This window comes from Oreochromis aureus, linkage group 17 (assembly GCF_013358895.1).
Source record: "Oreochromis aureus strain Israel breed Guangdong linkage group 17, ZZ_aureus, whole genome shotgun sequence".
Taxonomy (NCBI): domain Eukaryota; kingdom Metazoa; phylum Chordata; class Actinopteri; order Cichliformes; family Cichlidae; genus Oreochromis; species Oreochromis aureus.
The window spans coordinates 8,836,330-8,895,923 of NC_052958.1; the positions used below are offsets into that span (position 1 = coordinate 8,836,330).

At 40.0% G+C, this 59,594-nt stretch overlaps 2 protein-coding genes across 2 annotated transcripts; one reads left to right on the plus strand and one right to left on the minus strand.

Moving 5' to 3' along the window:
- The first annotated feature begins 4,251 nt into the window (after positions 1-4,251).
- On the plus strand, positions 4,252-58,357 carry ccdc146 (coiled-coil domain containing 146). Its single transcript, XM_039600898.1, has 23 exons — positions 4,252-4,515; positions 5,515-5,708; positions 22,936-23,018; positions 24,761-24,976; positions 27,617-27,674; positions 28,852-28,934; positions 29,084-29,177; positions 29,277-29,350; positions 30,198-30,425; positions 30,693-30,782; positions 32,046-32,142; positions 33,200-33,292; positions 33,971-34,138; positions 34,741-34,829; positions 36,152-36,316; positions 36,494-36,569; positions 38,496-38,644; positions 38,741-38,969; positions 50,214-50,324; positions 50,416-50,553; positions 52,131-52,256; positions 54,617-54,739; positions 57,683-58,357. Coding segments are annotated over exons 1-23 (2,883 nt in total). The 5' UTR covers positions 4,252-4,514; the 3' UTR covers positions 57,881-58,357.
- fgl2a (fibrinogen-like 2a) lies at positions 6,041-17,397 on the minus strand. Its single transcript, XM_031726566.2, has 5 exons — positions 16,578-17,397; positions 15,710-15,914; positions 10,895-11,114; positions 8,129-8,299; positions 6,041-8,025 (listed from the first exon to the last, which is right to left on the minus strand). The coding sequence occupies exons 1-5, from the start codon at positions 17,151-17,153 to the stop codon at positions 7,710-7,712; spliced, it is 1,488 nt and encodes a 495-aa protein (XP_031582426.1). The 5' UTR covers positions 17,154-17,397; the 3' UTR covers positions 6,041-7,709.
- Positions 58,358-59,594: the final 1,237 nt, after the last annotated feature.

The following is a 59,594-nucleotide window of genomic DNA, read 5'->3' on the forward strand; positions in this document are numbered from 1 at the left end:
CCACAGAGATCCCACCGAGACTCTGAATAATGACATCAGCCTCACCATGTGCCAACAGCAGTTCTGAGTTCCTCAGTGATTTATGTTTTAAGTAGTCTGCTCAACCGAGATTTGATGCTGCAAAAATATTTACACTGAATGCCAGCTCAGCAGTATGAAGATCCAACATTAAAGACAAAAGGAAGCTGGATGAAGTTTAGATCCCGGGAGTGAAGCAAATTACAGTAATCACAACACCTCTATCATCTTGTGCAATATTGTTGCATCTTATTCTATCATTAACATTCAGGTAAAGATCTCTCATGGAAACAAACTTTATTTTAAAAATGACTGTGCACAAAAGCTGGTTTCACCGTCTGTTCAAAACTTGTCTCCAGTCGTTGTCTACAAGGCTATTGGACAAGAAAAAGCTAACAGCACACTAAATGTACAGACAACACACATTGAGTGTGTGTGTCTGTGTTAATTAAGTTATTTAGAAACAGTTTTCCAACAAGGAAAGCGAGGGTCGTGGTGGTGAAGGGTTTTGTAAGATTACACCAAATCCCCAAGTTGCATTTGTTGTGACTACAGTACTGCAATAAAACAGAGGTCTGGAGTCTGCATGTTGCATAAAAGTCACTTTTTCCTATGGCCTGATTTGTACGTGGGCTCTGGAGAAAACAAACACAGATGGGACATGCATGCACACTGCGCGACACCCACGGTAACATTGGTTTTTCACCTGTTTTACAAAACCGCAAGAGAGGAGAAGCAAATACCCCTGGTACCCCGACTGTGCTCGGATTTGCTGTCAGCATAGATTTTGTTTGAGTATTTCACATCTTATTCAGGTGGATGTTTATTTTCCTTCACACAAGACTAGCATCGATATCCATAATCCGATCTTGATCACTTGCACATAGTGTGTAATCCTTGTTTCTGCCTTGTTAAGTCCCCCATGTTGCCTGACACAACATGCATCATCAACATCTGTTGTAGATTGTCGAACTTTACAGGAGTTACTTTGAACTGTGGTGAAAAAAAAATCTAACTCATAAATCCCCAGCCAGCAATTATGGTTAGGTTGATGAGAAGACATGGTGGAACAGACTTTTATAACATGTGTAGTCAGCATATTTTGACACTTGAAAAGTTAGTTACATCAGCAAAATATGAACAAAGTCAAAGGAGCCCCCCCACCCCTAATGTAAAGTACTGACTAGCTCAACAGCTAAAGAAATGTCAGCTTTATGCACAAATATCCATCATTCCCACAATACACGGCAATCCTGATTTATTCACCCCAGAACAGATTATTTTTGGGTCATGTTTTATTTACCCAAATATGGTGTACTTAGGGACATATTTTTTTTTAGATACCAAAATAAACTAAACCCTTCCAGGACTGGAGAGATAACATATCCAGACTGTTGGAGGCTTTTCAAGGTTAATTTGGAAATGTGACTGTGTCAAACACGAGGGGGTGGTTATTAAGTTATTGACATGTTTGCTTAGCAAGTAAGCTAAAAAGAGAATTTTGTTCTTTAAGGGGCTGCAGGTGGTATTATCCTTCATCTCTCCAGCTTTTCACTTATATGGGCTATGCTGTTGTCACTGATCCTTTCCCCTGTTTTGTTACATCTGTAGCAGAAAAAAATGTCACAAATTGGAAAGATCTCATTTTAGCTGATGACTCTGAAGACAAAAAAACCCCTTGAATAACCAACTTTCTATCAGTTGATGGGACATGATGTTGAAATGAGTAACAGGCAAATTTGCTCCTGTATTGATGGCAGTGAAAAGTCTAGTACATATCTGAATGTAAGTATTACTGCACAATTGAAGGGGCAGCTTCTGTTTGTGTGCATTCACTAACTAACACTTACAGGCTGCTTCATGAGTTATGCCTGTTCAACTGCGTCTTATATCTAATCAGCTCTGTCACATGGCAGCAACTCAGTGTGTTTCAATATGCTCAAGACGACCTGCTGAATTTCAAACCGAGCATCAGAATTGGGAAGAAAGCTGATTTAACTGACTTTAAATGTGGAATGGCTGTCGGTGCCAGATGCTGGTTTGAGAATTTCAAAAACTGCTTATCTACTGTCAATTGCTTGCACAGTCACCTCTAGGGTTTGCAGAGACTCGTCTAGAAAAAAGGAAATATCCAGTGAGCAGCAGTTCTCTGGCTGAAAATGCCATTTGACTGCCAGAGATCAGGGGAGCTTGCCCAGACTACTTTGAGCTTGATAGGATGGCAACAGATAAGTACTCATTATAACTAAGGCATGCAGAAGAGCTTCTTTGAACACACTGCAACAGAAGACCACACTGCGTGGCATTCCTGTTAGCTAAGGACACGAAACTGAGGCTGCAATTCACACAGCATCGTCTATTGTTGCTGACCATTTCCATCACTTTATGATACACTGTACTCACCTTCTGATGGCTGCTTCCAGCAGGATAACACACCATGTCACAAAGCTCAGTGTTGTGTATCAGTTTTATGGTGTATTTTTTCCACTCTGGCTCCTGAAGCTGTCTTCCTCTTCTTACCTGCAGTCCATTGGCAGCAATCAGCCAGGCTGTACTTTGGGACCAGCTCAGTCCTCAACATTCTGGCAGATTGTTAGCTGATGGTGTCATCTTTGGCCTTGGATCAGCAGTCACACTCTTCAATCATTCTCCTGGTTTTCTCTGACACTGGTCTTCCTTGCCTACTGGCTACCTGTCAAGCACTCACCTGCTGGCTTTTGCTGCTCACTCCTCCTCGGCTGTCGAGAGCAAAAAGAAAAGGTAAGATACCTCACCTGCCTGCCCTTCTGCTCACTGCTACGCCCCATCACTCTGAGAAAGAAAAGGAAAGGTCAGACATCTTGTTTCACTCATTCAGTCACACTCTCTGACACTCACCTGGAAAACCACATCACCGTCAGGAAACTTGGCTCTCTGCGACCCCAAGTAAACAACCATTCATCGCTCATCTTTGTAAATATTCTCAGCTCAATCCTGTGTGCAGAAATGATTCATCACTGCCTCTGTAATAGTGGATCGCGCTCCTGTGAAGCCTCTCACTGCCCTGTTTTAACTCCAATGATCCCTGTGTTCAATAAAGTGTTGTGAATAAGAAAGAAACAGTCTACTGAATCTGCGTTTGGGTTCTCTTTTGTATTGCTGCTGTCTGTCTGACACTCAGATCATTTTTAAACTGGGGCCTTGAACATGACAATAAGTTCGCTGTACTCAAATGGTCTCCACAGTCACCAGACCTCAATCGAATAGAGCACCTTTGAGATTTGAGATAAGCATTATGAATGTACAGCCCACAAATCTACAGCATGTACATAATGCTATCATGTGAATATGGACCAAAATCTCTAAAGGAATGTTTCCTGCATTGAATCTGAAAGCAAAATGATGTCCAACCCTACTAGCAACATTTACCTAATAAGGTATATATGTGCGTTGTCAGGGCTTTGATGTATGAATCTGCATCTCCACTGGGTGTACACATGGCATTGTGAATGCACATGACTGCATTACTATTCCAAATTTATGACTTTTCTAGACAAAAAAAGAACTCACACTTAGAAGATGAATTGGTTTTTGTTTGTTTGTGGTGTGTGTGTGTAGCCAATGGACATGTTGGACATGCCAAGTAAGTGTAAAATAAAATTCAACAAATAACAAATGTTTGAGGATTGCCAAGCCCCTAAAGAAATGAAGTCCAAGAAGGTTTCTCTTTCCTGGTGCCAGTAAACTCACAACTTTTGTAGTAATATCACATCCTTTCCTAATGGAACATCTTGAACGGATCACATACCAGCATGCGCACGCACATACATATACTGCTGAGACAACACATCTCAGCAGCTGTTGCCGGGAATAAGTTATGGGTCATGCCACCTCCCACAGTACAATGTGGGGAAAAAATTTTCAACACCACAGGAGAGCAATGGCTTTGAATCACTGCCATCTTTCACCCTGGATATCATTTTAAGGTTTTCAACACTCACCAGTTCAGGGTGTTCAGCCAGCTGGCCACTGATGTTGTTCCATGGAACACACATGGCGATTACGCGCTAGAGATAAAAAGGCTTAATTAACCTGTAATTTAACGCCATCTGCTGGACATGCGCTGCAAGTGTAAAATGAGTTGTTGTTGTTTTAAATTCTCGGATTGAATGAGGTCCGTTGGGATTTTTGTGTATTAATAAAACAGGAGAAAACGGTAGATAAGTAGAAAAAATAACCATAGCTTGCGCATTACTTTTCAGTAGAGGTGAAATAATTCGAGGCTTTCTCCTTATATTAAAGTGGACGTATAGCGTCGTTGTTATGGTAACCACAACACACCACGAAAGTGAAAAGTCGGTGATTGGGTTTTGCTGAGATTGGCTGTGAAATTATTTAAATATATATATTTTAAAAAGGCCTGTGAAGACTCCAGAGATATAAGAGTAAGGAATGTGTTAACCTTGTTTATCTAACAAACACCAAAAAACCGGACACAGCAAGTAAACTGGCTAATAAGTAAGTTTCTGCATGCTTTAATTGAACAACACACTCGTTGCTGTATTGTTATGTCGTATACACCTTTTTGTATCACATTAGCCCATTTTTTCTATTTTTATGGCCTTCTCGTGTGCCTTAACAGAATTTAGAAGCAGAAACTAAGCTGGAGTCGCTTAGCACCAGTTATAGCCGATAAGCTGTCATAATTTGGTCTTTTTGCGTTTTTCGAGAAAGTACGCTTTCTGTGTGACGTTTAGAGGTCAAATAATATACATCATCTTAAATTTTTTTGATTATGTTTAAGGACAGTGCTCACAAATTACTTTGTGGGATCTACGTTTAAAAAAAATATTTATTGATTTTGATTTCCGGCGGAAGCGTAATCCTTCAGAATAAAAGCAGGCTTTTGCATGGCTAATTCGGTGTATTCCGCACATACAATACTTCTATTCATCCCTCCATCCTCTTCCGCTGATCCTTCTGGGCGTCCCGGTGGGGCTGGAGCCAATGCCAGCTATCATAGGGCAAGAGGCGGGGTACACCCTGGACAGGCCGCCAGTGTGTCGCAGGACTAACACACAGATATAGACAACCATTCACACCTATGGGCAATTTAGAATTACCAATTAACCTAACCCCATTAATTGCATGTGTTTGAACTGTGGAAGGAAGTCAGAGTACCCGGAGAGAACTCAAGCAAACACGGGGTGAAAACATATAAAAACCACACAGAAAGGCCCCAGCCAGATAGTGGAGTCAAACTCAGGACCTGTTTGCTGTGAGACAACAGTGCTAGCCACTGCACTGCTATGCTGCCCACCTTTAGTCATATTATGTTTTATTTATTGGTAAGCAAGCATAGGGAAGGGCATTAAATGTTGAAACTGTGTGCCAGGACTTTGGTGTAACAAACATTTAGATATTTTCGGATTCCTGTCCCACGCAGCTTGTGGGATACTAATGTTTGTTTAGTGTGTTTCTGTCCTAAATATTATTATGTTTTGATCCAATCATTAGTGAATCCATCCGAGGAGGAGACAGAATGCAGGCCTCAGAGTGCAGAAGTTGAAGTGGAAGAGCAAGATGAGGATAAGGGAATGGAGGAGGACGCCCCTCTAGTGGCCGTTGCACCCGATGCGTCACTCCCAGAAAAGCAGCCCTCAACCTCCAGTGAAGTCTCTGCTAGTCCTGCCTCCCAGTGTTTAGATGAGGTAACAGTCATGTGCATTGTTGTGTTGTTATTATTTTGTGAATGGCATTTTTAAATTGTTTTCAGAAAGATAAACATCCCTATTTGATAGTTATAGTGAGAGATTTAACTCCCATAACTCAGAAGAAAAGAAAATAGTATCAGATATGATATAGATGCATGTATTTGCACAAGGCTAATGTTCAGGACTATTATTTCCTCCATTCTTTTGCAGTTTAATTGCTGATATCAAAGTATTGCACATACATAATGTGCAATAAAGTGTTTGTCATAAACATTAAGTGTAAAAAAAAAAAAAAAAAAAGTGAATATTTAGGACTTGAAGTCATCCTGTGAATGAGCACAACACTTTTATTAACTTTATCATCACAGACAGTAAACAGACAGTAAAGTCACAGTCCCACAGTTTTATCATCTTCTGTGAAGCCGATATGAAATCTGCCTTTTATTTAGTGGCTTTATTGGTTCAACACCTCGTAAACCCATTTGTTATGGGCATGCAGCACCTCATCCTGCATTTTGACAAGCCTCATTCAGCCTCGGACACTAGACGGCAGACACTTTCAAAGACACTCATGCGAAACTTGTATACATTTTTTGTATACATTCATTTGAAAGGCGATTCCAGTACACAAGTGGAGCAGGCATGAAAAGGATTTTAAACCGATGGAACATTGAAATCTGCAACACAGCCATGGAATATTAATTTTATTTTTTTCCCCAATATAAAAATTGCATATCTTTTGGCACAAGAGCTGAATATGAATGATAGAAAAGATCAATCTGATACACACAAAGAATTTCAATTTTACGCAGATATTTACTATGAATGATCACAATTATGCCCAGTCCATCTCATTACTCAAATGTCATCAATCATTAAACTCTGTACTGCATGACCATTGTATCATATAAAAGCTATCATACCTCTCAAAGTAAAATAAATACTGTACACATCCTCATAATGAAGCATTTCTTTCCCCAATCCTTCCCATTTACAGTGTGTATAAAATGAAATAAATGGTGCTATACAGTTTCCTAACATTAGACAGCAGTATTGTACAAGAGGAGGATTTTACAGGTTATGGCAAAGAGAAGTGTGCAGTAATTCGGTGCATCCAAAGGTTGGAAACACATTTTTTTTCCTCACTGCAATGTCCTGCTTCGTGGCTGCTCTCAAGAAGAATCTAGTAAAACATCAATAATGCAGAATGCACACACATACATGACTAGAAATTTATTGGATGCTGCGTATTTATACTGGGATGTCTTCTGTGGTATGGGATAATGATAAATCAGCAAGCTGACCCAGAGCAGTGAGATAAATGCCAGAGAAGGGCCAAGTAAAGCTATACATTTATTACTGGCTGTAATTTTTCTAACAGTTTGACTCTCCAGCTTGAGGTCTTTCGTAATGATTATCGGACCCACTCAAAACTGTATCATCAGCTCTCGTATACCTCACTTGGGTGGCTGCTGTTAATTACAAAATCATTTACAGCAGAGAAAGTGATAGCTCATTAGTTTTTACTACTAGTATGTGCTGCGCTGTGTTTCTACGCTGGGTTTATGGCAGGAGGCAGCAGGACAGAAAGAGAAAAAAAAATGTCTAAGACCAGTGAAAAAATCTCTTCTGGTAACCCTCAGTTTAATGTTATGGCCCACGTAGGAGGCTGGCCTACACTGCATGGGAGTTTTTTTAATTTTTTTTATTAGTCCATCATTGTTCATAGTCCATTGTCCTTTATTATCATCATTTTAATCCAACATTTTGAAGGCCACACTCACTAGAGTGGAAAAGTAATAGCACACTTAAATTTTTCACAATTATTGTTATCATTAATGCATCCAAACTACTTATAGTCCTATCGGTGCACACGTACGCATGTGTAAATGTGTAAATGCATGACTACTCGTGAGTGTATGAGTCCTTATGTACTTGCTCTTCCATTTTCTTTGTCTTTGCCTGCATGACTGCACTCACAAATATTTACCTGTCCTCTTAAGGAGCATAGTTCTTGGGCCGTATCATCATTTTGACAGTTTTAAAGGCCTGCCTGTAGTTGGTGGGGTAGTACTCGGTCGACATGTTGTGCCACGTTCCCCAGAAGATCCCATTCCTGACTCCCTTGTACCTCTTGTGATAGTACTTCCCGTTGAGGTTGGCTGACATGCAGGCGTCAAACCACCAGCCGGAGCTGTAGTAGCCACCGCAGTTCCCAGAGGGGTACATGTCGTTGTCGCGGTCGGGTGTGGAGAAGAACTTCTGGTCGTGGTTGAAGTGCTTGTTGAAACTGAGGGCATTCCCAGCCGTCCCACTGTAATGAGACATTGATATATAAGGTGTGCTGTTCCAGTTTAAGGTGTTTTAGCAGCAACTGAGAGTGAGAAATATTGCATGTACAGAAGTGAACCCTGTACCTGTATCCACTGACAGACAGACGGTAGCGTAGGTACTCATTGGCCACATAGAACTGATCATACTTTGCATACTCCCGGACACCCTCAAAGTCCTCTAGCTCGATACGCAGAATCATATCTTTTGCTTTTGTCAGCAAATGGATATGGTCATTGCCCAGCCAGAACTCACCTCTGCAGGATAGAAAGGAACAAAATGAGGCATGCTGATATATATATAAAGCTCACATACTGTGTTAGAATTTCAATATGGGGTTTTTTTTTAGCAAAATGCATGTGTACTCCAATAGAGGAAAATAGGAAAGGAGGAGAGGAGACATTCTTTTAGTGGGAGTTTAAGCCTGGATATTAAGACATGCTTAGAAGGTTGTTTTGAATAATTTGTTTAAATCTGCAACTTTATGATCAGTTGAAAGGGGATCAGATCATCTACTGTGGTCATCATTTCCCTAAGGCCTAGTCCACATGTAACTTGAGTCTTCTTTTGAAAATGGTGCCTTTTCTTCTTCCTTTCTAAGTAAATAAGTCTGCACAAAGAGATAAAAATGAAATGAATGGGGTTTAAGAGCATGCCAAACCAACAGGCAGTATTACCCTGACCTCAAAGCCATAAACCCTTGTTGGCTTTATGGCATGAGCCAAAAATGTTGTTTTTGTACTCGTGATCATTCACTACTCTCTACTCCCTGTATAAGGAGTTTTATGTAGAGAGCTAAATAGCGAGCCCATTAACAAAATGAAAAATGCCTTCTGATAATATTTGCCTCATTTTCTCTGTCTTGTTACATCAACGCTGTCACACAATTAGAGCTGAATAGATCAACATCGGTTAGATAAGTGACTAATGACATGCATATTTCTGATAAGTGCATTGAACAGAGTGTAATTCCTCAAGTTGATGAATCTAAATACTTTGTGGCAGTTTATTTAGTGTTCTGCTTTCTTTTGTTTCATTACTGTCTTTTTTTACTTCAACACAATGCATGATGGAATGCAGCACTTGGGTTTTCCACTTTGAATACTTTGAATGCACTAAATAGGGTATAACAGTCCTTCTGTACATACAACAGCACTACAAATATGGCAGACTCAGTGTTTTCATGTGGACCAAAGACCAAAACACACAGAAAAAGTTATGATTTTTTTTTAAAATATCTCTATCCTTGCCCTTAGTTTTATTCATGACAATCAATCACTGATAATGAAAACAGGTGTTGAACAAACAGTGATATAGAGAACAGGTGTGCATCATTAGCTCCTAAGTACTGAGGGATTAGACTCTCTCAAGTTTTGGTAAAAGTATTCTGTAGCACATGACATTAAATGAGCTCTGATTCACTGGTAAAAGAACAGTATAGATGAACAATTTCCTACTAGCAAGACAAAAAATAAATATATTGAACAAACTGCTTGTTTTTGTGTATTCTTTAAAACTGTATAGCTTGCAGCTAGTTAGATGAGCAGGTGGTAGGCTCTAGTGTAATGAGGGTCCAGAAAATAGTTGAGTTTGACTCAATGCAGCGGTGTGTAGTGCTGACTTAAAATGATACAGGCTTGACTTAAAACGATGCATGCTGATTAAAAAAGTTGTCCAACCTTTGCTGGCACTGCTTAATGTCACTATGTCACATGACATTAAAAACTCGCAGGAGTTTTCAGTGTCAGTCGTTGCATTTGCAACCAGATACATTATGTAAGGAGTTTGGTTGCAAGCCGGCAGCGTAAACTTTGAAGCTTCTCTGTGAACAAAGAACCTTGCTCTCACTGGCTTAAGGCTTCAGTGATACACATGATGCGTGGCACATTTTGTTATTCTAAGAATGTCTTTCAAAAGGGGATGCTTTTGTTTCTTTTATCTGTTGCTTCTGACAGCTAATGCTATTTCTACATATGGGAAAAGTATATAGATTAAGCCTTTTATTGGCTTTTTGAAAAGGTTTATATACATTCAGATTCAGACTGTAAACAATAACTGGACAGATTGCTGTACTAAAAAGCAGTTTTTGGGCTTAGCATCTGGTAACTTCTGGTTTTCTGGCAGTTTGCTTCTTACCATTGTCATGGTAACTTGTGCTGCAGACCTAACCTGCTCCGCAACAGGTTATGGTCGAGATAAGAGGTCCGTGTGTATGAACTCACCATCTACTGACCAATCAATTCCCTGGAAAATAGGATCACCATTCCTGGAGGATCGCTTAGACCTAGGTGATCAGATAGTAAGAGGGCCTAAAGGTTTTATGATCTAGGCATTTAGGATCTTTTTCTTTACTCGATGAGCCTCAGTAATAAATCTAGATTCATAGAAGCAACATTGTTCCTTCATTTTCTTTTTCCTTTGCTGCAGGCCATTTTGAAACCATTTTATTGTTCTATAACCCTTAATATATGGTTGGGGAACATGGCTCTCAGACTGCTAGGCCTCCAGGTGAAAGAATGAGGCAACCACTGTAGTATATACACATCTAAACACTAATTTGAGTGAATGTGTTCATATATTGGAAAGCTCTGGGTTTACTTATCCAGTTCATAACCACCGTTGCGTGACTGCTTAGGCTGATTGCTGATGTTTGAATAAGTGAAGCCAGATAAGGAAACGATATCATGGGTATGCTGAGTATGCTTTGTAGTACAGACCCCAGGAGTGCTTTGCCTGCCTATACGTTATCCTGATATCCGGTACAGCAGAAGCCATTGGCTGTTTCCTCTAGGAGCTAAATTATCAGAGGAATGCCCAATTGTGGGGGAGGAGGGGTAAAGAAAATAACTAACCTGAGGTTCCCAAAGCCTTTCTTATACTCAGCCCAGGTGCGGTTGAAGCTGACGGACCCATTGAGGCGTTGCTGTATCACAGTCCAGCCACCTCCGAAGGACTCCATGTCACAGAATACCTCAAACGTCCCATTGCGGGCGTCAGGTGTCACGCGATATATACCGTTCTTCCTCACTTCCAACACATTGTAGTCTGAACAGTCCCGAGGGGCTAAGATGACTGCATGGGTGGCAGTGAGAAAGAGAGAAGGTAGTTATAAGCAGATGTTACTGGATGATATTCAGTAATATTTTCACTCTGGTCTGGCATTGTTCCCTGAGACAGTAATAGAAACAGGCCCTGAGGCTGAGGAAGGCTGGAGAAAAGAAAATGAGATAGGTTAGTAGGAAATCCAGTGTGGAAGTTCTCATCCCTGCCTTCATTTAAGAGGAATGCATTCAAACACAAAAACACCACTTCACCACATTCTTTTTGCCTGTCAGACATCTTCCCGTAACCATTTCTTATGTATAAAACGACATTAAAAACAAGCTGATTGTGAAATATGTATTTCACAATATATCCATGCTTATCTGAAATATAGTATTTAGAACCATTGAAGAAACAGCCTCTGCCAGGGGATAAATTCCTCTAATCTTCCCACGTGCTATAGCACAGGTCCATTTTGTATACCTTCAATGCATTCTGAGCAATTTTTTTTTTAACCTGGCCACTTATTCGTCTACCTCTTCCTCCTGTCCCTGTGTCGCACTGCAGGCTACCGAATCAATCCAAAACCAAGGTCCAAAGACTCCTGTCAGTTAGGATTTTGGAAGTGAATGGAACAGTCTTGTCAAAACGTTGGAAAGTGTAAAACTGGATTAGTGAGCCATACCCCCTCCATGCACACTGGCACCTTGGGTCTAAATTGTCCTGACACTGGGCAGGCAGCATGTTGGACCCCTTTTGAGTGTTAGATGCGCTCCATTGATGATACAATGTTCTCATAGTCCTTAATCTCTCTAGAGGTGCAGTAGATTATAATAGTGTTGGGGTAGGCGGTGCTCATACCCCAGCAGTAGTACTGGTATAGGAAGGAAAACAGGTGTAGGGAGTGAATAGTGTTTGTAGAGTGAAAAATACATGTTCCTGTGGATAGTTGTATTTCTATTTTAAAAGGAACTGAACTAGCAGATGGAGCGCAAACATTTATTTTGCTCACTAAATAAGCAACTTCGTTTTCTGACAACATTACACTTGAATGCTTCAAGTGGAAAATAGCTGCAGATGGTAAATCACTCCATATGGGAGTTGATCGCAAGGTTGAAATGTATCCTTGTCACCTTAACAGCTCGGTCGGCATTTGGCAACAAAAGAATTGACCCGTAAATTCTTTCAGTGTCACACTCACTTTCAGCGTCTGACTGCAGTGTCGCCACTTCACATCTTCTTTTCTATTTGTCCCCATCTATCTGACTGGGCAGTCAGTGTCCCGAGACAGACAAGAGCGATCTCCATCTCAGTACCTCTGGCAATGTGCCTGACCTAAATAACTCTAATATCAGCCACTTACTCGTTCCTGAAAAACTCTTGGCTGATGGGCTGTCTATGTGACTGTTGAGGCAAATTAATAGCTAATTGGTCTGGGACAAGGAAAGTGATATCTGTCATTTCTGAAAATGATCCCAAAACAGTGTATGTTTACAGTAAAAGGGCAAAGCCCACTAGGGGATGTACTCATTTCTGAGTTGTTGTTTGTGGACAGCAGAGAAACAGCGTGAGGTAAAAGCCTGACTAGTACCCACATTACTATTCTAACCTTGACAACGAAGGCCCTGTAAACTCATCAAAGCAGTAATTTTAGCCTACATCATGATTTTTCCCCCAAATCCCACAGCAGTGAGAAGTCAGAAGTCAAACAAAGCACTGGAACATGACTCATATGTTGTTTTGCTCTGAGGGGAAAGTTCAAACAACTTTACCAGAGCAAAGTTTCCCCCCTTCTTCTTCTTTCTTACTCACTTGTTTGACTGGCAAGTCGACTGACATAGGCTGATGAGTCCCACGACATATTGACTGACATGCTTTTTATAGATGACATTTTGACAGACTGATTTGACTCTTGGCGCTTTGCCTGTTTGACTTCAGACCACACAAGTGATTCTCATAAAAGGAAGACAATTATTATCAAGAAGTACACCTCATGTCAACTGAGGAAATGTGTATCGAAAGTGATAGCATACTACTGCTTATACTACTTCAGTTTTGATGGAAAGAAACTCAAAAAAAAAATGCGCTTCCCTTATGAAGTTGCCCGACACCAAATTTCCAAACGAGCAGTTCTTGATGGAGGACTGAACATCCATTCTCATTTTGTATGATTGAGTTAATGTAGCTGAACAGGGACATGAATTTCTATGCTTCCTGCAGGAGTGAAAGTGAAGATCAGTGCTCGCTGCAAAAATGGAAATTGGCAAAATGAGCGAAAATGAACGCTTAGAGCACTTTGAGTGATAACAGCATCTTGACAAATGTAGTTTTACTCCCTATTAATGGTGAAATTGCAATTCTACATTGGGTTAAATGATGGTTACGGTCCTCACAAAGTTGGCATTTTTTTAATTTGCTGTGTAGTTTGTGTAAAAGGCCTACAGCAATTTTTTAACCTGCCAGAAATGCCTTATATAGCTTTAGTTCGAATGCTAGATAGTTTATTATTTGCTTCACTAAACACTTTTGACATTGTGGTAAATAACCAGCAAACTCTTATCAGTGAAAGTCTATTTTGCTCTGCCCGTTAGGAGCTCGCAGAGGAACATGATCAGCATCTGGTTCTAACATGACCTATTAAAGTTTTCAGACAAGAAAAATTCTAAAAGATGTTCATTTAGCAACTTTTGGAGAAACTTTTCATCACAATTTCTAGTTTGAGTGATCTTGTGAAACACCCTAAAACAACATATTGTTCGCTGTCCTAAGTAACAGCAGCTGTTTCTTTTCTGCTACATTTGGATGGAATTCAGACACCATTAGGCACAGTTTCCTGAGCTGAAGTCGGATACTTATCCAGTTCTTGACCTGAACAAAGCAGATAGATGTACAAAGACAAGTGCTACTGACCCTGGGTGCCATCCGTGACTACTGTAGTGTCAGGAAAACCGCCTTCATTATTACTTGTGGTATTGGCAAGAGATAATGAGAGCTTGTCTTTTTATGCAGTAATGAGCATCCAAGAGCATGACCTCCAGAAGGAGGCAGGGAGGGAAGCAGAGAGAAGGGACTAGGAAAGCGAATTAAAGTGGGTGAGACAGTAAGAGGTAGGGCAATAGAAAAGAAATATGAAATAGAGGAAAAATGAGTTGACGGTATAGATGCTTTGAGGATAAATGCATAAGGGAGGAAAAAAAACGATCGGGTTTGAAGGAAAAAGAAGCAAGTTGGAGAAGCAAACAGAAGAGAAAGGGATGGGATTCCCTTCACACCACTGTTCCAGCTAATCTGCTTAGAAATAAGCTCACATCTGTTTTCCACAGAAAAGCCCCAATATAGTGTAACATTCATACTGAAGTACTGGATAGTATTTGCTTTCTGAAAGTGCCCTGCATTTCTACTGTGCTCTCATCCAAAAGAGCTTTTACATCAATGTAAAGTGGGGTATTTGTTTTGCTTAGCTTGTATGCAACCCCCACTGTTTCTAGATACAATATCACAGGCTTGTTTAAACGGTCATAAAACTTCCAAGCAGGGAAGCACTGATTAATCTGCAAAATATCGATATCAGCTAGTGTTGGTTTGTTGGCTGATATCTCAAGCACAACAGCATATACTAGTGTCAGTGATATTCATCTATTTTGCTCGAATCAATTTCATGCCGGCTAATTGTTCAGAGATAGCGTGATGCTGTTACACTTTAAAGCATTTTACTGTCGATCTGTATCGGCCCAGAATTTCACAATATTTGCATTCCTACTTTCAAGTGTGGGTCTTTTTCTGCCTTCCCTTTTTGAGTTTGTGCACATGGAGAGTAGTGAGGGGTCACTTCGGTTAGTTATGTAAGAGTCAAAGTGAATTCTCACTTTGAACCAAGTTCTATTGCTTCACTCCAGTACAGTATGTGCTCAACTTAAAGCTATTTCATTCTGTCCATTTGTGCACCGGCTACTCTGAACCAGCCACTCCACTCCAGTAATGTAATGAATACAGTAACCTTTTGGTACGCATTAAGATGATGGAAAATTCCATTTCTCAAATCTAGACTACACCTAAATATATAATATTCTTCATATCAGTAATGGAGAAGACATGTTGCAACAGACCAGTGAGTGTGGTTGACAAGGACACTGGCAACATAGAAGATTTCACTTTTCATTTCCCAGGAAGAAAGGTCTTGCTGGGTGAAAGTAAACACCCTGACTCTGATTATTTTTGAAGTTGATTATAATGTCCACTCAGGAATGATTGGATGCAGCCTATGCCAGAAAATATATCCCCCTGCAACCCTGCTGCTAAACTTATTTAACCAACAGAGTTTTATTACAATAATAACATTTTTTGGTGATTTTTTTAGGAAATGAAAAATGTAAAAGTGCACGCTTGATCATGCTCAGAAGGATTACAAAAATGTATGAGAAGAACAGAAGAGAAAAGGGGGGACATGAAATGGCAAAGATATAACAGAATAAAACATAACAGAAAAACACATTCTCTTTTAACTGAAAGATGGAGAGGGCAGATCAGAAGATCAGAGGAAAAATAACAGGACTAAAGGAATGGAGGGTTAAGTGTAACAATGTAGAGAATATTATTATTAATTATCTTAATAAAAGCAAGCTTACACTGAGGGCCAGTCTGGGCTGGACATTCAGTGGTACAGCTGGAGCTGAGCTTGTTGACCGCTCCGGTGATGTTCTCCACTCGCCTGTCCACCATAGCCTGCACATTCTCCATGTTAAGGAGGTTGATTCCCTCCAGTCGACCCTGCAGAGCTGAGATTTGGTTCCTGGCATTGCGCAGGCTGGCTGACATCCTATTCAGCTTCACCTGAGAAAGGCCAGAGCAAGCGTGAAGGAAATTATTTTTGGCATGCACTACAAAGCAGGCAGATTACCGAAGTCACCAGCCCCCTTCATTGTTTCACCAGCCAATTTGAATTTTAGAATGGAAACAAAGTCTGCGTTACGATTGGCTGTCTGCCAAAGTGGCTGTGAGAGTCCATAAGCTTACCAGACGGCAGAAATTTACTGTCACTGGGCTGGTGTCTAACTCTGATTTTCCCACCCTGCTTATTGTACCAGAAATTTTCCCTGGCGGAGTGGCGCCAGGTAGGACTTTGCGTGTCTTTTAACATCTGGTCGGTTTGCATTCCAGCTGGGCGCATCTGACTGGAAGCATGAAGCACGCTTCATATCAGTGTCCCCTAACACTTTCACAAAGCTGCTAAAGATCTGGCTTTCTGACAATTTGCAGGGTTTTGATGGAAACAGAGGAAATGGTGCAGTGCCTCTATTTCACATGTTGTACACACCTCTGTGCTCTACAGATATAGCAGAAAATGCACACTGAATTGAACTATACCAAAACAATCTTAGATCAAGGTGAAAAAATGATAAATTTGAGCTCAACCAAGTGTGTTTGTAAGGTAAATGATTTATTCCTTGGTTCAGTCCTATATTTTTTCCTGTAAGTGTTAACTTTGCCTCTTACCTGCATCTCCTGCATGTTTTGGCTCGGAGCAGGTTTCCCAAAAATTGAACCCGGTCTTGCGGCATCCACAGTAGCTCCAGGAACCATCCCATCTCCCCTCTCCTCTTGCCTGGATCCACCTTCCACCTCCTGCCCCGTCACTTTTTCCCCGGCATCCCCCTGAATCAGGATTTGGTCTGCCTGCTGGTGTCCAAAACCTCCGCTGCCCCGTGCCCCACGGCACTCTTGGCACCCGCTTTTCAGCTTGTTCACTACCTCCTTCAGGCTCTGCAGCTCCTTCATCGTCTTCTCCAGCAGCCTGAACTGCTTGGGCAGCTGGATGGTGAGGGGAGGCAGAGTGATCTGGTAAGGGCAGTCCTCCCCATCCTCTGCCCCAGAGCTCCCACACTGGCCCATAGGTCTAAGTTTGACAGGGCAAGAAGTGGGAGTGCCAGACTCAAATCCCAAATGGTAGGATCCTCTAGAGTCCCATCGCTGGTGAGAGTTACCAGGAAAGTCTGCTGCCTGGCTGATTCTGAGTAATAAGGTGCCTGTAAGCAGGAGACCAGCACAAACGCAAAGCCCAATTGTCCTCATTCTTCTGTGAGATTTTTAAATAAGTGTGTGTAAAGAGAAAGCGTCTGTGTCTGCCTCTGATATGAACTTGGAGTGTATAGTAGTGTTTTTGTATGTGTGTGCATGTGTGTGCCTGCAGATTTCCTGTGTAAGTGTGTGGATGTGTGTCCAGTATCTTATTTGGTGTAAGAGAGTGTGTGCATGTGTATGAGTGCAGTCTGCAGGAGGGAAAGAGCGCAGGGGAACTGCCGCTGCCTCAGATAGCTGTGTCATTAATATCAGGACAAGTGAGGGAGGGAGGGAGGGAGAGAGAGGTAGAGAAAGGGATGTGAGAGAGGGAATGTGCTGATTTTCAGAGGATGGGAGGGGCAGCACTATTGCGTAATGCAAAACACCATATCAACAGCACTGTAAAAAAAAAAAAAAAAAAAGATTGGTGGTGGTTGGTAGATAGAGAAAGAGGCAGAGTCCTTTGCCTGCAGTCCGTGCCATTCTGCCTTATTCTCAAGTCAGCTCATTTCCCCGAAGAGCAGAATGACTCAGTCCACAGGAACTATTCACGCACTGTTCTGTTTTTTCATGCTGTGTTTTTTTTCACAGTTTTTAACATTTAAAGACCCCTCGTTGACCTGGTTCAGCTTCCAAAGCCTTACTGAAAACACTGGATCACATCCACTGTGCTAAAGTCTCTCAATTGTCTCCTTATATATATGGTTTAGTACCACAGAAAAGGTTTGTTTCAGTTTGTTTAAGCTGGCAATTTCTTTCATCTACTGAGCCTGCTTGGGATCTTGCAAATTGAGCATAACATTCATTAGAGACTTTTATAAAATGAGTTTCACCTGAATGCTGAGATTTTCTGAATATTGAGTGTGTACTGATACGCTGTCGTGATAAGATTTAATTTTTGCACTATAATACACCTGCAGACTACAAACCTACATTAACATGAAGAAAAACATTTCAGTTCAAATAAGACATGGCACTAGAGAGCTTCTATAACCATATCTTAAAGGTGCCCTTTGGATTGTCCTTGGAAACAAATTCAAATACATATTCATATTTAGCGTTTCTTACTAAAGCCCATTGTTTATACCTGTCCTGAACACTTGTTGGATGACTGGATAGCTGCAGGTCCCCCTGCCTACACAATGTTCAAAGTCAGACAGCGCGTTTGGTTTAAACTTGTTTTTCATTTGTTAAACAACTATTTCTATGATTTCCCCAGTACTCTGTTTCCACCTTTCTACCCTTTGTTTTTGTTTTTGTTTTTGTTTTGGTGTTCAGTTGCTGGTGATTATGAGTCTGGAGCATTTCTGACACAATGCTTTTATGTGTCATGTCAGGAAATGTTTGGAATGGCCGTTCAATTCTTTTTCTCTAGCGTGGCGAAAATATGGTAATGAAAAGCACGTTTTGTGTAACAGCAGGCACGTTACGCATGCAACATTGTACTAAGAATAAAACAGCTTTTTTTAACCGAAGTAGCTTCACTTCCAGTCAGGGTGAACGTGATTAACTGAAGGTGCTCTTTATTTGACCCGCTTAATGATTCATCAGGAAGAAGGTCTAGTTTTTTAATGAAGGAAAATGGAAATGTTATAAATACAAAATCAGGAATTTGCAAGGCTTAAGTTTAATGAACAATGCTTTGGCTGGCACTTCAGCAATATGTTTAGGCATTTATTTTCTCATTGAAAACTTTACCTTGTCTCCTGTAGTGGTGGTGATCACAGAATAACTTAAGATACACTCCTACCATAATACATCCCTATGATAACGATTTTATGGCGATACAGTGATTCAGTAGAAATTGTCATTTTCATTGTCATTTTATTATTCAGTTTTGTGTAGATTCCCTTTTTATCTCTGACTTTTGTTTTCCATTTCCCTCCTGTGTTAATTACCCTCAGATCACCTTATTCTCATTCATCTAATCAGTAGCATCTCAAACTCGCAGAGTAAAGACAAAAGTCGAATCACCAAGAGAATCTGTTTAGAGCGTCTGTATGTTTGAATAAAACTATTAACAATTGCATACAATTGGCAGTATACCAGTAATTCATTGCCAGCTGAAAGATCACTAAGACAAAACTAGGCATGCTGTCTGAACTACAGACACTGCAGTGAGTTTCTGCAAGTAAAAGTCCTGTTCATGTTCTCCATAGGGATTTTGACCACAAGCCATAATGTTGTAACCATCCAAAGCAGCATAACTTCGAGTTACAACATTGTGAAACAATGGGATGTGCTCCCGTAGCAACCACGTTTATGTGATAACAACCTTGTTTTAATCAAAGAAATCGTTTCATTCGTGATGTTGCGAAAAAGAACTACTCTGTCTACCAACCTAAATTGAAATTGCGAGGTCTCTGATTGGTGGAGGTCGCTGTTATCATGGAGCTGTTTAAAACTGAATCGCTTAGTGAGTGTGAAACTTCTAGAAACTTTGATACGATGACTGCACACAATTCAATTCAATTGTATTTATATAGCACCAAATCACAAGAGCAGTCGCACTAATTTATGACATTACCAAATTATCATCTACAGAGGAGAACAAACTTTTTTATTAGACACCATCATAGTTTATTCGTTTTTATTTATTATTATTTATCTGGTGAAAGCAGACAGCAGCTAGCTATCGGGCTAACAAAGCTTGCATTTGTGTGAAACACCATTAGCTTGCATGCCTAGTGCATAATTCAACAGTGTCAAAGCAAAAATTATATTTAAGAGTTAGTCCTCATGAGATTTTATATTCCTGACAGCTGAAGAAAGCGAGTGAACTGCTATCCGTGGAGGTTTGATGTGTTGCGTTGTATTGGGCTGTCACTTGCACTCACTAGTGAAGAATTGGACCATGTCAATAACTAGGTTATACCTTACTAGACACACACAACGCTCACTATTAGTGAGCGTTGTGTGTGTCTAGTAAAGAGTTTATAATATAGTGAGTCACTATATTATAAACTCTTTATATAAGGATTTCACTAGAGAAAATGAATTTGAAGTTCATCTCCAAAACTGAAGCCCTTAAAACAGCAGTCTGTCACTCTATTACAATAAATGTATAGGAATGGGGCTGAATGAATCTAACCAAACTGCAGTCACATCCATGAGCTTGCACATGGTTTATGTGTTTCAAAACTGCTATGAAGTCGCCAATAATGGATTTATGAATTTGTCTATAGTGTTTATTTAAATATGTTAACAGATAATGACGCCTTTCTTAATCAGCAAATGGACAATACACTTGTTTTTGTGTATAATGAAAAAGTGGTGCTGTGGTTATTTTCAGTGGTTTTTGTATGGTCATAATTAATATTGCAGTCATACTTCATCACAAACATTACTCATGTATGAGCCTCCCTCCTGGAGCATCTTATAGAAATTATTAAGCAATGAAAGCCATTAGCATGAACTCTTTAGGGCTCATAGTGACTACATGAGGATGGAGGCTTGGAGGCTTCTTTTTGTGGGTTCATGAACTTGGCACTGATTGTTTGTTTCTGGGACGTAGCTATGGTTTCAATTTCTTATGTGATTCATAACCACAAGATGTGCAGTTGTTTTTTCTTACTCATTCTGGAGCATTTTTTGCCTCGTTACATGTCTTATTTCTGCAGAAGTGATGTCACGTTTCTACAGAATAAGTTTAAAAACCTGGCACTCCAGGAAGGAAAATGTTCCTGAACAAAACTTCTCCTGACAAAGAGATCCAGCTTGGCCGTAGGCTCCACTCCAGTTCAGACAGTCGATATGAGGAGATGACGGTAGAAATAGAGAGCGACAGATCATGCCGTGGAATTCATGGCTTTGCCTCGTAGCTATTGTCATTATTTTTCTCCCTGAGGGTGCAGAGTATTAAAGCCCACAGTGTCTTTTTGTTACACACTCCACATACCTGCTGCACTACACACTCATATTCCTGGAAGGTTTTACTGCTGTTCTGCAGCACAGATCACATGCTCGCTTATGTGTGCGGAGGTTGGGGGAAAGATGGACAGCCACTGGATGTGCGTCCGCATGCCTGAGTAAATATCTTCCAGTAATTGTCTGCACCTCTCTTCAGAGATGCTTTGCCACATGTGAGCCTCATGCACCCACCCCTTAAAAGCCTCCAGTACCCTCCGCTGCTCAAGATAAGTCTTGGCACCAGAATTAGAGAGTCTACCTGGAAGCGCTTCAGGCTGCTTCTCTCAGATAAATGCCCAGTGTACAGCCAGGATGTTTGTTCCATCACTGGTGTCATCTGTGCTGCTGACAACACAAATGGCTGTGTAGAATTTAGCGTCAGATTCTTTCTTTTTTTTTTAAGTAAATTAGTTTCAATTTCGCAATTAAGTCATTATTAAAGAGTAGTTCAAGACGTATTTTGGGATAATCCACCTGCCACAGTTATAGTTACACTGATATGACCTTGGGACTGACCCCACCCCTTTCCCCCCAAAAAACCCCCCAGAAAAAAACAACATTGTAATAAATCATATTAACCAGAGAGTCCTAATCTAAATCATTCACAACATTCATATCTTTGTCCTTTCGGACCTTGGAACGTGGTTGGGTACTTCAAGCACTTTTGACAATAGCCAGATAAACAATATAATAGGATGAATCTGAAAACATAATCGCCTGTGCCTAATGTTTGTAGTCGAGTTGAGATATCAGCCCACGTGCGTGTATATATATGATCAGAACGTTTGTGTGTGTTCATTGCCGTTAGATTACTTGCTACACAGTCCGACCTGAGATATCCTCAGTTCTGCAGCTCTTTGATACAGACAAGGCTATCCCTCATTACTCCCTCCTCTCCACCAACGTGGCTCTAAAGATAAGCCCGGAACAACACCTGTCCTCTGTTTCTATCACCGTTACACACACACACATACAACTCCCTTTGCAAGGAGAGAAATTTCACAACTCTTGCAGATTATTTCCCTTTTGCGGTGCTCTTGACCTAATGCGCTTTGTTTTGTTTTGCTGGTTTCCAAAGTTCCACAGCTGTGTATTTTTTTTAATCTTAAACCTTTTTTTAATCATTCAAGGATTGATTGTCTTCAATTGCTTATAGTTATTATCATAAATGGTCCATTTTCAGTGAAGGCTCTTGTTCTTTTGAGACTGGCCATAGTTGGATGTGTGTTTGTTTTTTCTTCCTGATCTCGATAAAGTGTTCTGATTTTCTGATATCTGCTGCGGTGATAAAGGTTTATTCACCCCAACTCAGGATGAATCCTTTTACGGATATCGGGCGGTTGCGCTTTGTTGTGGTTGATCTCATTATGTGTTTGTGCAAGTCCAAGCAGATATAGAAAAAAAATATTGTTCCTACAATAGTAAGTGATGCTTTTGCACACTGCAGCACAGAAACAAGTTTTTTTCTTTCTTGTTTCATTTTGGACTACTCTGATGTTTGAAGCTGGAATCTCTATTGATTTAGCTTTCAACTTCTTGGACTTAATTTGTCACAAGATATATTAAAGAAAACTGCTTACTGGTCATAAGTTTTGTTTTTTGTTCTGTTTTTCTGTTTCCTAGCAGTTTTACCTTTTTGGATATTGAATCAAGGGGGGAAATGGGGACAAGAGGTTTCTGCAGTATGTGATATTCTATTAATTTGTCCTTTTGAACAGGCAGCTCTGGGTGCAACCAGATTTTCTGTGATAATGACAGCTGAGCTGGCAAACCCTAGCAGGAGGGTTTGAGCCCGAACAGTCTAAATGCTGTTGTAGCTCTGATATCTTTCTTCATTCTTAATTTCATGATGATGTTAAACTAATATTCTTTTTGTGTTCTTTAGTTGTTGTCAATGGGCAGGATCAGCCAGACCAAAGCTGACAAATTGAATTCCACCTACAAGCTCCTCCATGATACCTTGAAGAGGTATGTTTGATAAACCGTTTTTTTTGTGTTCTACTTTGGAATCATTTTTTGACTACAGAGACTTTTCCTTGAGCAAAACCAGCACTTTGTCAGATCCAGTTATGCTTCACTGCTTACCCTTTAAAAGCATCAATGCAGTTTCAGACGAGAAGAGCAGGTGTGTTTACGTTTATAGAGAAGTGGAGAATGCAGGTGAGGATGTGTGAAGACGTTACAGACACTACAACTGCTGTATAGGCTGAAACACTTGTCAGTGAGAGAAAAAAGCCTTCAAGACATATTTCTTTTCCAGTGTTATTGTATCCTGATTTGAACACTAGTTCTGATTAAAACTAGTGCTGTCAGCATTAATCTCGTTAAAATGACGTTAACGCCATAACCTCATAATGCGGCAACACTGCACGATGTGAACGCGTCAGTGCAGTTTGCTCGTTAATGCGTTAGCGGCGTGCAGCCCCACGCACGGTTGGATCCGCGTTAACTCGCTAACGGAGATTTGACGCATTAATGCAGTTATGGCGTTAACGTCATTTTAACGAGATTAACGCTGACAGCACTAATTAAAACATTTCTAAGTTTAGTTTCTTGGGACAGGTGGTTATGCATGTTGAACTTTATTAGCTTAACAGTAAATCAGTGGCAAAACTAAGTACGCCCTGGGATTCAACAGCTTGTAGACCCACCTTTAGCAGCAATAACTTGAAGCAGTCATTTTCAGTATGACTTTATCAGTCTCTCACATCGTTGTGGAGGGATTTTGACCCACTGTTCTTCACACTATTTCTTCAGGCACTGATTTATGCATAGCTCTCTAAAGGTCCTGTCACGGCATTTTACTCATGTTGAAGTCTGGACTTTTACTAGGCCTTTTCAACACCTGTGCTTGAGATCGTTGGCCTGTTGCCCTGGTCCAGTTTAAGCCAAGCTTTGGCTGTCAGACGGCCAAATATTTTTCTCTAGAAAATTTTGTTTTACAGAGGAGTTCATGGTCCACTCAATAACTACAAGGTGTCCAGTATTATGTACTGTAGCTGCACAAAAAGCACAAATCATCACCCCTCCACCTCCATGCTTGACAGACGGTGTGAGTTGCTTTTCTCCAAATGTGGCCCTGTACGTTTTGTTCTCATCTGTCCAAAGGACATTGTTCTCATATTCATGTGACTGTTGTTCAGATTTAACTCTACAAACTTAAGCCATGCTGCCTGTGGTTTCCTCCTGGCAAGCCTCCCAAACAAGCCATGCTTGTTCAGTCTTCTTCTAATTGTGCTGTCATGAACTTTTAACAGGCCTGCTAACTGAGGCCTGAAGCTGTTCGGCTATTTTTTTCCACTGGATTCTCTTTATGAATGATTGTGTATAATAAATTCTGATCAGACCCATTAGGTTTATATGGATTTAAAGCTCACTTATTCACAAAGAGTCAGCACAGCAGGTTGCGTTTTGGCAGATACCCTTCCTGATGCAAACCTGAAAGGGATTTGTATCTCCTCCTGTGATCAAACTGAGGCTATTTTGCTTATTAGGTGAATATGTAAACCACTGCACTATGGACCTAGGTTTAGAAGGATTTAAATGGATTTTGCTAGCTTAAAACAAACAGCACTAATAACTGCATTATTAACTGAAAGCAGAAAACTTGGCATGTCCTCGTGGAGAATATGTGATACTGAAATGAAATGATACTTGCTGTTTAATGACAAAATAAAACCACACATTTGAATCACTCTGCCGTACAACAGTGCCCAGGATTCTGAAATCCACCTTTTAGAAGAGGCAAAGAGATGTCGGGCTGAGCTGAAGAGGCTTCAGGTGGAGGTGGAGAGCATAGAGGAGAAGAGCACCTCTGAGGAGCCAGGAAGTGAGGTCAATGAACTGAGGCAACAGCTCCTTCAGGCATACAATGAACTAAAAGCTGCTGAGGAGAGAGAATATATGGCACAACACCAGCTAAAGTGGTGAGTGTATCTGTGTGTGTGTGTGTGTGTGTGTGTGTGTGTGTGTGTGTGTGTGTGTGTGTGTGTGTGTGTGTGTGTGTGTGTGTGTGTGTGTGTGTGTGTGTGTGTGTGTGTGTGTTCATTTACACACACTGTTACTACAATCAGCGAGGCTACACATTCAATTTTCAATCAGGTATTGAATCAAAAGCCAAATTAATCAAACAAAGATACAGAAAGTTACATATGCACACCTACGCAAAATAGTGACACACTGACAGGAAGCAAGAGTGTAAAAGGAAACACACAGAAGTGAAACTGCAGTGGTGGAGAGAGAAGTGGACACACAAACTGACTGAAGGATACACACAAACACGAGCGCGCTCACATGCACACACAACACACCCGCAGTAGCACACAGAGTCAGGTAACTGGGGACCAAACACTGAAGTGAGCTACATGAGGCAGCATCTTTTTATTGAATTTAGAAGGTGAAAGAGTAGAAGACACAAACACACTCAAATCAAATCGGTGCTGTGTTTGTGCAGCGCTTGGCCAACAGCGCACTTCCACACTAATAGAAATAAAAACATTGCTTTAGGATGGAACGTTATTGCATTTACATCATTTCTATTGCATTCCTCAGTGTTACCGCATGGTGAAAACTTGATGTACGCAATTACTGATACAAATACCAGCCTCAAGTGGATTTGTGTTCAATCCGGATGTAACATGGTTACTCATCTGAGCTCTGTACGCTGTTAGTTTTCTATTTTTTATTTTTATTTTACACCAGTCTGGTACTTTCTGTTCCTCATCTCTTATCCTTTTCTTTCACACCCATAAGTCTCTGTCCTTATCGCAACCAATTTTACTCTCACCCTGCTGGCTTCTCATGGCAGGCTTTCCTCCCAACTACTCACTCACTCAGTCCAGCTTGTGCAAAAGGTCAAACACACCCATAGAAATGGAAAATACCAGACTCGCTCGAGTATCTCCCCTTCCTCTGTACACAAACTCAACTTTTTTCAAGTGGCAAAGGGAGTTTAGAGGAACATTGCTAAGCAACATTATAACACTCACTGGTGGTTCCCAAACATTATGAGCATTAATCCTCAAAACAAAGTTAAAAATAAATGCCAGGCAAAGACATTCAGCATGATTAAAGAGCAAGAAAGGGGTATCTGAAATGTATATGAAAATCAGCTTACTAAAAAAGAACCTTAAACCTTAAACCTACATTAAAGGATAAAAGTTGACTGATTAAAAAGTTTTATGAAAAATCTAAAGAGTTTCTAAGTTTGAAGAAATAACTGTGTGTGGTGGAGACTGTTTATAACTGGTAGTCAGATTTATGGTAGCCTCCCAGGTCGGCTATTGGCACCAAACCCCTCACAAATACTGTTAAGAAACACTGTATTTAGAAAGAACTCTGCAGAGACACAAATAAAACGCAGTCAAAGGTCAGACGAAGATGAAAAGCTTGTTGTAATTTTGCTAAAAGATCTCATTTACTCAATCCCCACACTTATTTTTCCTGCACTGCAGTGACTCCAGATCACCCCAGCAATATAAAACCACTCACTGCACATAAACTCACCACTCCACGGCAAAGATACGATCTGTAGGATACAGTGATTTTTAGTGCTGACACCCAGGCAGAAAGTTGTAGTCCGGACAGTAATTGAAATATTAAATGAAAACCAATTGCAGAGCATTCTCCCAGGATGCAGTCATAGATATTATTACATTCTGACTGTGCATATTGTTTGTGACAGCATTTGCTGGTGAACTCTGTTGCACTCCCACCGTCTCGGTTTCTCCCGCCACCCTTCCTTTCATCGCCTCCAGCCTAAGATTTCCTCTCCCCCCATTCCCGCCTTTTCTCCTACTTATTCTCCTTTCCCCTAACTTGTCCACATGGCTATCAGTCTGCATATGACAAGCAGATGCTCACCATGCAAATATGCCTTTTAAAATCACTGCGTCCTTCATCTGTAGCCAAACAGATACACAGGAATTCAGCACATTTTTCCGGTCACATTTTGCAGCCTTCGTGCATTTTTCTCTATAGTTTTTTTTGTGTATAAGTTAATATCCAATATATCAGCTTGTCAGGAAGATTAATATAATTTACTTTGTGAGCTGTACAGTATGTGCTTTTGTAAGGTTTTTCATTATGACAGAGCTGACTTGAAATTATTTCATACAAAACTTTAATCAACTGCTAAAAAAAAAACATCTGCCGCGGGGAGATGAAAAATGCAAAGAAATTATATTTTATATACACAGTCAAACTTTGCTGGACACAATTTATCTGTTTCTATAGGATGAAGCATATGCTCTAAGTGTTTAGCACTGTTGGTGTATTTGCCAGTATAGAATAAAGTGTTCTATATTAATTCACTAATGCAACTTATTTGGCATACTCTTTAAGAATATGTTGATTCTGCTTCATTTGCTTTTTTGGAAACTGCACATTAGTCAAGTTTTAACAATATAAATGCAGGTTTGTGACAGTGTGTTCCTCTTTATGTTGAATTGAGAACTGAAAACGATTATTTATGTCTCTTGAAATTCCCGATAATTTTGTTTTCTTCTTCACATTCTCCTGTATTCTCATGTGATCTACACTTTTCACCTCCCCTCACCGGCCTGAAGTCTCTGGGAAGAGAAGCAGTATCTGGAGAAAGAGAATGAAATTCAGATGAAACCTGCTGTAAGTTTCATTATTGCACCATCCAGTTCTAGTTTCAGAGGTGTGGATTACTATTCCAACAATGGTCTTGAAAGAGGATAAATATGAGTTTTACTTTAAGCCTCTATGCAGGCGTAATCCCTCCATATGAAGAGCTGCAACTGTCATTTCAAGCAGTATGAAGCCAAATCATTTTTATTCCAGTGTAGCAAAAAGGAGGGCAACAAGTGGAATGAGATTTAATCCTTGATAACAAATCGACCTAATAGGCCAAATTCTTATTAACAATTTCACCATAATGTAGCATTTCCAACCCTTAGATTTTATTTTAATCATAAACAATGACAAGCAACACTTTTGGTGAAGAACATTTTATCAGATGTTGCCAAACAAGCCCGAGGGTTACTCTCAAGGAGCGCTACATTTATAAATTTCATCAAACTTTCTAAATTTTATTGCTGATGCTGCTAATGGCAACAGAGTCTGAGCTTTGCAAAATTTACTGAATAAATTCAGCAGCAGCGCTAATAACATTTGCATGTGTTTATATGCTACCATTTTAATTGCTGAGTGCAACACCAGATCATTACAAATGAGCCTGAACTCAAAAAGTGTTTTTAATGAGTCAAAGAGGCTCATGGGTAGTATTTAACCAACCAAACAAGTTATTAAAAAATATAATAAAAACTCTAAACTCAAAGATCATCAGGGCCAAAGAAGTAATCAATTCCATTGCTGGTGGCGTGCTTGCTGTTCAGGTAATTTGTTTGCTTAAGTGCTTTCTGTCTAACACTCACACTCTGATGGATGCATTAGAGAGCAACTTGGGGTTACTATCTTGCCCAAGGGTATCTGGCTTGCCTGGCTCCCTGGAGCCAGGGATTGAACCACCAACCTTCCAGTTTACAGATGACCTGCTCTACCTCTACGCAGTGATTTTAAAAATGTTGAATTTCAATTGGTTTGTTCTGAAAAGTTTAGATTTAAAAAAAATCTGAAAAACTCTGGCTTTTTGATTTTGTCGGTCTGGCTCATTAACTCGAAATACTTAAAAACGCCCACTGTGTATAATAAACATTTTTATCCTTTCACCCATCCACCAGTTTGAAAAATATGAAGTGTGAGCTTCAATTCGTTATAATGTACCTGATATTCTGTATTATCAGTCTGTGGTTTACACGGTTTATGGGTCTTCTAGGAGCAGGAGGACAAGACAGAGGTCATGCAGGATCTATATGAGGATCTGAGGAGAGAGGTGGCACAAAGACAACAAGAAATCAGGTATTATATCATGAAGTTTTAACATGCATTAGCCACTATCTGTGTTCTGTGTGAGTTTTTGTTTTGTGTCTAACTGCAGATATTATCACTATTGTGCCTTTAATGAAAATTGTTCCAGAGGTTAATGTACTTGTGTTTATACCTCACAGAAGTCTGATGGAAGATATAGAAACCCATGAAAAGCAGATATTGACAGAACAGAATGAGCTGGAAGATAAGAAGGCTCTCATAGAGCTCAAAGAGGTCTGTGCGAATGAGGGGGGAATAGCTTATAGGGTACCATCAATAAAATAGCAAATCATCTTCCTTCTTACATGTGAACGTCTCCATATGTATCACAAGGCTGAGAAGGCCGAGCTCATCAGAATACCCGACCAGATTTTAAAGGAGACTGAAAGGAAATGCTCGAAGAAGGAGTAAGTATATTAGTAAACTCCTCCTAATCTTTGCTGGGGAAGAGCAAGGAGAATATAGTTAGAAATTCCAGGAATGTCAATGAGACTGCTAGGGTGCTTCAGAGAGACAGAAAAGAAAAGACAGCTGGAGCAACTTTCGAACAGCCACTGCTCTAATCTGCCTCCACCCCTTCATCTGGAATTCGTACACAAACATAATAAAAGTATCTGGATGAACCTGTAAGATTCATAGTGGAAAGATTTTCTGTTTTTAATTGTTTATGCTCAGTGTAAATGTCTGTTTGGATATCAGTCCTTTTCTTTTTTTTTTCCCTACTGAAAACCATTTTCCAGTTTACATTTCTGCAGATTCTCTGGCTTTTGATCTACAGTAGTCTTTTTGTGTCTCCATAAAAATTAATATTTTTTACCAAATAAAGAACTGAAATGAGGGTTACTTTTTGTTGTAAACCCAAATTGTCAAAATTTTTTAGGCATCAGTCTTTCTAATTTGGTTAAAAATAAATGACAGCCACATGTGTCAGGCCTCAATAATTTTTTTTTGTAATTCAAGTGCAGCTGCGGGATGGTTCACTTGCTGCATCACTGCAGTTCCTTTTATGTTTCTTTTAAATTAATATTTGGCTTGCGAGTATTGCGGTGGAACTGTCTGTATAAGCTGTTTGAGCACTGACTTGTAATTTCAAATTCACAAAGCTGAGGGGTACTGTGGGGTGTATGTAAAAGATGCATGCGCATGCTGTTATTTCATAAGATATGCACTACAGCACACTTTTATCGTGTTCTCATACTTGCGTTCGTTCTTTATTTTTTACATTTCTTCCAATTCCTGAAACACAAATACCAGAGCTGCGATGAAAAAGATGAAAATACTAAATGTGGAGATTTCAGAAATTGAGCAGCAAGTAAACGCGGTGGATGAGCGAAACCATTCTCTCAGGATGAAGGAGGAGGAGGTGATGCAAGAGCTGGAGGGTCTGAGGGTCCAAGTAGAGGCTGGTCAGAGGATTCAGAGGCAGCTGCTGAAAGAGCAGGAGATCAAGAAGGAGGAGCTGAATGAATTTATGGGCAACAGGTACATTTTTATTATTTTTTTTCATTTAGTCTGAGCGACTTTGACTATTCTTAGGGAATTTGTAAGAAGTAAATTGAACATAGTGCTTTTCTGGTATTGCTAACAACTCATATCCCTTTAATTGACACAGTTAACCAATCGTAGGACCGGCACTAGGAGCACACTGGCTTGTGGATGCCCCCCATGGCTGGGTTTCTTCATTAGATAAATAATGTATGTTCAGATAGGATATTTGTCATGCATGTCACTGTGTTTTCCCATTACCAGAGGCATCTTGGAAATGAAACTGCAGAACATCATGTGTGACAGAAAGCATCTATATGAGAGACGGTCTCTGCAGCTCAAGGAGAAAAACAGGTACAGAGTGATATCTCACCAGTAATCTTTTCCACATGGAAATTAGTTCGTACATACTGAGAACCTTGAAGTTGACCTTTTTCTGAACACAGAAATGTTATGTTTGCATTTAGCATTTGCGTTAGCGTCTTCACGTATTATTTCAGTAGTTTAAATCAGTCTTCTTTGCCACAGCTGGTGTCTATGTCATATATGTTCTAACATACAAGGTCTTGAATAATCAGGCCCCATCTTATCTTAAAGACCTCATAGTACTGCATGACCCCAATAGAGCACTTAGCTCTTAGGTTCCTGGCTTACTTGTGGTTCCGAAGGTATTTAAAAGTAAGGTATTCAGTTTGATTTATATAGTGCAAAATCTCAACAACAGTCGCCTGGAGGTGCTTTATATTGTAAGTTAAAGATCCCACAATATTAGAGAACCCCCTCTTTTAATTAAATAGGTCCCAGTTTGGATTCAGGAGACAGACACCCTCTCTACTTTTAGATTGTGCTTGAAACTTTCCTTTTGGTAAAGCTTATATAAGCCTGGGCTGCTGGAGCTTCTTCTGGAGGTGTTTCTTCTTCACTCACCTTTTTTCACTAACTATGTGTTTATACACCTCTCTGCATTTAATCTTGAGGTTATTATTAACCTCTGGCTCTCCTCCACAGCGTGTCTTTTGTCCTGTCTTCCTCCCCTAATCCCCAAGCATTTGTGGCAAGTGGCTGCCCCTCTTTGAGTGGTTCTGCCAGAGGTTTCTTCCTGTTGAAAGGGAGTTTTTCCTTCCCACTGTTACCAAGTGCTTGCTCACAGGGTGTCATCTGATTGTTGGGGCTTTTCTCTGTATTATTAAAGGGTCTTTGACTTACAATATATAGGCTGCTTGAGACGGTTGTTTGTCAGTTAGTCATGACTAGGGAAACCTAGTCATGCTATAAATCGTTTAATGATACACCGTAATGTGAAAGCTTTAGTGTTTATAATTAAACATCCTTTAAGTATAAAAAATACATAGTTTTGAGCACTATTCAAAGAGGTGTGGTTTTACAGTTTTTCAGCATCAGTATGCATCAGTATGCAAATGTTTTAAAGTTTAACAGCTGTTTAACAAGAGGTGAGTCTTTAGCTGCATTTCAAACACAGTTCAAAACCATCATATTTGACAGCAAACCACATGCAGTGCTGTATAATTAGCTAGATGTGAAACAATAGATTTTAGTGTTGGAGAGTCAGTGTCATGATGATGAAATATTTAAAAGGTGCCTGTTTTTTATCCTCAGGCAGATGCAAACCCTGAACAGGATGGAGCACGCATTGACCGCAGCCACGGAGCAGCTCGAACACACGCAGAATATCTACGAGAAGTTAAAGGCTCAGGTGATCTGTGAAATGTTGCTTTCACATGAAGACATCTGAAGCAGTTAAAGTGTCCAGTCTGCTTGCTGTGGTTCATTTGTACATGTAACACCTGTAATTGCAACTTAAAAGCTTCAGATTTCAGCTCTAACCTTCACAGTGCTATAAATAACTAAGTTTACTACTGTACTAAATATAAATAAATATTAATTCTCTTCATCTTCTTACTGGAGTTAACAGCGGATTTGGAAAATTTTCCAGGCTTTGACACAGGTGTTGTATTGTCACAGTGCCAGTAATTAGCACATAAATTGTCGCTTCCTGTCATTTTCCTGATGTGCACATTTTTTTACGAGAAAGTGGAAAGAAGAAGAGCGAGCGGCTGATTGGAAATGCATCAGCACATCTCAAAAGGACATAATAACATGAAAGGAAATCAATATGACACATCTGGGAATTTGCACATTGAGGAAACAAGGAAACAACGCTTCTGAACGATATGATTCATTCAGTTTGCTAATCAAGAATGGCTCACATGAACAGCCGCACGTAATAAAACTGAACTGTTTGGAGGAGTCTGTGGTTTTACCACAGAAATTCATCACATTTACATCGAACGTTATGTGATTGATGGGTTTAATATTTTCATACTGTTGTGCTCAAACTTTACCCAGCAAGAGGGCTAATAATGAATATTTATTGCTTTATGTATGCAGATGAAACTTAATTATGGTATTGCATTATCTTTTTTGAAGTACTTGAACTTACTGATGTAGTCTTCTTCTCCTTCCAAACTTTTATAAAATATGCCGCTGCGGAGATCAAACCACTGAAAACGAGACGGTCTTATAAGATCAAATAATGTAACACAATGATGTGTTTGTTTTGTAGTAAGCCTTTTTGTGGGATTGAATATTCACTGACCGAATTAGATATTGGGTGTAGGAAGATTAGGACTCAATCCTCATGGTGTTTTTTTTCTTTACAATGTGGTCTGAAGAACATTGCATTTGAACCCAATTCAAAGGATACTTGCCAATTTATACTGAAAGAAAACTCTCATTTTCTGAATTTTCAGTTAGATGCTGTCCCCAAAACAGAAGCCAGCATTCAGCAAAGGATGGAACTTCAGAAAGAGGTTGATGCTCTCAAAGTCAGCTTTGAAAAGCAGGTGGGCATGTATGGGCCAACCATCGATCCATTTTCTTCTGCTCATTGAATTCAGGGTCGCAGTTTGAGCTGGAGTAGGACGAGAGGCTGCGTACGCCCTGGATAAGTCTCCAGCCTATCACAAGATGTGCTTTAAATACCACATAGACTTTATTAATGCGACACTGGGGGAATTCACATGTTATAGCAAGAATAAGTGTCAGCAAAAAAAGCAATAGAGCAATAAATAATAAATAGTGTTTAAATACAAAAAAACAGACAAAAAAACAACACAAGAGTAATTTCTGCTATTCATAAATGGTTGCTACAGTATAAACACTCACAAAGAAATTTTCATATGTACATTGTACTGTGGGAGTGATAATATTAAGTATAATATGCTATAATATTAGTTATGTTTATTAGTTTTAATAAGGATCTCAGGCTTTTTTCCACTTCCTGGGTCTTGCACTTTTACTGTTAAAGTTCTCTCTAACTCGTTTTTCATGTCCTTGTATCTTTATTTCAAGAAATGAGGGACAAAATGAGATTTCTGTTTACATATTTTGTTCATGACACACAATAAGAGAAAATTGATTCCAGTGATCCCCTCAGGGATCCATAATATCATTAGGTTTTTTTTGTTTTTGTGTGTGTGTGTTGTTAAACTGTGAACAGCCCCTAAATTGTTCCCCAACAGCTATCGGTGGCTGAAGAGGAAAGCGAGAGAAAGCAGCAGTATCGGGTCATTCAGGAGCTGCTCAGTGACTCAAACCGCCTCAGAGAGGAGGTCCATAACCTGAGATGTTTAACACAAATCAAAGCAGAGGAGAGAGGCCAGAAGCACCGTGAACTGCTCAGGGTCGAGGTGAAGTTTAAACACACAGACACGCGCACAGATTTATTTACATTTTATGTCATCATTAGTGCATTTTAGTGCATAATATAATCATTTATGCAGACACAGAGCAGTTCAACTAGACATGTGTGAGAATCAGTGGGTTTGTATTTTAGATACTTTGAGATGTTCACAGCCGAGAAACCAGGGAGCAAGAGCGCATCTGTTATCTACACTGATACTATTGGAAAACTATGTAAAGACTTATTTCTTTAGTGATCAGTCTGGGGGACTGAGGAAAAAACATTTTATAAATTCTTAAAGTTTTTTTTAATTAAAAAAAGATTCATGGACTCTTTCTTAATTAGTACATAAGAAAATCCTGGATCAACAGCAACCAGCTCGGAAATAAATGAGAAATTCTTAAAAATAAAAATTAAAGGAGGGACTAATTACGAAGAAAACAAAGACTGTTAGATCAGTTATCTGAATTTTTGTTTATCCATTTACTTACAGTTTAAAAATGGAAGCTATTTTAAAGGCACAAGGGAAGTTTGATATCTGGCACAAACACGCACACGTGCATACACACAGCAGATGATGATGCTGTTCCTTGTTAAATCTTCCAACAGCAACTGAACGAGCACATCCAGCACGAGCTCAAAGAAAAGGACCTGATCATCATGGACCATAACAAGCTCAACACTATGCTACAGCGCAGGTGCACCAATTTTGGGGGGGGAAGATATTATAGTGTTGTTAATTATGTTGTCATTTTCAGAAATAAACTGTATAACAAACAGTTTATTGGGGAAATAAACTGTTGTTACTTTCTTTGTCTCTCTCTCTCTCTCTCTCTCTCTCTCTCCGAAATAAAAGCATTTTATTAGATTTTTATTTCCCGATGCAAAATCCTTGATGTGTATACTTCATTTTGCTTTATCCATCCATGTTTTCATCCATAATTGGATGAAGTAAGATGAATTTAAATATCAGAACTTTTGCAGTGACTGCCTGAAGTCTAGAACTCATGGACATCACCAGATGTGGTTTCCTCCCTTGAGATACTCTGCTAGGACTTTGCTGCAGCCATCTTTAGTTGCTGCTTGTTTGTGGGCCTCTCTCTCAGTTTTGTCTTCAGTAGCTGAAAAACAAGCTCTACTCGAGTTTTGTGTATGCTTTGAGTTCTTACCCATTTCTAGCTTTGTGTTTCTCCAAAAGGATCACAAAGCTAGATAACATTACAACTCAGCAGAGGAAGACACTGTTAATGTTCATATCCTCTCACAAGATTTTTGGATAAATTTGACATTTTAAGGGCCATTTACTTCCATTAAACTAAAGCAAATATCCATCTCCAAAAGCACAAAACTCACACCAAGTACGTAGATTTTGGTTTTCCGTGAAATATTCCTTTAATATAACCATTTTTCACGACTGATAATTGATTACATGTTACATGTTTGGCTCCTCTGATCTGCAAAATATCTGCAGCCACAATTAATTCAGACATCTGTGCATATTGTCTGGGTAGAAAACCATTTCTTTCTAATTGGTCATACTTCAGTGTTCAGACACAGACTAATGCATAAAGCACCACCCAGTATAAAAGCAGATTTTTAAAAAATGCATTCATTAAGGGCAAAGCAGCAGAGTTCAGTTTGAAGTGGTTGCACTTGACATGGAATCAGACAGTGTATCTCCTCTCTATTCTCATATTTAGCTGTCGTTCGTCACAGCACACACGCCCTAAAATTCATTTTAAACCACGTGAGACTTTGGTTCTTTTATAATTTTGTGATCTACTGATCACTTATAATGATTATGAGTCACTGATATTAAGATTACTCTGTTGGGAGTATAGCATCTGTTAATGACAACATTTCTGTCCATACTTTACTTAACAAGCGCGCATAGACCTAAAAGTCTAAGAAGAATAAATACAAAACATCAGTGTAAAATGTAAAGAAGTTGTTCTGGATTGGGAGTGTGTGTTGTAGATAAATAATGTGTTCATTACTAATCTGTGTTTTGTTACCTTAGAATATTACAGTACTCTAAGCTGTGCGATATGGTTATGGAAGAGAAGAAAAAGTATGTCAAGCTGAAGCAGATGGCCTCACAGACGATCACGGAATTGACGGAGCAGATTAAGGTCCTGGAAAATGAATCGGAAATCCAGCGCACCATTGCCATCAACAAGGACAGGTGTGTTTAGGATTCGTGGTAATAATCAAATACTATAATAGCATTATAATAGATCCTGATTCTTTAAAAGTTACAATGTCCAGCTGTGTGCAACCAGTTATGTATGGACATCATTTTTATTGAGTTCCTGTGTGTAATTTTTATATTTTTCCCTTTATATACGTACGTCTATTTCAGAGGACTGTCAAAGGCTCGTATGAAGATCTCTAATACTTCGAAAACAAGGGACAAGCTACGCAATGACATTTCCAAGGTTCACACACACACACACACACACACACACGCTTTGCAGTATGGCGGTATCACAATTTAGACAGTTTAAACAAACATTAAATGAGCTGCAAGACATCCAAAGTTGTATACAGACACAGATAAGACAGGGGTGAAGTCACTGCTAGCATTTTATATTAAAAAGAGTAAAGATTAACGTGTGTTTTTTTTTTTGTTGTTGTTTATCACTGTAAACAAAAAAGGTAAAAAGGTTTTTAATTTGTAAGTAAGTAAGTAAGTAAGTAAAATTTATTTATATAGCACATTTCACAGATAAAAATCACAAAGTGCTTCACAATAAGATCAGACATACAAGTTAAAATTAATTAAAAGCCCGTTTGTATAAAAATGTCTTCAGCTGCTTTTTAAAGGAGTCAGTAGAGTCTAGACAGCGTAAAGACAACGGCAGGGAGTTCCACAGCCTAGGTGCCAGTGCCTGAAAAGCCCGATCCCCACGTGTTTTAAACCTAGTACGTGGGACCACCAGTAGCCTCTGACCTGAAGACCTAAGTGCTCGGGATGAAGCATGAGGTTTCAACAGGTCAGAGATATACTGGGGAGCTTCACCGTGCAGAGCTCTAAAAGTTACAACTAAAATTTTAAAATGAACCCTAAAATTTACTGGCAACCAATGAAGAGAAGCCAAAACTGGAGTAATGTGAGACCTCTTGTTTGTACCAGTTAAAAGTCTTGCCGCTGCATTCTGTACAGACTGAAGGCGATCCAGAGCTGATTTGTTGAGACACGTAAAAAGACCGTTACAATAATCCAAACGAGAAGAGATAAAAGCATGAATAATCATCTCAAGTTCTGCCTTTGACACCAGCAGTCTGAGTTTAGAAATGTTTCTTAAATGATAAAAACAGTTCCGGACAAGTTGTTTAGAGTGTTTCTCAAGAGACATTGAACTGTCAAATATAACACCTAAGTTTCTGAGACTCGACTGAAATGAAGGGTCTAAAAAACTGATATGCTGCTGAATTTCTGAGAGCATGTGATCAGGTGCAATAATCAAGGTTTCTGTTTTATCTGCTGGCTCTCGCAGTCCTCTTTGTTAGGCATAGCTAAGAAGACATCAGAAAGCAGAACAAGCTGTATGTAGACGACGATGATGATAGTGATGGAACACCTATGGACACTTATATTGATCATTTATTTAAAACATTTTAGAAAATAACATTAATTCCATTTATATGTATAGTAAATATTTATGAAAAATGTGATTCCTGACTTTGATTACCCAAATGACATTTTAAGAAGGTTTCTCTCCTGGATGTTTTAATTGTACCATCTTTGCTGTTGCAGAATTCTCCCACAGATTTAGATTCAGGATTCTTTCAGTGCTATGTCTGTGTTTTGTGATACCTCTGGCCCAAAAAACCTTCATCGCAGAGCTGGCTTTGAGTTTGATGAGCGATGACTAGTGGATAACAGTGATGTGTTTTTGAAATGACCTGGGGGTTTTTTGCGTTTCGGTTAGTCTTACTTCTGGTCTTTGTTCTGGTCTTCCCTGTTTGTTTTTGTTAGATTTCCCTCCAATTAGGTGCACCACCTGTTATTTAGCTTCGTTTTGCCAGCTTGTCCTGTTACTTCTAATAGTCAGAGGACACTGACTAAATGGTCTGTGCTTGACCATGGCGTGTTCTGCATTTCTCCCCATCACACTAAAGGACAACACAAGTATCTAAAAAAAGGGCAAACATGGAAGAAATACTTTAAAAGAATGAATGCATAACATGTACCGTATTAAATCTAATACGTAAGTTCTGTCACACTGAACCCCACTGACCATTAAAATATAAAATAATTAGAACGGACTTGCTGAGGGTCATTAAGTGCTTTGTGCCGATCTTGTTTCTGATGCTGTGAACATGCTTATTACTTTCTCTTTCTCTCTGACTTGTTGTAGGCTGCCGGGAAGCAGTGCCAGATAAATCAGGAGTGTGAGGACAACAAACTGGAACTAATGAAGCTCACACAAATGATCAGCCATCAGCAGGAGACTCTGCTGGAAATGAACAAGAATCACGAAGCTGCCATACAGCGGCGCAACTTCCTGTATGTTCATAGCTTAAAGCTCAAGTAATTGCTACCCGAATGCTTACATAATGACCTAAAGCTCGTATATACTATATGCACTTCTCAAATCTACAGAGGAATCCAGCTCCTGGAACATGAAGAGATTCTGTGTAGCTACTATGAGAAGGTGAACATCCAGGAGGCAGCTATCACTAAAAGAAACTCGATTCTGGAGGCCCTGGAGAAGGACATGAGAGACTTGGAGTTAGCAATTAATGAGGAGAAGAGGCAGATAGACCTGAAGAAGAAAGACGTACTCCTCAAGAGGAAACTGGAGGAGGAGATTACAATGCTCCAAATAGAGGTAGAAAAACATTAGATAAACCTACACACTCACCCTCACACAGACGGTTGACAGTCCTTCCACAAAGGAAGCAATTACACCAAACTTGTGGAAATGCATACTAATTACCTGAGAAGTTATAGAGTAGGAGGAAAAATGTGTCTACTTATTGCATGCTTAACAGGTTTTGAGAATGCACAGATTTCTATGTAGATGTAGAAATCCTTCATTAAACTCATTTTTCTTGTGTAAACAGTGCTGACAGTGTTCCGGCAACAGTCTCACAACACCCACTTCTCTTTTCTCACTATCTTCTTTTATTCCTTATTAACAAGAAATGAAAACTGGAAATGAATCATACTGTACAGTTCAAGACAGTTTTGCATTGCTTAATGTTAGAGCCACCCATCAGGTATATAATCCTGAATGAGCACTGCATCCTATAAAATGCCCCTGCGCTTTCCATAGTGGCATTTTGCTGATATATCTGCTAATTGGTGCCTGAAGTGCAATACGCTGCTGCCCACATTTCTCCAACAGTACGACCATGACTATATCATGAAATGCCTTTGCTTCGTGGATTCAAAATCCTCTCTGAATGTAGTTAAACCTGCCAATTAGCATGAAAAAAAAAGAGATGCCGTGAAAGTGCAGATTTTCCTGAGAATCTTCTGGCACATGTGGTGTCTGTAGGTGTGTTCGCGTTAGCATGCCTGGTCCATCTGCAAACCAGGGACTTTCTTCAACAGCGCTTCCATGCGTTGTCCAGTTAGGTGTGTGTGTTCCCATTACTCCTTGTCATAAAAATAATATACGTGATTTATTTTTTATCCGTAGAGGTCCGAGGGAGTGTACGGCTGCGGGTGTATGTGAGTTGAATGGTGTCAGAGATTTTACAGATTATTGCTCAACTTTTACTGTCTCTGTCAAGCCAGGGGAACTCCAGCAAGAACAGTTAAGTGCAGTGCTCTAGAATAAAACCCGTAGAGCGGTGGAGACACTCAGAACATCACTAATAAGCAGGTCCTTGTTTTGAAACACGTTCAGCATTTCATCTCACAATGAGACTTCTGAATTACTCTAGTAAACATGCTGTGTGGGAAGGCTTTCGCTTTACTTTAATGACAGGGCTCAGTGCTCATTAAAGTGTAAACATTCTTAGTTTGACCATAATCAAGACTGATTATGCTTGAGAAGTGTCTGCTTAGACAAACTAGTGGAAGAATGCATGCATCTATTCACAATTTAAAACAAAATATTTTGAAATAGCCACACAGGGATGAAGATTGGGGGGAATTTTCTTCCCTATTGTCAGATGAGAGCCTCATTTTGCTGAGCAGATCTTAATGGAGTGAAATTTTAAGGATGGACACTTGCCAAATAAAGTTCAAGACACACACGGATACTCAGAAAGAAGATAAGTATCTAAAACAAAGGGGAAAAACCCAAGCGATAACACTGTGCACACAGAGACGAAGAGAAATTTGAAACAGGCACACAAACATGCACCGAGTTCCCCTTCCAGCAGCTACATCATGGGATTGGGTGTGTTACCTCTCTGGATCAGAGTGATTGGCTTACAGTTGCTGCTGGACCAGGCGTATGTTATCCGAGTCTTATGCTCTTTTGGATGAACATAGCGTTGGATAAGACTTCACCGTGTGCTGCTCATTTGAAAAACACCCCTCTCCTTTTTGTCCATCTGTTTACTCCTTCTGTTGTTTATCGTTTGCTACAAGGAGCCCTGATGATGCCATCTTTTTGCTTTCACTCATGTTTCATTAGTTTCTTTACTCTTTCCCACACTTTTTTTTACACAAAATTCTGAATTTTATTGTTTCCACCAGGATTTTTCTTTCACTTGTGTTCACAACTTCAGCCTTTTGTTATGTTCTTCTTCCTCACACAAACTAACTATGTATTTGGATATTTTCAGCGATGTTAGGTCTCTGACTCTGAGGATTACAGTGCAGCTTGCCTGGTCTATTTGGGCTAGACTGAAATATCTCAGCAACAGTTGGACTTATTAAAACTTCATACATATTTTTATGAGGCTAGAGCACAAATCCTGCTGACTTTACCTTGACCGGTACCATCAGGTTGGCATTTCTGGTTGTTAGTAAAGTTTAATTCTGAACATTGTGTCTAAAACATATCTGACTTTCACTTTCAGCACTTTTAGGGCGGGGAAGGTGATCTGGAACTTTTTGTTATTCCACTGCTGTTTCAACATGGTATTTATCCTATAAATATTCTTGCTGACTGTAAACCAGTTGCCTAATAAATTACATCATAATTTCCTACAAACTTGAATTCTGAACGTTTTTATTAAACTTGTTGAATTGCAGTTATGCACTTGGGCTGTTGTCGCTGGCATCCTGCAGTTAGAATACCTGCCTATGAAGGGCTGTTCTGAAAAAAAATGATATGCACAGTTTGGAAGTTTTGCTGGAGATGCTATAATCGGCCAATAGAGAGGAACGGCCCCTCTTCTGTGCGGACAGCCCAACCCTGACCTGACTATCATTCACTGCATCATTCACACTTAAAACCTGTGACCAGCACATTACAGAGCAGGCTTATTTTCACACATCTATTGAGTCAAAACCAAAACTCCAAAAGTATGCTGCTGATGTTAATAGGTGGAACCAGCTTCCTCTCGTCCTGTCCAAAGATTTGCTAATGTGGGTACGAGAGCGTGACGCACTGCAGGTGAGCAGAAAACAAAAATCACACCCTGGGTGTATCTAACTGAGAAAACAGAGGACACTGTCTGCTCATAGGTTAGCATATGTCAATCACAAGGTAGCCACACTGTAATGCATACCCATCTTTCTCATGTATTTTACTTAAAATGGGTCTATCATTTTACAAAATGAACTTTACTGTATCAAATAAGATTTGAAAATAGCAAGTGAGACCAATAAAGTGTTTCCTGAGGTCATTTATAAGTTTTAAAAACAGACGTGCTACTTGATAATAGCTAATATCCATCTTTCATATAAGGTCTATGTTTGATTCACAGGTTAATGAACAAATACTGTTTCCTTCAGCCTCAGATGTACTTTTGCTCTTTAGCAAATGTTAACATGCTAACATATTGAAGTAAGATGAGAAACACTGTAGTGAAACACCATTTTAGCAATGTTAATATGAGCATTTTATCTGAAGCCTTGCTGTAGCTGAGCACACATCCTCACAAAGCTGCTGTCGTGGCTATAGACTAGCTTTATCACGTTTGAATAGACGTGCTTCTCCTGAAACTTTTAGTATCAACAGTTATCTCCTTGATTAGTTTATCAGTCCATGTTTGTTCCTCTCTCTTGCCATTCAGCCACCCAGTTATTTAATACTTCTCCCTCTCATCTGTGTGTAAACAGCAAATCATTTTCTAAATTACAGTTTTCACTCGTACAGCCGTCTAGCTCCCCCGGGTACAAAAAAGTGAATCATGGGGGTCTCTACTTTTGCAGGAGGCTCACCAGCTCAATTCATTCTCCCTGCAAATTCATTCTCTATGCGAATTCAATCTCCACGCAACTGCCTTGCTGTCGATTTATCATATATATTGTGTATTTGTATTCATCTGTGACCAGTTTATCTGTTCATTGCAGACAGACCCCCCCTTTCCTTTGATGGGAAATTTTGACAAAGATAGATTGGGCCATCTGTGAAACTATTGAAGTTCAATATACTCTGAGGCTTCCATTTGCTCTGAGGAATTTTAATTGCAGCAAAATAAACAGAGGTTGGGGTCGGAATCTAAATTTGCTGCTTGTTTATGAGATGCGTCGACGTCTCAAACGCGTACAGGTGCACACGCATCAGTGCGCACACCGAGATCTGCGCAGCGTTTGTGAAATCTAAATGTCGATGAACAAACAGTCATCTAATGACTGGTTACACTTCTGTTATGCACAGTTGCATGAGCAATCCCACAGACATACAAAGACACAGTCAGTTGTGGATTTATAATAGGGTGGAGCTGGTGACAGATAGCACTGTCCCTATGGTGGTGAGTCATATTCTGTCCCTCTTAAATCTTCGTCCAATCTGTCTGGAACCAATTACTACTGGGAAACCCTTTGCGAATAAAATCGCTTTGACAGTATGCGTGTGGAAGTTCATGTATATTGGATGGAGGGAACAGGTAGTGAGCAAAAAGAGCAAGAAAAAACCCTCAACTTTGTATAAATTCTGAAAAAAAAAGGTCATATGATACACAAAGATAAGTGGTAAAGCAAGTACTGGATTAAAATCAAGCAAAGACAATGTATAAATCAAACGGGCACATAAACAGAATAATGTAGTGAGGGTGAATCCACTTTCTGTGAGTGCGCAAGTGTACCAAAGCCTGTTCACGTTAAATCAAACACTCATGTGAATGTGAGAGAGGTAAATCGTAGTCAAGTATTACCAGTTATGAAAATTCCGTTCACATGGATACCAAGTGTGTCATTGAAATTCATGAGGGAATTAGACTGAAATGCAGTGTTAAAGTGTTTTACCTTCTAGGTCTGGATTGTTTAGTCTCTTGAATGTAATATTATTTCCCAGTACTTATTATTTTGATATCTATGTTTCTAGTTCCCTTTCGTACCCAGGCTGTCCTAGTCCCATTTCTGTTTTGTCCTTGGTGTGTCATATGTGAAGTCAGTGATTTCTCAGTATTTGTTCACCTTTCTGTCTGTCATCTGCTTAATTACTTCCTGTCTTGCTTTGGTGGTCTTTTACCCTCTGTGCTTTCATGTCTAGTTTAACTCCCTTTGTCTCATCTTCCCAGATTATCTGAGTTCCTTGATGTCCCAGTCTCATCTGTATTTTCTCCCCTGTCTAGTCTTCCTGCCTTCTTTAAGTTAAGCTGTCTTCCTGTGACTTCCTGTTTCATTAGGATAACTGTTGCCTTCCGTGACTTGTGCATGTCTGTAGTTTTTGTAGTTTTGTCTATGTCTCCCATTCTTTGTGCCTCATTCCCACTTGCTGTGTGTATGTTCCGTGTCTCCCATGTGGTTTGCTAGTTAGCAAATTCCTACTGTCTGCCCAGGTTAAGTTCCTTGCTGCTGCTTCAGAGTGGGCCTTGATCAGTGGTTGTTGATCAGTGGTCATGAGAATTTGCATATTATGATTAGGAACTGACCTCACAGCCCATTGTTCCTTCAGTGGTGCTAGTTTCAGTCATTATGCAAATGTACTGTTTATAAGATTGGGGAAACTTGCAGTCAGCTGAGACGGAAGAAGTCACTTGGATGAACGTTTCTCCCACTGAAAACGCTGCGTCCCAATGAACAGAATCAACTTTTGGGGAGCTTCAGAGTCGTGCATATTTGGTTTTAATCTTGTCAGCCACACAGCAACACCGTGAAATGCCACTCTTGAGAGTTGGGATGTACGTTAAATGTATTTCCGGTACAGCGATACAATAATTCAGCAGTGACATATTTTTGTGGAACCATCACGAAGTTAATTCATGGATCAAACAACAGATTTCCAGTCACAGTTTCTCCATCTGTTTTCCAAACACAATGAAAAACCCAAATTCTTTCAGTACAAATTAAATGCTTTTTGCTTCTTTTGTATTGTTACAATGTTATCAGGTACTCGCCACTTTACTTAGTTGGTTTTGCTTGTGGTTAAACCGTGGGGTCATTAATTCTAAATAACCAGTGATTATTTTAAGTTATGTATGGTTTTACTTCACCCTAGTTGTCTTTCTATAGCCTGAGGTTGTCTGCAGGCCTAACCCATACTTTATAACCATTGGTACATCTCACAGTGGAAAGCTGGGGCTTTTTCATTGTCAGAGTCTTCAAGGCTGTGGAATGACTTGCCTGATAAATGCATGCTGGCAGAGTTTGAATCGTCTTGTAAATCTCCTGTCAAAATGTACATCTGGCTTTTATTTCTTCCTTCCTAGTTGCATTATGTGACCCGGTCAATGTGGTGGCTATATTTCTTCATTTTGATTTCATTGTTTAGACATTTCAAAAAAAAAAGAGAGAGAGAAAAGAAAAAACCACCTCTATTTGACATTGTTTTAAGTTGTACTTGTACTTGGTCCTCATAAATATATAAATATTCCTTTGAGCTGCTCTACTCCCATATTTTTCTAATTACCCTTACATCATCTTATTATATTAATATGATTTTCCTCCTGTTTTAACTTGCTGACCTTTATGCTTTACTGATCTGTCCCTTTGTCTCTTATCTAATTACAAGGCTTTTTGTAGACCAATCTGTGGATGTTGTATATAAATAAGGTCATTATTTGTTTTTTTATGGTTACACTTTCAGGCATTCGGTGTAGCATCTATTATGAAGCTTTTTAAGCCATCATGTTAATTTCAACCTGAGCTGAATTTATGTAAATGATATGCTAATGGTAGGCTGCTCGGATGCTGTCATATCTACAATGTTTTACTGCAGTCATGAGCCAAGAAAGCAGCTATTATTTGTGACTGTCAGATGAAGAATACAGAGGCAGGCAAGCAGGCAGAACAGAGACAGATGAATACAAAGGGAAAGACGAACGTCAGTGTGTATACGACTAGAAGGAAGAGGACGGCTATAAAAATGCTACAAGAGAGGGCACTACAGAGAAAAGAGAAGATTGATTGAAGAGTGGGGAGAGGAGAGGGAGGGTATCAAAGACACACTTTGTGCCATCCATCATGTACTGTTTAAGTGACTTAGGGTGGTTACATATGAGGGTGCAACACAGATTAATCAGTCAAGTCAGAATCGAGTACATATTTGTCGCAGTCGGAATTTGACAACTAAAGAAGTTCATTTAAAGCTCTGAGTTAAAAAAAAACATTTCTTGAGTAAAAAACTTTTCTTTCATTCTTTCATCAGCCATTAAACTGTAAAAAGATCTGGATTTATTTAGACAAAGACATTTTTACAGATTAGTTTGGTGTTTGCTGTGATTTGTGGTGTATGTGCTGATTTTGTCAATATTATTGTCGTGATTCCTGGGTTTTGATAGTTCTTTTCTGTTTACTTTCCTCGTCATTTCTTGTTCTGAGTTATTCTTGACTATTACTTGAAATTTCAATGTTTACTTCAGCCCTATTTTACCAAGTCAGTTCACCATACACAGGAAATGTTTCCATTATCTGGATTCACTCACCCTAACATTGGCAATCAGGATTAAGAGGTCACAAGAAGCTGGTTACGAACTGCTAAATTATCCTTAGATATAAAATCACAGAGAGGTGTCAGCAGATGCTGAAGCACATAATGCGCACAGGTTGCCAACTTTCTGCAGAGTCAGTCGCTACAGACCTCCGAACTTCATGCGGCCTTCAGGTTAGCTCGAGAACAGTGCATAGAGATCTTCAAGGAATGGATTTCCATGGCCGAGCAGCTGCATCCCAGCCTTAGATCACCAAGAGCAATGCAAAGTCTCAGATGCAGTGGTGTAAAGCATGCTCCCACTGGACCTACTATATTAATTAAGTTTAGCCTATTTGAAAGCAGGAAGAAAAACTAGCAAAAATGCTCAATGTGTAAAATAACAGAAAGTATAAAGTTATCAGTGTCTGTCGTGGTAGCATCCTGCAGACCCGCATGGCTGTCAGTCTGCTGAAGGGCACTTTCTGTGCTTGCTTGGCCATGGGGTCTCCTGAAGCAGTAGACAGGCATCAGAGAGACTGTGGCTTTGGCACTTGTGGAAGCAAAAGCTCAGTTGTGAGAGGAGTCCATGGGAGGCCACAGAAGAGGACTTTCAGCAGGTCTCCATGAAGAAAAGCAGGGCTTTTCTGCTGAACTAGACTGGGAATATCTTTGGGCAGTGAAAAGAGCACTCGAGGAACTGTTGAACCCAGCCAAAATCTCCTGTGTGGAGGAGACAGACCCTGAAGAATAAGGGAAAGCCTCACCGGTTGCACTGGCAGAGGTCACTGGGGTAGTTAGAAAGCTCTCTGGTGGTATTACACTGCTCAGCCTCCAAGGGAAAATTTATTCCAGGGTGCTGGAAAGAATGTTCCGACTGATTGTTGAGCCTCGTATTCAGGAGCAGCAATGCTTCCGTCCTGGCCATGGAACAGTGGACCAGATCTTCACCCTATGAGGTGCTTATATAACCAATCAACACTCTCAGCTGATTCTAAACCCAAACTCTGAACACATAACCTGGTTGGGAGCAGGTTATGTGTTTATCATGAGTTACTATGGTGATACAGCCAGATAAAAAGAGAGCCTTAAAGCTTGGTACAGTTCACTGACTCATTAATATTGCTTTATAATACACCCCTCAGTAATCAGTGTGCATTTAACAACTCTAATTGGACCTCTTGGTGAAATTATTCCCAATAAACACAAAATACTGATTAGTGCAAAGACATTGCATCCATGAAACAAAATGCAATAGGCTGTAATAGCATCCAGCTTGCTGACATTGCGAACGGAATACTCTGTATTCTGCCTCTGTAGCCATATAGCTGTTTCTTGATTCTGACTATCTGTGTTTTATAATCCCCAAAGTCTTCTTTTTCATTTCAGTAAAAGTAACTGTTGTTAATTATTTATTAGCTCCAACTCTTAACATGATCAGCTCAGCACTGAGAAAAAAAACTCAAGTGCACAGAAAGCCCACCACCAATCTAGTGCTTTGTGGACGGTCTCATTGTGGATTCATCGCATGTAAAAAATCAAGCTTAACGCAGTAGTCAGGATCCTGCCAGTGTAGCCATCAACCGTTTCCAGTCGCAATTCATTCCCTCTTTTTTTTGCGGTGGAGTAATTTCAATTAAAGTAAAAGTCGTCCAGCATTTATTAGCTCCAATTCCAACATGATCTGCTGAGCTCAGTTGCAATTGTTTAAAGCAGACGAAGAATTTGAGCGTAATAATACTTCTGAAACGCTATTTGGCATTGGGTACTATGCGGTACTATATACTGCAATTAAGCACTTTATTTTAAGGTTTGTTTGAGAAGCCTGACATCAGAATTGATGGATTTCTAAGTCTTACTTCAGCTCGTATTCCCACTAGATGATTTGGTGACCTTCATTTGCATGTCGAGCTGGGAACAGAATCAGATATGTTGCTTAATTTCAGCTTTCAGATGATGTAATCACGTATTCAACTCCTCATACCACGAATAGGCTTTTGTTGTCAAAGTCATATTCTCTGTGAGAAGTGCACATTTCCCGGGTCCCTCTTGGTCAGCCCCAGTTCCTGTTTTTCAGCATCTCTTGTCTTTTTAATTCTGCCTTTCTTGTCTGCTTTCACATCCTATCGCTCGCTCCTTTTTCTGACTCTGGCCTTTCTTTTGCTCCTTCTCACTTTATCTTCCTCTGTCTGTCAGTCTTTTATCACTTTCTCCAAGTACATTTCCTCCACTCTTATCTCTGTCTTCACTTTTCAGTAACTTTAACCCAGCTCACACCTTGGCTTATCACATGACAGCTTTAATACTAAGTTAAAACCTGAGTCATATGACAGTAGGCTTTTTAATAGGCTGATCACCCATGTCTGTTTTAATCAGACTCGCTGCCCAACTATAGGAGAGAAGCTTCATTAATCCCACCTATGAAGGACGGGAAAATGGGAATCATCACTTTGTTCCGGACTGTCTTTCTTCGCTCACATTAGATGCAGGCGCGTAAACCTACACTGCTGCATATATCCACACACAAACACACACACCTCTATACTCAGTATGGTTGACTGGGCTGAAACTGCTGTTTCATAAGGCAAGTCGTGTCAGGTCAGACCGCCTCTGTACTTTATTCCACGTGTTCTTTTTCTTTTTTCAACTCTTCTCTCTTTACTTCGTACTGTATAATCAATCACTTCTTCTTCTCTTATATTTGTTTCAGTGTCCGCAGGCAACTATTAATATTTCTCATGTATTTTCCTTTTTTCTGTCTTCTATCAACTGATTGCTTTTTTTTTTTCATTGTTTCTATTTTCTGCTTACATTCATTTTATTTTGCCTGTCATGGCTCCTTGATCAGCTGAGATTCATATTTTTTTTATTTGTATATATATATAGCCTGCCTTTATCTTGCTTTAATGGGGCCCTGGGCATTTATATTAACTTCACTGTTAAGATACTACAGCTTTCTTAATTGCCCATTTCCATCTCAAGCCCCCGCTGAGGTTAGGTGGGCACCTGAGTTACTATTTATCTTTGTCTTAATAATCAGAACAGCCTTTTTCTCATGACGTTGACTGACCAGTCGTAGCTTTGAGGTAACATTGTGTCTTTATGATTTTGTTTCGTTCCTGGCTTGATCCTTCTTTATGTGGAGTTTGCATGTTTTCTCTGCACCTGTGTGTGTTTCCTGCAGGTCCTCTGGGCCATGGATGTAAGATGCATAAAGTGCTATGGCATTCATTTAAAATGCTTTGAGTGCTCAGTAACAAATCCGTAATACTTTCTCCTGAATTCAGTCTGGTTTATTTGGTATTTTCCTAAACTTTCCACTGTAATTTTTAATTCTTGTTAGCCTTTTTCTGCCTTCCAGTCTTTATGACATTGCTGCATTTCATGGTGCATTTCCAGTCCTGCATGTTACTCGAGTAGCGTTAAACCAGTGGCACTGTGTCCATGTGGACCAGACCAGAAAAGCAAAGCAGGCACCCATTCATTATTCTTAGACAGGTCAAAACTTTAATTAATGTTCTATATGTTAATTTTCTGTCATTCATTTAAGCACTTTGTAGGTCATGTGCACTTTTTTTTTTAACTCTGGCAAACCTCTAACTCGCGTCTCCACTCGCTAATTGCAGCTGTTTCAGAATGAGCATTAGCTAAAGGCATTGATCGAACATGCCTGCCCTGCCCCTTCACTTAACTTTAACGCCTTGTCATCCTGTCTGCTTCTGAGCCTTTTGCCTCATCTTCTTTGTGTGTTTTTTCCTTTTGTGTGTATCCTTGCCTCCCCTTCTATTTCTGCTGTCTTTGGGGATGTCAGAGAAAAAAAAAACAGGCCCTTGGAGGGATGTTGTAGCTTTTAAACTGTGGTTTCTCTTATCACGGTTTGCCACTGGCTTGTCATGTAGCAGGAAGTAGCTTCCATGTAGGCACTATGTTTAGCAAAGAAAGCCCTTAAATCCCCAGTGCAATGAGTACCTTCCATCCATGGAGGACAAAGCACTCAAACACACACAGACTAATTCTAGATTCTTACTGTGTATTTTCCGGTTATTTACCTTTGGAAATTACTAGATACAAGTGACAATAGCTTATTGACTTCTGCCACAGTCAATTTGTTGTCTGTTTTCATCTGTAATTCTCTTATTTTCTGTCTCTCAGCTGTCAGAAGCCAGGGACAAGACACTTGAGGGTGTGAAGCGAAAAGTTGATTACAAAGAGCTAAAGGGCAAAGACCCATCAACGGCAGAACTGGCCAAGAAAATTGAACAGGTACGCGACACTTTTAAAATACTACTTTATTGCAAACGTTTTCAAAAGGAATACAAAAAAGGTGTGTCTCCGCTCTGTCTCTGCACTGTAGCTTGAGGTGAATCTAGCTGAGCGCGAGAGGCAGTTGCTGGAAAAAGAACTCCTGGTGGACCAGGTGACCCGGCTCTCAAAGCCACTCAGCGAGCAAGCTGAGAACTGCCAAGAGGACAGACTCTCACTGGCAAAGAAGGTAGACTCTTGTATATACATATAGAAGAAGCTCTGCTCATATAGACACAGATAGGATGATACAGAGACAAACACACACACTCCCACACAATACAATATACTGTCAGATACAGAGAAACATATTATTCACCCGTTATCTACAGCGTGGTCTTTTATCTCTCTCTTTGTCTCCCTCACGAACACACTGACACATTGTTTGAGGAGCATGTGCAGCCCATGTGAGGAGCGTGCAGAGTGAGCATTTGGGAGTTCACTGAGCATTACAGTTTCTTTGCACTCCCACTTGCTCTTCTTTTCCTCTTCGGCTATAAATACCCTCATCAAAAGCTAGTGGAACAAGCTTCATAACCCATAATCATTTGTAGAAATAAGTACCAGTAGCACTGAAAGGAATTTAATTTGAAATGAAGAAAATCTTGAGCTCAAATTTCCTCACACAGCAGACAGGCAACTACTGTAGTTGCAGTTTACATCCTTGCTTGAAGACCTTAAGGGGATCTATTAGGCGGAGCACAGAGATTAGTGTCATTCATTCAGCATTCATCCAAATGTGAAATAAGGTCAATGGTCCTGGGTGGTTTTGCAGAACGTCATGGTGTCACATTGTAGTTAACCTAAAAGACCATCTCTTCATCATTTGTCATCTTCTCAGACAGTGCTGTTATATTTTGTTGAAACCAGTCTATTAATTCTTAAGTGAAGGGAAAAAATGTTTTTTGTATACGTGATATTTGACCACCAACTTCTCATCAGTTCATCCTCAAGTCAAACTAACTAGATTTAATGAAATTCCCTCCAGGTGTACTGGGATGTTGCGTTCCCAAGAACGTGACAGTAAAATTCCTTTGCTAAGTAAACGTTAACATGAGAAAATCTTGGGGTGTCATGTATTACTGTATGGCATGTGAGGGAGAACCCAAACACAGGACTTTGAGTAGCTCCTTTGCTGTGACTACTTAAACATAAGAGCACTAAAAAAGGAAAACTCAGAAACAAGAAACTAGGAACAAAAAACTAGAAATAAACAACTAGATATTTGTCACTAAGAATTAACAAGAGAGATGAGGGAAACATGGAAACACACAGCAAACAGGGACGGCGTGACAATGATCAGAGCAAAACCACTGAAACAAGGAGCACAAGAGTCCAAAACAAAGACCTAGCAGTTCAGAAAGCAGGAGGTGTGCCCTGCGGCAGAGATGGACCAGTTCAGGAGGGCACACGAAGGAGCTCTGCAGGATGACCACGTGGTCCAGAAACTTAGAAACACTGGGTCACAGACCCAGTACTATGACATGGGGATTTCTAACTGGTGAGGTTTGAAAGTTAAAGAGGAAATTCATGAGGTCTCATTGACCCTGTTGTTTGACCTTAATCAACAATGAAAATCAGTTTTAGTTTAAATTGGTTTACTTGGATCTCTGAGAATAGGACAAATGACCTGAAAACATTATCCCAGAGGCAAGACAAAGTACACTAGACCTGTAGACTACATTACACTCTCTGATTAGCTTGACACTGAACATTTATGAAGAATGATCTGCTCTGTGCCTTTGTCTATGTGTTCTCTGCTTCCAGCTGAATGAGCTCCGAACTAACATAATCAACACCAACCACCGTATGATGGCCATTTCTGCAGAACTTTCCATGAAGCAAGCCGCTGCTTTATCTCTACAACAACAGATCAAAGAGAAGGAGCTACAGGTCAGGGGGGGACACATGTAGCCACAACAAAGGGATCCAGAAATCTACACCGAGCTCTTGGATGTGCAACTCCACAGTGTCCCACTGGTTTTCCCATTATTTTTATTTCTACTCACTGATCATGATCGAAGGGAGCACTGGCTCATCATATCCAGTCTCAAAACAGCGTAAACTTTCAACTCGAGAGTTCATAACTAGACCTTACTCATGGGTGACAATGTCCATCTTTTATTAAGAATCTGTGGGATCAGTATCTAGCAGTTCAATATTTACAGAATTTATGTATGCTTTAATCTATGGCTTTATAGTATACTGGTTTATATATTTGCTTGGCTAACAAAAGGTTGACGGTTCAATTCCAACTAAACATCACAAATCTTTTTGGTATATTATTGCAGGTGCCTGGTGTGAAACTGCCAAATCAAATCAACCGAATCAGACAGAAAATAAAAGTTTGCTGCCTATAGCCTTATCTTGCCTATGTCCTTAGAATAACCTTACGTCTTTCTAACTGAACCTCATGGGTGGCCAAGTTACTCTTCTGTAAAGAATCTATGAGAACAATATTTAGCAGGAAGAAAATGCCTGAATAGATGGACGTATTTACACATTTGAAATGTGTAAATACACTTGGTGATCCACTTTAATTATTATTTCATTCCCTTTCATCAATTATTCATATTTTAGACCAAAGAAGGAGGTTTTCAATCAGGCTAACTGCAAGCTAAGTACTAACAAGTAGCAGCTAGCATTACAGTGTATTCTGTAACTATAGCAACCAAAGAGGCTTATTACATTTTTACGCTTCCATTAAGGGTAAGTAATGTGTATGTAGTGGCTCTGACTAACAGTAGCTCGACTATCGATTTAGTTATGAACTGCTGCTGTTTGTCATAATTTAGCTAAATCAGTCTCTACATGTTCACCAGGTAGAGGTTAATGTGAGTTCAACAAATGTACAACAAAAACTATAAGCTAAAAAAGTGAGAATACTACAGAAAGCTTACTCTTTTTTTATAGTAAATATTTGATCACATTATATATAATGTTGCTGCGATAGCCATCAGGACATTGTGGACTGCTACTTTGAAACCTCAACTTGACCATTTGATCATCAACATCTTGTCTACTCATATGTATCTATTTTAGTAAAAATGGTAGAGCGGTTTACAAAGTGAGCAACATGTCGTATAAAATAGGAATTGAAACGGCGTCCATAAATTATTTAAGAAAGTGTTTATTGAGGTCTTACTAATGAGTGAAGACAGTGTGTACTGAAGATGGAAGGAGTCCTTTGAGGAGCTCCTAATTGAGGAAAATGCGAGAGAACGGAGGACAAATTGGAGGAAAGTTTGTGAATCAGGAAATGCAGAGGATTAGTAAGGATGAAATGAGGGCAGCTATGAAGAGGATGAAGAGTCCCGATAACCTACCTGTGGAGGTGAGGAGTGGACTTTCTGACCAGATTGTTTAACACGATCCTGGAGCGTGAGAGGATGCCCAGGGATGTGTACTGGTACCGATTTTCAAGAACAAGGGTGATGTGCAGAGGCGTAGTAACTAAAGAGTGTAGTCACTAATGAGCTGCCAGGCAGAAGGAGGAAGACTGCAGAGACGATTCATGGGTGTAGTGAAGGAGGACATGCAGAGGGTGGGTGTGACAGAGAAGAATGCTAGAGATAGGGTGAGATATATAGAGATGATCTACTGTGTGACCACTAAAGGAAGCAGCCGAAGTCGGAAGCCGTTTACTGAGATCATAGATCGCTTCAGGGTCATTTTCTTACAAATTTCATGAGAACTGGACTTGTTTTTTCTTTTTTTTTTTGGAAACTACAAGAGCCACTCCCTGCTGGCAATTAGGGAGAATGCAAGTTTAAGGCACTTCTTCACAGGCTTTACTTTTCATACATGCTTTAGTGACTCAGCAATCAGTCCATTATCATAATTAGTATAATTGTTGAGCTTAAGTATGAAAATAATGAGGCACCATCGCGTTATTCAACCAAGAAATGCTGAAAATCAGAAACTGGTCTCAACAGAAACCCCACTGCTGTCTTTCTCAGTAAAAATAAATAAATAAACAGGTAAAAATGACTGGATTTCCCTCATTCCTTCTATATATTTCAGGAGATTTGTGTTAATAACCTGAAGAATCCCTGCAGTTGTCTGCCTGCAGTGCACCGCAGACACAGCTAGAAGCAGAAAATGCCAAGGCTTAATTTTGCCTGGATTCTGACACTAATACAACCATCTGTTTTTGGGTGCAGCTTAAATTGAATCAGGCCAGGAGAGTGCAGAGTGGACAAAGTGAAAGGAATACAAAGTGAATGTTCCTTGCATTTGTCCTGTGTTTCCAGATGGACAAGTGCCAGCGGCGGCTGGAGCAGGGCCTGTCACCATACCCTGAGAAAGAGGAGGAGTGGAGGAAGATGCTCCGGGACAAGAAGAGGAGACAGAGGGACAAAGAGGAGAAAGAGAGGGTAAAGAAACACACAAGACTCACAAAGATCACTGGTCAGAAATTGATTAGAGCACTGAGGGACAAGAAAAGAAGATAGAGTGGCAAAGAGAAGAGTGCAGCAGGGACACATTGCAGGGGCAGGAGTCGATTAAGACTCTCCAGAGCAAAAAGGCTGTGAGTGAAAGCGTGAGCGAGAGCTACCCACACACAGACTCGAACTAGAAACTGCAAAAAGACAGGAAATGACAGGCTGAACGGGTGACAAACAAAACTAGCGGCTGTCTACACAAAGAAGGAGAACATACACAGATCAGCTCTGTCTGAAACCAGTCCAGCTGCCTGCAGCCATTTGTTTTCTCCCCTTTTTATTATAGCTACTGATCAAAAAAGACACCACAGTAAATTGCAAGCACATAGCCAAAACAAGTAACAGCAAGGAACCTGCAGATGTGGAAATATTAGTGTGTATCTGAAGAATTTTGGAGGGGTGTCATTGTTAGTTGTGCATTTTAAACTTCTTAAAATGTCTGCAGATATTTCTTCATGTTTATTTTTTGGCAGTTTCTGATATGTTTTTCGCGGTCAGAGCCATTATTTCTCGCTTTGTGTGCCCTCCTCAGATCACATGCCAGCGGATAAACTTTATGCATGAGAAAATCGCCATCTCTTTGAAGTGTCCGTGAGATTTAGGCACAGTTAATTTGCATGCTGTGGTGTGGTGAAAGTCAAAGAGAGGACTGGAGTGTCGTGAGGATGCGTGTTCACTTGAACTTGATTTTTTTTTCTCTTTTTTCTCAGCAGGAGCTCACCATGGTTACAAATATATCCATCAGCCACAATAGGATCAAATCAATTTAGTCAGCCTCTTAACAGTTTCAGTGACTTCACCCTGGTGCTAGTTTTTAACACAGTATGCAAAAAACTTTTAAGGTCATGTGTCATTAACTCGAATAGGAGGCTGTTGAATATTAACAGTACAGGCAAACAGCCTGGGTCTGTCCCTTTACAAAATATCCCAGGGAGTTATTTGAGGCTCACTAATAACACATTAAATCTTGTTGTTTAATCTGCACACAGACCCATATATAAAAACTGAACTTTTTGTGCTTTTTTCTGTTTAGCTAATAAGGTCACAAGTAACAAGAAAACAGTAAGTAGCTGTGTGGTGATAAACAGTCACAGCATGCACTGTAAATCCTCCCCCCCTCACAAAAAACGAGAAATAAATCTGTCCAAGTGTCCTTGAGCGAAGCAGCAGACCCCCAAAAGCTCGTGATATGTAAAATGTAAGCAGCTTTAAAGGAAAGAGCTCCAAAAATATGCACAAGCATTTGCACAATTTGTTGTTTTACCAATCTGCATTTACTCATAGAAGTACTATGGGGTGAACACAGTACTATACCTAAACTAAGCCAGCTCTCATTTCTTTATGTTTTGTTGGGAAAATGGGAAAAAGGTGCAGCGATTTATTAAAAAATGTCTGAGCCCTCGTAGGCACTTTATTGTCTTTTCTTTAAGTAGTCTTCAGGAATAGTTCTCCAGGCTTCTTGAAGGACATTCGGGGCTCTGTTTAGGTAATGAGGTAATGTTGAGGTCCAGGCTCTGCGGATGCCAATGCATGACTGATAGTGTTTTTATGTAGGTATGTATCCAGTGTGTTTGCAATCATTTTCAAAATGGAAAAATGAAACTAGCTAATCAGATGCTTTCCAGATGATATTGCATGGTGAATCACAGTATGACTGTGCTGATCTGCTTTCACCTGATTTCACCAAGACCCCCAACGCCACTGGCTGAAGTGCAGCCCCAAACCATAACAGAGCCTCCGCTGTGCTTTACAGATGACCTCTCTCCTGCCCTTCTCCAAACACACTGGGGATTTAAACCAAAAATGTCACAGTTTTTGGCATAACTTAAAAGGTGTGGAGAACTGAAGACTGCTTTAAAAAGAAAAAGTTACAAGAAAGTCTGGCTCCTTGGGAAAAAATACAAAGAAATGATGATTGGCTCAAGACTTTTGGAAGAAAAAAAATGCTGTTTTGATAGCAGAGAAGTAAGGGTGGCATATTTTCATAGGAAGCTAGGTAAACTGGTCTAAATTCCTCACTGCTCTCCACACATCAGTGCTCCAGGATGCACAACAAGCAACATCAGCAGCTATTCCTTTTTATTTTATTATACCTACTGTTATTAATAAGACTTTAAGGAGAGGTAAATAAAGTTGTTAACAGCTTGTATATCAAAGTGAATTCCCCTAAATCCATGGTTTGGTTCACACACTGTGTGCCAGGGCGCACAGATGACCTCATGTCAGCTGTAGTATCTGGTTTAAGATGAAAATGCGCAAACCAAAATGACTGTACTTTAGTCGGCACGACCACCTTTATTCTCAAACAGGCAGGCCTTGCTTTGTGCTTTTCAGTTACACAACATTCCTTTTGGTTTTCGTCATTTGAGGAAAGGTTCACGGGAACGTGCACTCAGTGATCCAGTGGAGGCTGTCAACCTCATTAATAACCAGAAATGTGGACCGTTTTTTCTTGATTTTTTTTTTTTTGTTTAAAAAATAAAATAAATCATAATATAATGAGTAAAATTTAAAAAAATAGTAATAATTGCAAGTGCTGCTGTTCTCAGGATTTAATCCAAAATATGAAATTCTGCACACGTCGTGTGTGTTTTCAATCACTGGAGGTATAATATGAAGAAAAACAGGAGGAAAAAACACAAATTAAACTTTTAATCAGCTTTGTTGTCCCGAGCTCATGCACTCGACTGTTCATCTTTGCTTTTGCATTCATGCTGAGATATTAAAAAAAAAATGCAGAACTGATTATTCCATTTACTTGATTAAAATTCAGGATCATTTGAAATTGAAGTATTTACTCCAAGGTCAAGCAATCTTACATCAAATATTAAAACTGCTTCTGGTACATTCTTGCATGTGTGTGTGTGTGTGCAGCTTGCTGAAAAGGAGTGGAGGCAGTTACCTAATGGAGAGTACACCACAGCCGAAGCACGTCCCAACGCGTACATCCCGCTGAACGCTCGGCTGCCTCTGCCCAAACCCTACGGAGCCCAGGCCCCCTTCAAACCCTCCCAACCAGGGGCCAACATGAGACACTTTCGCAAACCTGAGCTCAAACCCATAGAAATATAGAAGACATGTCTGTGGATAGGGACGACATATTGATAACTATATGACTGTTCTGTTTTTATTGGCATACTTTAGGCACACACACACTAAAAGAACATGTGTTTCATTGATTTGTGTTATTTATTTCCACACTCCTTCTTCCTGCTCTCACTAACATGTGCATGTTTGTGTCCTGGCTGCTCTGAGCTTGTTCTTGTGGTCTGCATCTGGTTGTAATTTTGGTTCCTTTACTGGCACTTGGTTGTTTACAGTAAAGCTAAAAAGTGGAAGCGAGTGGAAGGGAGGACAAGAAGACTCGGTAATGTATTTCTGTATTCTTTTCTCCACCTAGCAAAAGCATCATCACACTTTTACCATCTTTCTCTAGAAGATAAATTCATTTCTCAGGGCCAGTGGAATATTTCTACGTATTCTTCACTCTTGTTGTTTCATCCCTCATGCTTGTAATCTCCGAATAAATTGCAATGGGTTTAAGCTCTATGCAAGGCTGGGAGTGTCTCCTTTAATGCCTGAAATGATAAATGTAAATACGGAGAGGAAGCTCAAGCACTGAAAGAGCATAGAGAATGACAAAGAGAGAGGAGAATTTAAATGAAGGGGGAAGGCAGCAGAGGAGAGTCAAAGGAAAAAAGGGATAAAAGCGGGGGATCTAAATTGGGTGGAGAGTTCAGAGATGGTGACTAGTGACCGAAAACAAAGTCAACTGCCTTTGAAACTAAAAAGTTACCAGAAGTTTTCTTCGATCTTAGTTTGAGATTAAAGCAGTTCTGGTATTAGCTTGTTCTGCAGATTGTAAGCATGTGACTGCCCTGAAAGGGTCTAAATTGGTTGCTGTTGCCAGATGGACTGGTCTGAGTATTTCAGAAACTGCTGATCTTCTGGGATTTACCCACACAAGCCATTCCGGGGTTTACAGAGAGTTGTCCAAAACTGGGCAAAATGCCTTGTTGATGCTGGAGGTCAGAGGAGAATGGAGAGATTGGTATGCAGAAGAGCATCTCGTAGCAGCAGAAGACCACACTGTTTATTTGCCTCAACCTACCTGAGTATCACTGCTGGAACGCTGCTTCTTCCAGTTGCTCCCTTTAGGGGTCAGCACAGTGGATCATCTACATCAGCGGTCCCCAACCTTTTTCGCGCCACGGACCGGTTTATGTTATATTTATGTTATGTTATGTTTTCACGGACTGGCCTTTAAGGTGTCATGGATCAATACAACAAAATAAAACCAGTAACAGAAACAAAAAAAGAAGATTTATTCATAACACACGGGAAAAGACCCAGGGAAACCGAGTTAACGATAAAAACCCTGAAAACCATAAATTTCACACCCGAGCCTCAACTCTCGCTGCCCAGTACCAGATGAGTCATGGACCAGTCCATGGCCCGGGGGTTGGGGACTGCTGATCTACATATCCGTGGCATCCTCCTGTGTCACACCAACCCTCCGCATGCCCTCCTCCACGATGTCCCATGAATTGTTTTCCTCCTCCCTGGCAGCTCCATCTTCAACATACTTTGCCCAATATATCTACTCTCCCCTCCAACCATCTCCAAATCATCTCAACCTTGCCTTTCTGACTTTGTCCTCAAAGCGTTCAATATGAGCTCTCCTTCTGATGTACTCATTTCTAATCTTGACCATTGTGGTCACTACCTGTGAAAATCTTAGCATCTTCTGACACCTCTAGCTTGTGATCGCCACCATCTCCAAACT

Coding starts and splice junctions, on each gene's coding strand:
- fgl2a (XM_031726566.2), bottom strand. CDS start 17,153: ATGAGGACAATTGGGCTTTGCGTTTGTGCTGGTCTCCTGCTTACAGGC. Junction 15,915..16,577: donor AAAACATGCAGGAGATGCAG/GTAAGAGGCAAA, acceptor GGCCTTTCTCAG/GTGAAGCTGAATAGGATGTC. Junction 8,300..10,894: donor AAAGGCTTTGGGAACCTCAG/GTTAGTTATTTT, acceptor TCTATCCTGCAG/AGGTGAGTTCTGGCTGGGCA.
- ccdc146 (XM_039600898.1), top strand. Junction 5,709..22,935: donor CCTCCCAGTGTTTAGATGAG/GTAACAGTCATG, acceptor TGTGTTCTTTAG/TTGTTGTCAATGGGCAGGAT. Junction 52,257..54,616: donor TCAAAGAGAAGGAGCTACAG/GTCAGGGGGGGA, acceptor CTGTGTTTCCAG/ATGGACAAGTGCCAGCGGCG.